Source organism: Monodelphis domestica, chromosome 7 (genome assembly GCF_027887165.1).
Source record: "Monodelphis domestica isolate mMonDom1 chromosome 7, mMonDom1.pri, whole genome shotgun sequence".
NCBI lineage: Eukaryota > Metazoa > Chordata > Mammalia > Didelphimorphia > Didelphidae > Monodelphis > Monodelphis domestica.
The window spans coordinates 205,225,157-205,297,245 of NC_077233.1; the positions used below are offsets into that span (position 1 = coordinate 205,225,157).

The 72,089-nt window shown below is 36.7% G+C and overlaps 1 protein-coding gene and 2 long non-coding RNA genes across 3 annotated transcripts; all 3 read right to left on the reverse strand.

Moving 5' to 3' along the window:
* Positions 1-5,664: 5,664 nt before the first annotated feature.
* LOC103105908 (uncharacterized) lies at positions 5,665-7,323 on the reverse strand. Its single transcript, XR_008913670.1, has 2 exons — positions 6,872-7,323; positions 5,665-6,103 (listed from the first exon to the last, which is right to left on the reverse strand). It is a non-coding gene; the product is annotated as an uncharacterized LOC103105908 (long non-coding RNA).
* A 1,122-nt stretch (positions 7,324-8,445) lies between these two features.
* Positions 8,446-45,266, reverse strand: LOC130455612 (uncharacterized). Its single transcript, XR_008913671.1, has 3 exons — positions 44,501-45,266; positions 23,197-23,356; positions 8,446-8,767 (listed from the first exon to the last, which is right to left on the reverse strand). It is a non-coding gene; the product is annotated as an uncharacterized LOC130455612 (long non-coding RNA).
* Positions 45,267-69,659: 24,393 nt separating this feature from the next.
* On the reverse strand, positions 69,660-70,683 carry LOC100019748 (intraflagellar transport-associated protein-like). The gene has a single exon (XM_056806336.1). The coding sequence runs from the start codon at positions 70,399-70,401 to the stop codon at positions 69,667-69,669; it is 735 nt and encodes a 244-aa protein (XP_056662314.1). The 5' UTR covers positions 70,402-70,683; the 3' UTR covers positions 69,660-69,666.
* Between the last annotated feature and the right edge of the window lie 1,406 nt (positions 70,684-72,089).

Below are 72,089 nucleotides of genomic sequence, written 5' to 3' on the forward strand. Positions count from 1 at the left end.
AGAAAAGTTCAATAAAGTTCCTGCTGCTGCTGAAAGAAGACATCTCAAAGAGGTTAGTTAATTGATGTCATTTTCATCTATAAAGTATAACCCATTATTATAAATTGCTTTTATATATGAATTCAAAGGTCAGCCAAAGGTCCCAAAGCGATACTACGCCTCCTTAAATATTTGTACTTCTTTTTCCAGGGAGTGATATTTGTCCCAGAGAATAGGCTATTCATCAAGGGCATCTCAAATAGACTTCTGACCTAGGTCAGGACCAAACATGCTGATTATTTGAGTTATCTATCCAATCATTTTCAGGGAGTAAATGAGATGATGGAAAGAATGGAACCAGAGGTCTCAAAGAAAGTTAAGGAAATTAAGAAAGGAAAAATTAAAGAAATAACAAATGGAAAGAATGAAAGAATTCTGGACTAGAAATCAGGAATTTTGGATCCTGGAATCTGTCACTAATTAGCTATGGAAATGATATAGCCTGTTTAGATCAGGACTATTAACCCCGAGAAGGAGGGTCTGGGGATGATATGCCAATAGTTAAGGACCTAACAAATGGTTGCTATCCATGAATATTCAAAATAATTTTATCTAACCTGGTGTTTAGCACTATCCAATCCACTTCTGATTGTTGACTAGTATATTCAAAATTATGTATGTTTTGTTTTCTTTAGACTGGTACATTGCCAAAAGGCTTCCCCTACCTTTGTCTAACTATAAAACCACATAGCCTCTCTAGACCATCCAGAATTGTTTGCATAGACAACAGTGGGGCTGCTAGGTGTTTGCAGGGAATAGACTGCTGGGTCTGAAGTCAGAAAGAAATCTTGAGTTCAGATCTGGCCTCAGACACTTAATAGCTGTGTGACTCTGGGCAAGTCACTCAATCATATTTGCCTCAGTTTCCTCATCTGTAAAATGAGCTGGAGAGAGAAATAGCAAATTATTGTAGTATCTTTCCCACAATACCTGCAGATAGGGTCACAGAGTGTTGGATGTGACAGAAAATAACTGAACATAGATAATAGCCAAAACATGCTGGAACTAGCTTGAATCAGTTCATGAAACCTGACTGTTTAATTTTCAGGGTGAGCATTTGCACTTTGGAAATCAACTGATGCTATGAATCAGGGCCTAGTTTACTTTGTTAATTATCTATTTAAGAAAATAATGGAGAAAATGTTAATAATGCATATTAAATTTAAAAGCATATTCTATGTAAATTTTTTGTTAGTTGGCTGTAAGACATTTATCAGCATTCTTTTGGATAGTAGCCAGGGTTGTAGTTTCATATACATCTTCATTTCTCTTAAACTGGTCAAAAAAGTGATCCAGGATGTCAATGAACTGGAGTGAACATGTTTTGTACTTTTCTTGTATGAATATTTTTGCAAATTTTTACATAATCAATGCTATCAATAATTATATGATTGGGGCAGTTGCTCCGTAGATATTGACATAGAATTAGACCAGGAGACTGGAGATCATGGGTTCAAATTTGACCCTCCTAGCTGTGTGACCCTGGACAAGTCACTTAACCCTAATTGTCTTATTGCTCTTCTGCTTTGGAACTGACATTTAGTATTGATTCTAAAATGGAAAGTAAGGATTAAAAAAATATGCTATCAACAACCCCATAGTTAAATAGATAAAGTGTAAGATGATCTTGTTCCTTAAAATCCTGGACTTGATTAGCATAATAACCCTGGGCAAATAGTTCTCTGAACCTATTTTTTCCATTTGTAAAATGAAGGGGTGTAACTAGATAACCATTAGCCCTAAGATTTTAAGACTAGAAAACCAAACCATTACCCCTCCCAACTCCATACAGGGTTATTCAAGTTTCCTAGGTCAGGAGGAGGGTAGCTCTGCACTGGCACTGGGACAAGCAACTCTGCCTATAATTTAATTAATCCATGGGAACCCAGGATGCATGGGTCTTTGATTTGAGATTTGTAAGAAATTTGGTCATTTGCATCAAGTTGGTAATATAATAGTGCCTGGGATAATTTTGGAGTTTCCAAATGAATTCTGTATCTTGTATTAAGTAAGGTATTGAGATATCACATCCAGGAAGCATTCCTATTTAATTAGTTCCTGCAAGAAACTGTATTTCCCACCTAGACCTGGGCAGTTAAGTTCTTTATAAAATGGTAGTTGATTTTTAACAGAAATCTACTATCAATGGCATGCAGGTATTGTACTAGGTACAGGCAATGATCATAGATCAAGAACTGAGACTTAAGAGGCCATCTAGTTCAGCTGTCCCTTAAACAAATTCTTAAACCTTTTCCCCACTCTAAATTTTCCTCCTCTGACCCACAACAAAGGGAGAAAAGCCTTCTAACAATCATCTCTCTGTCAGGAGAAGGGTAGCATACTTCATCAATTGTCCTCCAGAGCCATGGCTGATTATTACACTGAACTGAATTCTTACATCTTCCAAACAACCCCATCCTTTTATAGATGAGGAAATGGGAGCTTAGAGAAATTAAATGGTATCATGTCACACAGGTAGTAAACTTTAAGGGCAAGATTTGAATCCAGGTCTCATTCCAGAGAGAGTTTTCTTTCTTTCGAGTTAAATAGACATAATCAGTACAAGACAAGACACAATCAAAGCCTTCAAGGATATTTTAATCTTAACATGACAAAACAGATACATATAAAATAATTTAGTATAGGAAAGTATGATTTAATGCCAGCGTAAATGGTATAGACCATAAACACTGTAGGAATTCTTTGGAAGGAGACATCAATGGGATCTGGGCAAAATTTTTGAAAGAGGTGGGAAATAAACTTGGGCTTTAAAAATGAAAAGGATTTGGAGAAGTGTAGAGGAAACAGGGAGAGCATTCCAGGTAGGGAGAACAGCATGAGCCAAAGTGCAGAGGTGGGGAGAGGAGCAAAGACTTTTCTAAGGGACACTGAGGAAACAGAGCTTGCTACAGCAGAGAATTCCTACTTATTCCAGTCAACATACATTTTAACAAGTGGTAACTTTGTTTAACTTTGTGTTAGGTGAGGCAGCTAGGTGGCTCACTGGATAAAGCACTCAAATTGGAGTCAGGAAGATCTGAATTCAAATCTGTCCTCAGATACTCACTAGTTGTGTGAGTCTGGACATGACATTTAACGTCTATTTGCCTTAATCCACTGGAGAAGAAAATGACAAACCACTACAGTATCTTTGCCAAGAAAATCCCATGTGGCAGGAGGCATGAAGAGTAGGATACAACTAAATGACTGAACAGTAACAACAAATATTTTAGGCACTGTGCTTGAGACTATGGATACGAAGACAAAAGGGAAAAATACTGTTTGTCCTCAAGAAGCTATTTTACTAGGGAACCCAGAAGGTATAAAGAGAATGAAATATAAAATAATTTGAGGAACCAGAAAACAATAACAATGGCAGGGAAACAGCAAAGGCTTCCCACAGCAGGTAACAATACTAGATTATAATTGCACAGCATTGTAAGACATCCACAAGGTATTATTTGAGCTTCGTGAAAATCTTGTGAAGGAGGTACTATCAGTATTCTGGTCCCCCTTTACAAATGAGGAAACTGAGTATCAGGGAGGTTAAATAATTTACCCAAGATCACAAAGCTGGTTAGTACCAATGCTAGCATCCAAACTTAGATCTTCTTGATTCTAAATCTAGCACTTTTCACTATGTCACACTACCTTCTGTAGCTGTAGGAGACTGTTGTAATACAGATCAAATTCAGATTGTGCAGCTCTTCAATGCCAGGTTAAGAGGTTTGGACTATTTTACATATTTTCCTTTCTATTCTTCACAATGATTTTTCCCTTTCTACATTTCTGTTATTTATGGGGTAATTTAGAACTGGGCATTTATGGTCACATATTCCCTTGACTCATTTATTCATTACCAGTTCCCTATATTTCTTTCCCTTTCCTATCACATTTGTTAAACCATCTTAACTTTCCCTTCCTCCAGGGTGTGGGACACAATGTCCAGTTTTTAAGGTCTTCTCTGCCATCATTTGTGAAACTTATTATCCAAATCCTTTTAGTATAAATATTTCATAAAAACAAAAAGATCTCCATAGTAACCGTAGTTGTTGTTCAGTTGTGCTTGTCTCTTCCCAATCTCATTTGGTGTTTTCTTGCCAAAGATTCTGGAATAGTTTGCCTTTTTCCTTCTCCAGCTTATTTTACAGATGAGGAATTGAGGCAAACAAGATAAAGTGACTTGCCCAGGGTCACACAGCTAGTTCGAGACAATATTTGAATGCAGGAAGACTCATCTTCCTGCCTCCAGTCCAGCACTCTATATCCACTGTTCCACTAGTTGCCTCAAAGGGATTTCATTATCAAAGTCTTAATGAGTCAGAGGCAATGCTCTTTGATATGACACAATTAACAATTGGGAAAATGCCACATAGAAGCATTCCAGTGCTTTATCAACGCCTCCTTTGGGAAGTTTTTCCTGATTCCCCCTAATGGCTATTGCTTTCTGCTTCCTCAAGTGGAAAGAATTCTGGGTCTCAGGGTCAGGAAGACCTGAGTTCAAATGTAACCTCAGACACTTACTAGTTCTGACACCCTGGACAAGACATCTAACTGCCACCTGCCTCAGTTTCATTAATTGTAAAATGAGGATCATCATAGTACCTTCTGGGCTTTTTGAGAGGATCAAATAAGATGATGTTTAGGACATACCAACGGCCTAATACAAACATGCTTGTCTCTTCTTTTAACATAAGAATTTGGACAGTCCCACTGTTTGTGACTTGTCGAGAGATAATGTGTCTTCGTGAAGCTGTCTCATATTTTTATTTACTCATTTCAGAGGCAAGCAAGTATAGTAGATAGAGAGGCAACTCTAGACTCAGGAAGACCTAAATTCACATTCTGCCTCTGTCCTATGCTGACTGTGTGACTCTGGGCAAGTCTCTCAACCTCTTACTGCCCCCTAGAAAACTTTCTAAGACTGTATTTTATGGAGAGGGATTCATTTTTTTCTTTGTAGGAGTTTCTTCCTCATACCAATGAAATAAGAGGCTTATTTCCATTCCCATTTAATTATTCATTTTCAGTTTATTCACTTATTTTCTTAAAAATTGAGTTCTTTTGTTACTCGTTATATTTATTTCTAATTATATCCTTTCCCCTTTCCTTACCCAATGAACTTTCTATTGATATGAAGAATAATAAAAAAAAGAAAAAAAAAGAAAAAATAGCAGCTTAATAAAACTAACTGGTACATAAGTAGGGTCTGACAGAATCTGCCAAGTCCCATATCCATGATACCCCAGTTCTGTGTGTTCTCTTCTTTTGGGCCAGATTTCATACAAGGCTCTTAAACGCCAGGAAAGATGATTCAGCTCTTTAAACATTTGTTGAATACCTCTATGATGACACTGTGCAAGGTGCTAAGGGAGAAATAAAATGTAAGCCATGTTTTCTGCCCTCAAGAGGGCTTATAATCTAGCAGCAATGCTTCTACACACTGATTGGAGAGTTTACATTATATCCTAGAGTTTATAGTCTGATACTATCCAATAAAATCATTGCATTTTCTAGTTCATGTAACTATTCAAAGAAATGAGAGGGGGGCATTGCCTATCCCTAAGGAAATTATCATCACCCCACCTGTGTGCTGTCAGTTTTGAAACAATAATATCAGTGATATTTGAATTTAAGTGATCTTTAATGTAAGTAAACAAACCTTCATTCTTCTCTTTTTTGTCCATATCTGGGTCCAAAGCCCAGGAGAAATCTCTTGAAATTTTCAAGCAGCCACATCATATCCTCATTCATTCCTTCACTGACTCTAGCTCTTTGGGCCCATCTGATAAAATGACTCATTGCTGGGATGGTCGTGGCTTTAAGCTCTTGGCGCTCAGTGGGGAAAGCTTCACTGGTTACCTGTCCTGCTCTGTCTTCGATCTCTTCAGCCAGGAAAACTCACAACATCTGTTTCTGTAATAAAAGGCCAACAAAACGGGATAAATCACTTTCTTCAGCCCCTATTTCTTCTGTGCTTTGGAGGCTGATCACCTATAGTCACGGTCTTGAATGAGGCTGTAGCTGTGGCCTCTGAACTGATGGTACAAAGCAAGATCGATATCTGAAACGGTAAAAAATGGATGGCGCATAAATTAGAAAGACAATCTTCTGTAACTCTGGCCCCAAGCAGTCAAAGAGTCAGTTGGGCACAAAAAACACTGTGGTTCCATGAAGAGGAAAAACAATTACTACTTAGCAGCTGGGTAGACTTTTTCTAGGATTTTATTAGGCTACTCAGCTTTCTTTGTTGATTCCAAATATTTGATTCCTTTACTGTGATGAGAAATTCAATGTGTGATGTTAATTTTCCTAGCAAAATTAAATTCAAATATATAAAATGGGAGAAAGGCATCATGGTGTGGTGAATAAGGAGCTGCTCTCAAAGCCAGGGAGATTCTGGACTAAAAAATCTTGCCCCTGTTATCTACTGGCTATGTGATGTTGATCAAATTATTTAGCTTCTCAGGGCTCTAGGCAACTGATCCTAAACTGCATTGGTGGAGGGTCTTTCCTCATCTGGAACTTCCCTGTTCCTGTGGAATCACAGGCCTTGTCCTCAACTTTATTAGTTGAGAGAGGCCAGGGTATTCCCCAAAAGCTGACTAAGCTTCCTATCTATGACCCTCACTAGTTGGTTTGATTTAGTTCAACAGCTGTCTTCAAAACCCATTATGATTGCTCTCAAATGGCTAAGTCTACTCCAAGAGGTCTGACCCCTGAGGTAAAATCTCAAAGCCGATCTGACAGGATTTTTAGATAAAAACCTTCCGGAAAGCACAGCAGGTGTGGTCAGATCCTTTCCTAGATGTTCCTCAGTTGAACAACGTACCTCCAAAGATGATTTAGGAGTTACTCCTTCTCCACAGTCAGGTTGAGGTAGATGAGCTCGAGGAACCACCTTTCCTCCACCCTTCTGGACAGGAAGAGCCCAACCTCCTACAGGAAGTCATTACTCTAGCAGTTGTCACTTCCAAACTGTTCCTCCTCTGCCTTCTGCCTGCTAAAATCCTTTCCCTTGACTTCCTAAAAGAGTCTTCCACTTCTCTTAAATCTTATCCTATTTCCATCCTTTTCCCATTACAGGCTAAATTTGATTGGGTACCTAGCGCCACTATAGAGAGCCCCTTGATGAAGGGCAGGGCCCCAGGATTTCTAAGGAGGGGCTAAATTGGAGTAGAACAAGATTCCTTTGCCTATTCCTGATGGGATACTTCAAGCATGGGTGAGACAGGAAGACTCAGCCTAGGAAAAAAAAAAGAAAATGGACTTTGAAAGGCAGCCCCTCTTTTCTCAAGTACCCCAATTGTTTTAAACCTCCAAAACAATACACACAGAAGTCCATAAACTCCAATAATTTATATTTGGAAAGATCAAGGACAGAGTTAAGCTCTATACTTGATTTTCTAGGGAGAGCAGATTGGAGCATATGTCTTTGCTGTTGAAGAGTCCCATGGGAGACAAAAAAAAAAAGAGAGGAACTTTAAGAATTTAGGATAGGATTCATCTAGAGCAAAATAATAATGCATCCTATTCTTGGGAAGTTAAACTGATTTTGTTACTAATCTCATTCACCCATCCAAGTAATAAATCTTGGTTTTGTTTTAGCAAGAAGAAGCAATAATGAAGGCTATTTCTGTGAAAATTTTCTTGAGTATAAAAACAAAATGCACCTTACCTGCATTTATTAAAAGAAAAAGAAAAGTCTCCTGTTCTTGCTCTTTCTGGACATAATAAATGTTGATGAACTGTGCACAGTTCACTATTTTGCCTTTGGAAAACAGGTCTAAACCAGAATGAGTTACCTATCCAAAATTCTATGTTAGTTTGCTAACTGCTGAATTCCATTAAAGTTAATGAGAATATTTAAATAGGGTCTCACTGAAGATTCATTTCATTGTCTTAGGGTGTGAGTTTGAATTGAGCCTTTCCAGCAAGGGTCATCTTTGTAGGAAGACTTTTAACAGAGAGCATCTAACAAGATTATAAAGGTTTCCACAGTTCAGAGGATTCTCATTTTGATTCAGGGATTATTCATATTCACCCTGAAACTTTAAGAGGGAAAAAAAGTAATTTTCTTCTTAAAAAATAGACATTTAACTGTATTTTTGAGCTACATGCATATTAAAAGGGAAGAAATTATAGTTGTAAGGAATATTTTAATACATTATTTTATGAAATTAAATTTCTGCTCTTCTCATTTTAATTTGATAAATGAGACTAAATACCGGATATATTTCCAACTCACTGTATGGGCAATTTGAAGTATGACTTTCATTAGCCATAATGAGGAAATCTATATTACATTCTCCTTGCATGCTAATATGATCACGAATCCATCTGCAAAATATTGTACTGATTGGTTGGGGAAATTTTCCATGAAGAACTTGTTAGCTCCCAGCCAATCATTATCATGCTTTTGTGAAACTGATCCTGGCTCTCTCCTTTCATTCCCATTCTACTTAGCACTTTGCCCAAGGTAAAATTGTGGTGTGGGATATTTCTCTTTGGCATCTTTCATTTTTTCTTAGTCCCACACCTTTTCATTATCTCTTTTGTAACACACAAACATAACACGTAGACACACTTAATTTCCTTGTCTTTCCTTCTTACTGCTTAGGTAGTTCATCTATGGTGTCTTGGTTGGGCATCTCCAGCATCCTTCCCACTTCCATGTTTATTCCTTTCTCCCATCAGAACTGGTTCCATGTTCAATTTTCTCATCATTCTAATTAATAATGGGAACCGAATTTTATTAATACCTGTAAAGCTGTGAATAATTAATTATGTTATCCAAGGAAACTTTAGCATTTTAACAAGGTCTTTATTGGTTTAACCCAAAGGAGTAGGTTAATCCCTACCACCCAATAGATCTTTTGGTGCCCCATATTACATTTAACAGGAAGCTACCTATTCATTAAACTCAATTCAAAAGGCAGTTACTGGGAACAGCTGGGTGGCTCAGTGGATTAAGAACTAGGCCTACAGATGGGAGGTCCTGGGTTCAAATCTAGCCCCAGACACTTCCTAGTTGTGTGATCTTGGGCAAGTCACTTCCAGTGCCTAGCCCTTACCACTTCTGCTTTCAATACACAGTATTGATTCAAAGATGGAAGGTAAGATTTGTGAAGATTAAATTTAACTCTCCCCTGATTGTGAAAATGAAATTAATTAACTCTCCCCTGATTGTGAAGATTAAATTGTAACCCCTGCCTATTTTTATATTATTCACCAAAAATGTAAACACTCTATTTAAAGTTGAGTGTGAAGATCTGCCCATTTTTAGATTTAATCACCAAAGGTGTAAACACCCCATTCACACTTGAGTGGGGGAGGTCTGTGACCCACATGTGTGATAGGGGGTAATGAATCAGAATTAACTGACTGCCTCCTGGTCAGTCCTAAAGCAGGACTTCAACTGTGATTGATAGATGTAGAATTGGGGAAAGCACAGGAAGTGACACAAGAGAAAGTGTTTTTAAAAAGGAGTGACAACTTCTTGAGTGCAGTTCTAAACAGTTCTTTCTTTCTTTTGAGTGGAGGCTGGTGGAGAATCTGCTGACTGGACCCAAGTGGTGGTGAGTGAAAGGTTGACTCCTTTCATATTGGATTTTCTGAAGAGACTAGCCTCAGGAGAGACTTCCCCAGGTCCTTGGCTTTGCCAAGGCCTAAGGACTAACTCTCCCTGCCTGGATTGAGCCAGGGGTTGGGAGTAAATTACTTAGTGTTTAGGCTAGATATATTATCCTATCCTATTTCTGATTTTCTTACTCCTCTCTTTCTATTTTGTAAGTAAATTGTAAATAAATCCCCTTGGAATAAATTAAATTCCTGGCAACCCTATTTTATTTTATTTTTTAACATTATTTTATTTGGTCATTTCCAAACATTATTCATTGGAAACAAAGATGATCTTTTCTCTGGCAACCCTATTTTAAATATAATACAGTCCAACCTTTTAATAAATTAATCCCTTTCCCCCCTTACAGATTAAAAAAAAAGGCAGTTAGTGGTCAGCTAAGTGGTTCATTATAGATAGAGAGCCAGACCTAGAGATGGGAGGTCCTGAATTCAAATTTGGTCTCAGATAATTCCTAGGTATGTGACCCTGGGCAAGTCATTGAACTCCAATTGCCTATGTCTTATCCATTCTTCTGCTTTGGAACCAATACATAATATTGACTCCAAAAGAAAGAAGGTAAGGTTTAAAAAAATTTTTTTTTACAGCAGTTGCTAAATAAATGCTAGGAGTAGGAAGGCAGTATTATGTGTTAAGGAGAACAAAAATGAAAAAACAAACAAACCTAATCTCTGCCTTTGGGGGAAGAAGAAAAGAAACCAGCATTTATTTATTTTTTCAATTACACATAGAAACAATTTTTGACAATTATTTTCTGACATTTTTAAAAATTTAAATTCTCTCCCTCTTTTCCCCCCTTCTCAAGGTAGTAAATTGTCTGATATAGGTTGCATCAGTGCTTTCATCTGATATGTATGTACATATTCCCACATCACATATACAATAAGAAAACTCATGAAGAAAATAGAGCGAAGGATGATATTCTTTGATCTGCAGTCAGATTTCAACAATTCCTTCTCATGAGTCTCTTGGGGTTATCTTGGTACCTTGTTTTGCTGATAATAATTTAGTCCTTCACAGTTGCTTATCGTTTCTGTTCCTGTATACTGTATACTATATTAAAAGAGTTAGCAAGAAATGTAATGAGAAGATAAACTAGAACAATAGCAGAGATAGAAGCAAAGAGAAAAGCCTGCTGGCCCTGTTCTTGGCACAAGTGATTATGTCCTGTCTCATGTTGTGAAGTTCTACGTGGCCAAAGTAGAGAGATGGATCAATGATTAGGGGAAGCAAGGCTGAGAGCTTTGGTTTTGAGGAATGAGTTGATCTATAGTAGTGGGTTGGCATTTTGGGATTAGGTGGGCAAACATAGAGCTAGAAGGACTTGAAAAGGGATGTAGGTTGAGATTTAGAAATTATAGGATTGTAATTTAAGAGAAATGGGAGAAGAAATATAGGAAAAATTTAAGCAAATATTATATACCTAGATACTGTGAGAACCCAAAAGACATATAAACCACAATCCTCATTTTATAGCTCAGGAAACTGAGGTAGAATGGTGAAATTTCTTGCCTATATTGTGTGACTGAGCAACTCACTTAATTTATTGCTGCTTCAGGCAACTCTTTAAGATTATAATTTGCAAAGGATATGGATTTGCATTGAGAAAGGAAGGTTCTCATTGGGTCTTCTCTACACCTATGAAAACATAGCAGTCACAGAGCTGGTTCCCCAAATTTATGTTTAATTTTCTACCATTTACCTAACAATTGTTTGCTGAGAATCCACAAGGGTTTATGAGGTTATACAAAGAATAAGATGTGGTTACCTGTCCTCAAAGACTTTACCAGGCAGTTTGCTATAATGAAAAAGATCTAAAAAGAGGAGTCAGAAGAACTCCAATTGCCTTCTTTTTCCCAAATTCTTGACAAAATAGGTTGGAAAACCTAGCTGGCTCTGCCAAAATCCTTCCCATCTCTAATATAAATATAACACATGCTAAGCACTTTTTATAAATATTACCTCATTTGAACCTCACAATAAACCTGGGAAGTAGGTGCTATTATTATCCATAGTTTACAGGTACAGAAACTGAGGCAAAGTTTAGTAACCTGCCCAGTGTCATACAGCTAGTATGGAGGGTCAAATTTGAATTCAGGTCTTCTTGACCCCAGGCCTCAAGCTATATCCATTCACTACCAGCTAGAAAATTATTCTCTATTTAAAACATTTGATCTAACTGGCACTTTCCTCATGTTGGACTTCTTTTACTACATAGACAATCAGAAATTTTCACATCCTCCTTCTTTGGAACATTTTCCCCCCATCTTAGCGAGGTGGTGTAGTGCATACAGCAGGGGTAGAAGTTAGGGTAATAGAGTCATGAAAATCTGAGTTCAAATCCATCCTTAGAAACTTCCTAGTAGTGTGAGCTGGGCAAATCACACACAAAAAAAGTGTGCCAGTTTCCTCAATTGTAAATTGGAGATAATTCTAGCACCTACCTTGCAGGGAGGTAGTGAAGCTCAATATTGAGATAATATTTGTAAAATGCTTAGTGCCAAGCCTGGCACACATTAGGTACTTAATAAATGTTTGTTTCCTACCGCCTTCCCTCTCTTCTAATTTCTTTGCTTCTCAAGCTTCTGTTTACCAAAGCCAAGTGCAGAGCTACCTAGTTTTATGATATATAGGTCAGAAACGGTATTTTATTCATTAGTGGCAAGATTGGAACAGTGATAATGTCCCAGATGTTATAGTCCGTAGAACTAACTTATGATTGATATTGAATTGTTTATTTTGTTCTTTGTGTCACTTTGACTACTCATATTGCCTTAAGGTTTTGGCTTTTGCTTTTAATTATTGACTAAGGGTAATATGAATTTCTGTCATACATTTGTTTTCTGTATTCCATTCTGTGCATTTCTTTTTAATTGCCTTTAGTGGGGTGACATTCTGTGATTGTTATTAATATATAATTAAAATATGGAGCATACTTTTATCATGATACTTTTAATTAGTGCCAAGGGCCAAATGTTCACGGGGATTGTCAAAGCTAAGGATAGTACCATGATTAAATATAAGCCCAATTGGGGACTCAAATTTTATGCATTAACCATTTGAAATTCATATTCCTGAATAATGTCCCTGCCTAGATATTTACACTATATGAGGTCTGTGCCATGTTTGAAAAATTAAAAAACTGTTTATAGCTTAGTATAAGCAAACAATTTTAAAGAGTTAAGCATGAAATGGTCATATAGGGTATCTTCTGTGGGATGATAGGGAAATGAACGATGGCTAACTTGGTATTTTAAGACTCTAGTCCTTTTCTATCCAAAAAAAATCTCCTAGGGAAAGTCATATTATGAATTACTTGTGTCTGGCTGTAAAGGCCAAGTAAATATCTGCTTAATTTTAACATAAACAAAAGTAGTATTTTATTCAGGGGTGGTAAAATTTTGTTATTTTTCAGTCCTGTTAGTTATGTCTTTTTGTGATTCCATTTGGGCTTTTTGTTGGGGAAAGATACTGGATTGGTTTGCCATTTCCTTCTCCAGCTCATTTTATAGATGAGGAAACTGAGGCAAAAAGTGACTTGGCCAGAGTCACATAGCAAATAAGTGTGAATCTGGATTAAAATCTAAGTCCCCCTGATTCCAGAACCAGTACTCTATTCATAGTGCCACTTACTTGCCTCAAATGGAAATATTTCCCACCATAGTGGGATTTATATACATTCTGCACACATGTGGTGGGTCAGTTGCTATCTTTTGGCATGAATGTGTCATGGAGAGCACACAAGTGGGTGTCTTCCAACAGGCTTGCCAGAGAGGCTTCACTTGCCTTCTGAAAAGTACCATTATTAGTGTGCTAGAAGCCCAGATCTGTTTTGAAGTTTTAAGCCCTTTTCCACCGTGGAAGAGAAGTTTATGGATCAGACGTTCAATGGAAAAAAAAACAAAACCAAAAAGATGATGAGTTGCCTTACGCAAAAAAGGCTTGAAGTTCTTATTTCTTCCATCCAAGATAGTGATTGATCTATTTTTCTTCTCCCATCTCTTTTCTTTACTTGAGAAGAATGCTCTTTTCATTCATATGAAAGGCCAAATGTCTACTAAATTTCATCTATAACTTTACCCATTTTTTTTAAGACAGACCTTGCGAGTGAGCGTGAGAATAAAGATGAAAACGTTCTAAGAAATCTCTATAGGTGGAATAAATGACTTGTTTGAATTGCCCCTTTAAAAAAAAAAGAAAGGGATCAAGTTGAGGAGATTGCACAGAGCCATGAAGTCACTGGAGGATTCCAGAAAACAGGAAACACTGGGAGAAAATGTGGGAGAGAGCTGCAGGTGGAAATGCTTGTTACTTAATTGAAGCCATGCCTCTGCATACCTGGGACTTTGGCTCCTGTCACGTGATTCTGCAGAACTGGGAAGCAAAATACTTTTTTTTGACCATTTGCCACCTCTGAATAACTTGCATGCTAACACTCTAATGTGGTGTGTGTGTGTGTGTGTGTGTGTGTGTGTGTGTGTGTGTGTGTGTCCATGCATGTGTGCATGTTTGTGATATGCAAACTCTGGAATTTCTTTTTCCCTTTTTTTGTGGTGTAGCTTCAGAATTGTTGAATTTCTGCTCCAGAGCCTAGGAGGTAATTATTCAGAGAACAAGAAAGCTGTTCCTTTGGATAACCAGTCAGCTATTTGGGGGCTTGATCCTTTCTCTGGTTACACACTGTTTTATTAATTACTGTTACCTCTGGCATTGCAAACTTAATCCTTGAGAGACTTATCTGTCTACTTGGCACATGTCTGTTTGGCAAAAAACATGTTTTGAGGAAACAACAGTGACATTGTCCAACTTTTCAAATCTTTAATTCTGATTGATTAAAAATACTTTTTAGGGGATTAAGTATGAAGCTGAGCCGATCAAATTTCAGCCCTGGATGATTTTCATTAAGGTCAGGATATAAATTCTTTAAAACTAAGAGGAGGAATGTGTACTGATAATGGCAACGACAATTTGGGCCAGATTAATGGTGGAAGATCCATATTGTGACCTCTAGCCTCTAACTAGCTGATCTGTCTTTCATAGATTAAATTATAATATATAAAGCTGAGACCCAACTGCAGTGTCTCTCCTACTAACTGGCATCAAAGACCAAGATCTTAGAACATAAGTACTATAATTCTGAGGGGAATACAATTATAGATTGCATTAATAGAAATAGTCTATGGATTGTACTCTACCTTGGTGTAGACTGTCTGTGGTGCCATGTTTAGTTCTGGGTAATATATTTATTTTATTAAAAAAATCTCTTACATTCCATCTTGGAATCAAAACTGTGTATTAGTTCCAAGGCAGAAGACTAGTAAGATTTGGGCAATGAGGGCTAAGTGACTTGTCCAGGGTCATATAGCTAGGAAGAGTCTGAGGTCAGATTTGAACCCAGGGCCTCCTGTCTCTAGGCCTGGCTTGCTCAATATACTGAGTCAACTAGTTGCCCCCTCATTTCTTTAAAGATATTGCTGGGCATCCAGATGAGGATAAACAGGATGCCAAAGACACTTGAATGGTCAAACAATGAAAGATTGAAGACTTTGGGTATGCTTAGTCAGTGCTCAGTTGACTTTGATTAAGCTTTGATTAAGATCTTGTTATCTCTCAGGCATTGTGCTAAGCATTGGGGAATCCAAAGAATAGCAAACTCTGTCTCTGCCTTTGAGGAACTAACATTCTAAAGGTGTAGACAAAACTGAAAATCCAGACTATCTTCACTTATTTGAATTGCTATTGTGTGGAAGAGGTGTTAGGCTTGTCTTGGTTAGAGGACACAACAAGGACCAATGGATGGAAATTGTAGGGGAACATGCTTCTTGTTCAATAGAAGAAAAAAACTTCCTAATAAATTGTTATACCAAAGTGACAGCTAGGTGGCACAGTGGATAGTGTTTAGTCTGGGGTCAAGGACACTCATTTTCCTGAGTTCAAATCCAGAACTCAGCCACTTACTATGTGACCCTGGGCAAGCCACTTAACCCTGTTGGCCTCAGTTTCCTCATCTCTGTAAAATGAACAGGAGAAGGAAATGACTAACTCTCCAGTATCTGTGCCAAGAAAACCCCAAATGGGGTCAGGAAGAGTTGTCATGACTGACAAATGACTAATGACAAGAAAACGGAACGCTTTGTCCTCATCAATGAATATCTTCTAGCAGAGACTGAATGAAGATTAGCTTATAAGGCATTCCTGTGCTGGTATAGTTTTGGCTGGAAAACATTTGAACTTCTTTCTAACACTGAAATTCTATAAAAAATAGAATCAGGATTGCCTCATTCCTCTCTGGAGCCTCCATGGATCCCTGTGGGGCCATAAGCAGGTCAACTTCTTGTCTTTAGGCTTTTGCTTCTTTTTATAGTAATCCATTTTATTCTTAATGGGTTCATTAAGTAACAGTCATGTGAAAATGACCTTATTTTCTTTTATGACAGAATTCCTAGATTTATACATTAAAGGGATATGAGAGAGAGTCCTACTTTCTTGATTGGTGACTCCATAATTGGGGCTACTGGGGGATTCTGCCCATTTCTACTAAACTTTCAGTTGAATTCACTCTCTGGACTTCCCTTTCTTGCTATCAGCCATGCCCTCATGAGATACCTCTGCCTGTGTTCTGCTGGTCCCTAGCTTCCTCTTTTCCCTGACTAGCCTCTCTTTTTCTACCACCAAAATGATCCTGTTTACATGTATTTGAATCCTCAGTGCTTAGCAAAGTGCCATATTGGGTGATTAGTAAATGCTCTATCTATGACATAGTTGATCAGTTGCTTAATTATGTCTGACTTTGTGACTCCCATGGGCCAGAGCTATCTATGGTGTTTTCATGGCAAGGATATTGGAGTGGTTTGCCATTTCCTTCTCCAATAGATTGCGTGGATCCTTTTGTCAGGCAAACAGAGAGGAAGTGGTATGCCCAAGGTCATACTACTAGGAAATGCCTCAGGCTGTATTTGAACTCAGATTTTCCTGATTATGGGCTCAGAACCCTATCCACTAAACCATTTACTTGTCTCATAGGTATAAAGAGGTTAAGTGACTTGTCTAAGGCCATACATCTAAGAAGTGTTTAATATTAGATTTAAACTGAGGTCTTCCTAACTCCAAACTCAGTGCTCTTAACCACTGAGCCACAGCTGTCTTTATGTATGACACAGTATACTTGTATTTCACTAGGATATTTGACATAATCTCTTATAATATATTTGACAAGATGGAGGGAAGGGGGAAAGATGAATGTACAGTAAGTTGGATTTATAATTGATTCAATGATCAGAATCAGATTGCTGTCAATGAACTAGCATCAACTTAGAAGGAAACATCTAGTGGGGTATTCAGGGCATTAAAATGCAATTTAGTGGGGACAAATGGAAAGCACTGCATTTAAATTTTTTTAATGAAATAATTTCTTTCAATTCAAAGATATTTTATTTTTCCAATTACATGTAAGAATAATTTTCAGCATACGTTTTCCAAAATTATAAGATCCAAACGGTATCTCTCCCTCCCTCCACTCAGAGATGGCAAACAATTTGGTCTGGGCCATACATGTGTCAGCTACATTTAAATAAAAACCCCCAATTATCCAGGCACAAAGTGGAGGAGACATGACTGATCAGCAAACTATTTGTGTGAAAAGAATATGAAGTTTTTAGCAAACAAAAATTACATTATATGACAATCAAAAATGACAAATCAGTTTAAGGTTGTATTCATAGCAGCATAGTGGGTGGAATTTGGTGAAAGTTCTGTTGTATTCTCTTCTCTAGTCCAGCCTTATCTTGAGTACTATGTTCAGTTCTCAGTGCCACACAGTAGAAAGGACACTGACAATTTGAAATGCACCCAGAGACGAGTGACCAAAATGGTGAAGGGAATTAAAATTTTGTCGTCAGTCAATCAGTTAATCAACAAGCATTTATTTAGGACTTACTATGGGCCAGGTACTGGACTATATACTACGGATAAAAAAAAAAAAAACCCACCAAAAGTGAGATGATCTCTCATACTTTAACAATCATTTTTAAGGAACTGGGGATATTTAGCTTGGTGAAGAAGAAAATGAAAGGGTACAGGATAGTTGTCTTTGAGTTTTTGAAGAGCTGTTAGGCAGAAGAGATCTTAGATTTATTTTGATTGGCTCCAGAAAGCAGAAGCTGGGAGAGAGGGTGGAAATTGCAGGAGACTAAGATTTTGGCTTGATAGAATGAAAAACTTTTTGACAACCCGAGGAACTTCTAATTTCTCCATTGTTCTGCTTTAAAAAAATGAATATATAGATTTTTAAGAAGATGTTGGTGAAGAGTTGTAGAGGATATTGAGGGGAACTAGAAGACTTCAGAGGTCATAAATATTTATTGAATTTCTATTATATTCTGTTGTATTCTGTTCTATCTCCTTGAACATTTTTATTGTTGTTCAGTTCTGTTGGACTCTTTGTGACCCCATTTTGTGATTTTCTTAATAAGGACACTGGAGTGCATTGTCATGTCCTTCTCCAGCTTCTTTTACAGATGAAGAACTGAGGCAAATGGTTAAGTGACTTGCCCAGGGTTGGAGAGCTAAGTGTCTGAGGCCAGAATTGGACACAGGAAGATGAGTCTTCCTGATTCCAACCCTGTGTTCTATCCATTGTACTGCCTCACTGCCTATTTAAACAACACACACACACACACACACACACACACACACACACACACACACACACACACACACAAACAGAGTTACCTATCCCAGATGGCTGTGGTAAGGAATCATTTTTGTGTGGAATTTCTTATCTCTTCAGAGTTTGCCCAGTTGGGGGAGAGGAGGTGAGCAGTCACACATAAAGAGTAGAAATTCAATAGCAGAAATCTGTGCACAGTCCCCAAATGACCTAATGATCTTTTGATGAAAGGTGAGAGCTAAGTGCAAAGTACTATTAACTCTAGGCCTGTGAAAGAACTGATGTAACTGGGTAAAAAGAAACTAACACCCACTCTCAAAAACTCGTATTGAAACAGTGATAATGTTTCCAATTGCAGATAGAATGCCAACAAGTTATTCCATACTCCATTCATTCAGGCCCTTCAAATCATTCCCTGTAATCTATATTTTTCATCACCAAACTTTTCAAAAAGGCCTTCATCATTTTGATCTCCCTGGGCAACAATCTTCCTTGCCATATGATTTTCTCAAAAATGATAATAAGGCAATAATGTGCAACTTATATTACAGGTGAAAATTGAGGGCTTTAGGAGTTTGAAGAAAGTGTTTTTCCTATGCTCTAGCTCAGATTGCAACCAGGCAACTGATTCTTATAAATTATATTTTCTAGATGAAATAAGTGGAGGTACATTGTTTGGATTTGCTCAGCATAGGTTTTTTGTTTGTTTTGGGGGACTTAGTCTTCTTTGGTACCTCAATGTATCAGTGATCTCAGTCTTAAGCAAATTACAATCCCTTTATACCATCTCACCTTGGGAGATCATGACATGTATCCTTACATAAATTCTACATAGAGGACCCATAAAACTTGCTAAAGTCTTCCACTGAGTCTTTTTGTGAATAGGAGTGTAATGCTTACACTGGTCATCTGTTATCCTTTGCTCTTGTTATATGACCAGCCCACATCCTTTTCCAGCCATATATTTCTTTGAAGATATATTTTATGCCACTTCCTCTGTTTGTTATTTTTGGTAATATAGCATGGCTACAATCCAATATGTAATTCTCCATTTCCCTTTGAATTCCCTGAAATTTAATTCATGCTTGTGTACCATGATGTGCAACCAAAAAGTGTTTCCAGAAGAAACTTGGTATTAACAAAGTTGGACTTGTGTGGCAAAAGGCAGCTTGAGATAATTGAAAGTGCTGCGAAAATCTTCCGAATGTGATTCAGTTCCTTCACTCTAATAAATTATGGGCCCATTTCTTTTCCTATGTCAATCCAAGACTAATGGAATAATGAAAATGACTGACCTTTGTATGCTACAGCCTGGGTAGTATGTATTCCTCATCCACTTGGATTTCCCTGTGTGCATTTATAGTTCTAGTTCTTTGAGTGGCTATGGATTTTTGAAGATCCCAGAGAATCATAGAGCTTGCTATAAAGAGCATTATGCCAACTATCAATAGGAACACTGAGAGCTCCTCATGACCTCTAGGGAAGCCCTATTCCATTTGGACTTTGGAAAGGACATCTTTTATTACAGTCTTTGCTAATTAGAAGGTGATCAGACATATGTGAAGATAGGATTAACTCTCCCCTTGTCTATTTTAGGCTAAACAAATCAAGAACTTAAAATAACCCTACTTGACACTAAGTAAGAGAGTTTGCAAGTCACTTACTAGAGTAAGCTCATACCTCCAAAGGTCACTGGCCACATCCAGCCCCCCCCCCCCCCCCCCCCCCCCCCCCCCCCCCCGACCCTTGGGCAGTGCTAGGCAAATTGGAAGACTGCAATTGGTTCCCATAAAGTGGGGGAGCAAAAGTAAGGGATGTTGAGAAAACTACTTTAAAAAGGTTAGCCTGAGGACTGATTGACTCTCAGTGGCAGTGAACTGGACTGGAGGAGAAGACTCTTTCCTTGGATCCTGCAGTGCTGAGTGGAGTGATTCTTTCCTTGGTTCTTTAGTGAGGAGACCCTCTCTGCTTATTGGTGCTTCAGTGGGACACTCCCTTCAGCATGAGCTCTGGTGAGATTCTTGGTGGCCTTAGCTTTGTGTACACTGAAGGTTCTTGGGTTCTTCAGCATCTCCTGGCTCTTTGAATTTTGGCTTCCTAATTAGGATTTTGGATTCTGGTGAGATTTGCTTTTGGATTCACATTTACGATCTAGAGATATTAGGATTAAATTTAGGGTATTTTGTAGCTAGGCAGTATTTTTTGACTCTTTATCTACATTCTTCCACTTTCACTCTTTCCACCTCTTTGAAATAAAGCTGTTAAAAGTCATTTTGACTTAAGCTATAATATTTTTAAATCAGCCACCACAATATTACTTTAGAATTCTCATATTTAGCATAAAACCTAAATTTAAATTCTTACATATAGTCATACTTTTTGTTCCATTTAGCCAATAGCCTTGAAGAATCTTAGCATTTGAATGGAAGGCAATTTGTTGGAGAATAATTTTTAAGGCTATATTGTTTATAGAGTCAATTTTTTTTTTATTTTCAGAGGAAGAAGGGTAATCAATGACAAATTCAACAGGATTTTATATTCCATCAGTTCAGTATTGACCTATCAGTTAACTGTCTTTATTCTTTACTCTTACTCCATAGGAAGGGAGTGAGGAGGTTAGTAAGGGAGAAAAGCGAAAGGTACAAGCATTTATAAAGTGCCCACTGATGCTAGGCATTGCACTAAGCACTTTGTAATTATTATTTTATTTGATTCTTACAACTACCCTGCAAGATAATTGTTGTTATCCTTATTTTCAGTTGAAGAAATAGAGGAAAAGTGAAGTTAAAGTGATTTGTCCAGGGCACACAGCTGATGTCAGGATGTATTTTAATTCGGGTCTTCCTGTGTGACTATAGAACATAAGTAGTAAAAACCTTCCTATTCCCACATCGTATTTTCACTAAGGATACTGTAGCATATCAGGCATATTAGCATCTTGGAAGTATGATTGATGTATTAATATTGTATTTTATGTATTCATTTACCAGACTCATGGTCAGATTACTTATTGATCATTGTATGGATGAATCTGCAGTCCAAAGGGCAAGAGAATTCCGGAGCAGGACATTACTGGCCACAGTGTCCTAGCTCACTCCTTGTCATACCACATTGCTTTCCAAGGTGCATGTTGGATTAATCTCCTCTTTGATTTCATGATTGTCAATTCAACCAATGTTAAAACCTATGTCATGTTACATATTCATTAATCACCTCCCACTTAACATCCCTAAAATTTCTAATAAAAGTTGGGGAGCATGAGCGAGCCTCTCTTTTGATCTGAATCCTCTTGATCTTCTGACTGCTCTGAATCCTCTTGCTGTTGTATGGAACATTCTTTGAAAAAATTTAGACCATCTTGGCTTTAATTTGGGAAATGATCATTTAAAATGTTTAGCTTTGCATTAAGCAAAGCAAACACATGTTCTCCTTTTTAAACTGAACTGTCTTCTGATCAAGGGCACAATTAATACCCAATGAAAATGCACGTTGGCTGTGGAAAGAGTGGGTGGAGGAGAGGGAGGGAAATAATGTGATTATTGTAACCAAGGAATAATGTTCTAAATTGACTAAATAAACTTATTCAAGTGGAAAAAAAATAAACTGAAGTCCTCAGATTCTTGAGGACTAAAGTTTTATGTCTTGGCATGTTCTTATAACCCTTTTGTGAGGAATTGTCTCCTCAAAGAACTCTGTAACATTACGGTGCAATGCTTTTTTAGCAGCTATGTGATTAAAGGTTTGTTCTGACTATAACAATTACCTATTAAGACTTCAAAATTTACCTGTGCCAGTTAATTCCTCATAGGGAATGGGCACATGGATTTCCTAATTTTTTCTAGCTTGTTCCTTGTACAACTTCTGAAAGAGCAGTTTTTGAGTTAAGGAATCTTCTGCAATAAACTTAGATTCAATTGATACCAATGAACTGGCAATAGAGATTGCTGGTTTATCTAGTCCAGCAGCTCCTTGGTGATGGGAGCTTCATTATCATACTGAATTATCATGCTTTTGATCTCTTTAGGAGTCAGGAATGCAACATTATTAGACTGTCCTAAATTTACTCCTGCATTTTCAGAATTATCTCTAATTTCTGTTGGAGAAGCTGTTTTACCTGCTTTCTTCTCCATAGTTAAAACGATTGTAATCCTGCATTAGGTTTTAGTGGAGGTGGAGGTTGAAATTCAGGAGGAGTGGGGGAAAGGGAGGACAAAGAGAGTCCTCCTAAAATAAGAATTAGACTTACTTTCTGGCAGCCGTAGATTAAGGGAGTAGTGAATGAATAGATAGTCAGTAAAAGCCATAAAAGTTGAAAGAGGAATAGTGATAAGTAAATTGTTAGTAGAATTAGTGAAAGGTTGGGGTAGACACTGAGAAACAGCTCAGATCTCCACATTTAGTGCAATATTCTGACTAGATTCCATGTGCTCCCAATTGCTGGTAATATTCTCTGTAATTACCATGCTTTTGCTCTTTTTCTTTTTAATTACGTTTCATAGCTTGCCTTTTAAATGCCATTGTTGTTTAGTAAATACTCCTTTTTCTTGAAAGTTAGGACATTAGAGGATAACTTTAAGTAGCACCTAGAGCTAAACTTCTGAGAACTTAATTGTTAGTTTTAAAGATTAATGGACCAGCAACTTGACCTATTTGATCCCATTCTTGTACATCAACTACCCCCTTTTGATGGAAAATCAGGATAGGATTTTAAGATAGCCTTAATCAATGCTCTGAGCTTAGTCTCTGAAACCTTAATTCCTTGCTTCTGAACTAAAGACTTCAATACTCAAATATAACAGGTATGAGAAGACAGATTTAAACCAATTTCCTCAATGGAAAAGCCCATTACCTGACTGGCCAAGTCTAGGTCTGCTGATCCGTCTCCAATCTTGAACTCCAACACTATCTCTTCAGGTGATTTTTAACCATGTTGCGTGCCAAGTATAGGAGCCACCTTCAGTTCCTACACAATTTACTTGTGGGTGGTGACCTGAGAAGGAGCATGGAGACTGGAGGAAAATGGATGAATAGATAATAGAGATAGAGGGAGAAACACAGGAATAAAGATTCAGAGATGACAAGTTAAAAGATGTGGGGAGTCGCGATCATGAGAAGGTAATATTTCTCATTGGCAAGAGAGCCAGAGGAGTAATGAGAAATATGAGGGGCAACAGAGTTGCGAGAAGCAAGAGGTCATGAGGGACAAGAGAGGCTAGAACAGCAAAAGGATCCAGAGCAGTCAGAAGATCAAAAGGATTCAGAAGATCAAGAGAGAGGCTTGCTTGTGCTTCCCAACTTTTATTGGAGATTTTAGGAATGTTAAGTGGGAGGTGATTAATGAATATGGAACATGACATAGGTTTTAACATTAGTTGAATTGACAATCATGAAATCAAAGAGGAGGAGATTAATCCAACATGCACCTTGGAAAGCAATGTGGTCTGACAAGGCATGAGCTAGGACACTGTGGCCAGTAATGTCCTGCTCCGGAATTCTCTTGCCCTTTGGACTGCAGATTCATCCATACAATGATCAATAAGTAACCTGACCATGAGTCTGGTAAATGAATACATAAGATACAATATCAATATATCAATCATACTTCCAAGATGCTAATATGCCTAGTATACTACAGATACTTTTAGTTAATAGATCATTTTAAGAATATTTCATATAGATAGTAAAGTAGGAATATGATATGATAGATGGTAACGCCTTCTTTTTCACTTTTTTGGGGAAATAATATAATCTATAATAGTTTCCACCAAGTAGATGCCACCAGAGTCATTATATAGGCTTTCTTGCTTTCTTTTAATTTTTATATTGAACTCCAGGATACTCTGATGTGCTCATATAAACTAATATAGGATGATTAACTTGAACATCATAGTTAAATGATATTCAAGTCCAATATTCTTTGTATGGGTACATGAAAATACATGGCCATATTTATGCATCTTTTGTCTTTCTTACTTGTAGGATACTGATGGAGTACTGAACTGGATGCTATAGGATTTGTGTTCTTATCTTCAGTACCTTTGACTTCATGGAGTCTTATTTTCTTGGGCTGTAATATGGGGATTGGTTTTGGTCTAGAAGATCTTTAATTTTAGTTCTAATTCTAACATTCTGTAGTGTTATGACTTTATGTATATGGACTAGGTTATTAAGGTTATTTTAGGAGTACATAAGGCACCCTTTTATGCCACAACAGTGAAGGCTTTGGTGTTGGTGGTAGGCTATTACCCTTCACACATGGAGCCACGCTATTATTTTTTGATCCTGGGTATAACCTAGATAAGAATGTACTTAAGCTATCTAAGGCTGAAGGAAATGAATCTTCACAGCACAGCATTTGTGAAAATAACCTATTACTTTGCACCCATACTTCCAGATACTCCTACTGGTATACAAAGTCTCTTGATTCCAAGGATCTCTACCAGTGGTGTCAAACTCAAAGGAATCTCTGCAGGCTGTATATTGATTTAGAAACCACAATTAGCATTTGTTTTATTTTATTGTATTTTTATTGTATTTTGTTAAGGAATTCCCAACTCTAATCTGATGAAGGTTGCTTTTGAGGTGGGGCCAGCTGTCCAGATGTTAGACATCTCTTCAATGGACTATCAGTATGACGCTTTGTTTCCTGAGCCTTATTTTCATCTTCTGAAAACTGAGAAACAACCTATTATAATGGAATAAAAACCTGACCCTGGGGTTGACAAGAATTGAGTTTGAGTTCTACTTCTTACACATGATAGCTATTTGACCCTGGGCAAGTCCCTTAACCTCTAATTGCTCCAGACAATTCCTTAAGTTTATAAGTTGTAGACCTGCATTGGAAATGAGAATATATTCACTGGGAATTCTCTTTGCCAGTAAAATCATAGGTCTAGCAAAAAAATATTGCTTTTCTAAAACACACATAATGTCAAATAAAGGAATGTGAGAATTCTAGTTCATCCCTCAGTGTTATCCTTGATTTGTCAAAATTTGGTAACTTGAGATTTATGATTCTTAGGAACTAATAACTATAATGAATAGATCTGAGTTAACAATATTAACATTCTTTTTCTATGAGAATTAAAAACAAAATCTCAATTGGAAACTTTTTTACAAGTTATCTTTCATTGACATATTGATATAATTTTTTTCAAGATTCCTTGGAAGATCATCTTGCATTTTGGAAATGATCCTATTCAATAATCCTTTGATAATAAATATCAGGTGAGGTATAAGAGGAAATGTATATTTGCCAAAAGTAGACACCATTGTGTTGGAGGACTTCCGACACAGGGTCTGGAATGAGGAAGTATTCTCTGGGAATGGTGAAGTCATCTAGGTGCTCCTCTTTGCAGGAGGCAATGCTAATTGCACCAAGCCCTAATATACTGCAAAATATTCTGAAAGAGTTCTAATTACTCAAGAGTTTGGCCTGTCCTTCCACAGAGGGAAGAGCAAACAGATGAAAACTACCTTTAGTCTAGATTTCACAATCCATTTGAATAGATGTCATATAGAGTTTTCCAACAGTATATTTATCTGGGACATACAGTCCAGATAGACAATGAGCTGATTAGATTTCTTTTTGTAAGTTGAAACTTACAAAATGTACACTTGTACTGACACCGAACTTCTCTTAACATCCAATGCCCATTTTTTCAATATAAACATTTTACTGTTGCTGTGTTAGAGAGAGACTTGGAATCCTATTACCTCTGAAGAACTAAAAGGAAGCAAAGGGCTCACAAAGCATAATGGAAAGGCTCAACATATGGCCAATGAATGGTTCCAAAGAAGTACAAGAGTACAGAGTGTCATCAAAGAATTGTATGACCAAAAGAGAAGATGAATTTGTTATGTGATGAGAGAGAGTAAGGAATAACAGGTAGATGGCTAGAGTGCTCCACTGGTATCTTTCACTGTAGGGTAAAATAAGAAAGAATTCCAGTGTGTTAGGTGAACCCCCTGTAGTAAACTTTTAGGAAAACATGGATAAGCAGCTGGCTGTTTTGTTTTTTTTTTTTTTGCTTTGTTTTTCTTTTTCTGTGGAAAAGCAACTAAAAAGTAATTCTTAGGTGAATGTTCTTAGCCTCGGTGGTAATCTTGTGAGCTGGGAGAGATTGGGAGCTCCTGGGTCTATGTACTGATTTCTCAGTAGAAGGTGATCTTCACATCAACTTTTTGGAAAACATGACCATCACTACAATTATAAGTCATGCATTCTGACATTGCTAAAAGATAAAGACTTTGAATGAGATGCTTACATAATATAGATCTGAGGTGAAAGTGAAATGCATGTTCAACCAGTCCCCAGAAATACTTCTTGCTTTAATGTTCTAAGTATCAACCTCCCAGGAGAGTATAATAAGGGTTATTGTTTCATGTTTTAAGCATTTGCCCACACATGCTTAGGAGCCTTTTATGTTTTAAGCATTTGTGTGTGTGTGTGTGTGTGTGTGTGTGTGTGTTTGTGTGTGAGAGAGAGAGAGAGATAGAGAGAGAGAGAGAGAGAAGAAATACATAGCTGTCCTTTGCTTGATCTACTTTCTATGTCAAGTATCTTCTTTAAAGATGTCCTGTTAATTCTGGGAAGATATAAAACATGAGCCAACGCTCAGCAATATATTGATCCAGGACAATTCTGAAGGACTTGACAAAGAATGTTACCCACTGCCAGAGAAAGAACTGTTGGAACCAGATGCAAATCAAAGCATACTATTTTACACATTAGTTTATTTATGGCTTTATTTTGGAGTTTTGGTTTCATATGGGTTTTCTTGTATAAGAGTCACCAATATGGAATTATGTTTTGCAGGATAATACAAGTATGATCCAGATCAAATTGCTTATCATCTCTGAGAAGGAAGAGGGGAAGGAGATAATTCAGATCTTATAATTTGGGAAAATGTATGTAGAAAATTATTACATATAATTGGGAAAATAACTATTTTTGAATAAAGTAAAAAAAAAGCCAAATCTAAACATTAAGAGATTTTTTTCTTTGGGGTATTAGGGTGTATAATCAGAGAATGCAAGAAGATCCTGATTCCCTCTTGCCTTAAAGTGGGGCTTTCCAAAGATATGAATCTGATCCATATGACCACAGAGATAAACTCTCCTATAGAGAAGGCGGTATCCTTAATGGGCTTATAAGTATTAAATTTATGGCTTAGCTCTTGAATGATTAAAAAATATTTTTACCTAGAAAGGTTAAATTGTAGGGACATGAACATTAAAACACATACACACATGCATGTACACACACACACACAGAATTCATCCAAACAATCACAAAAGAAAAATAATGCCTTAAAGCAAATTTAGAGTGATAGAAGCAACAGAAGACAGAGTAATGCAGAGTTTCATCCAAAGAAAACTGAGAGGGGAAATAGGAAGGTACCATCTTCCTGGGGTAAGAGGTGAGAGCAATAGAATCATCAGCTGGAGAAAAGGCCTAGTATAAGCACACCTGGAGAAACTCTCAGTGGAAAAAAACAAAAACAATCCTGGCACTCATAACACCAGGAGGAGCTATCAGTTAAGTACTGGAATTCAGCTAAATCCATTATACTTGGTGCCAAGGGGATTTCAAGGTCCTCCCTCCAGAGCAGAGATGAGCCTCAACATATAAGCAAGATCATGAAAAAATGCCCCCACATTGAGTAAAAGCAAGGCAAAAGCTTGGCCTTGGAAAGCTATTTCTGCAAAAGGGAAGACCAAAGTGCAAGCACAGAAGAAGACAGGTATGCTGGAATGAAAATGTGTGAAATCTCAAAGACAAATGTGAAAGGATGCCAGGTCCAAAATAAATTCCTGAAAGAGATCTAAAAGAGGATCAAAAAGTCAATGATAAGAGACTTAGAAAAAAATTAGAAAAGAAAATAATAGAAAAAGTTTAGTTCAGAGCAAAAACTCACTGAAGAAAAGATTCGTAAAAAATGGAGTACAAAGGCTCAAACAGGAAAATAATTCTAAAAACAGAAGTACAAAGCCTCAAAGAAAAAAATGGTATCCTAAAAATTAGAATTGAACAAATGGAAGCTGGTGACTCCATAAGGCAGTAGGAAACAATAAACAAATTCAAAAGAATGACAAAATTGAAGAAATTTTGAAATATCTTACTGGAAAGACAACTGACATGGAATCCCATTTAGTCAGATTCAAATCTAACTCTAGAATCATTAGACTGCCTCTAAGTCATGATAACAAAAGAGCCTGGACCCCATTTTGCACAAACTGCCCTGGTGTTCTTGAATAAGTGGGGAAAAGAGAAATGGAAAGAATCTACCAATAACCACTTGAAAGATATCTCAAATTTAATAACCCTAGGACTATTATAGTCAAATTCCAGAACTTCCATGCCAAGGAGATAATATTTAAAGCAACCAGAAAAACAAAAACAAAACAATTCAAATATTGTGGAGCCATAATCAGGATTATGCAGGATCTAGCAGCTTCTACATTACAGGATTGAAAGGTGTGGAATATGATATTCTGCGAGGCAAAAATTCTAAGACTACAACCAAGAATCATTTACCCAGTGAAACTGAGCATAAGACTAAATTTCAGGGGAAGAAATACACATTTAATGAAATAGGAGACATCTAGGCAATTCTGAAGAAATAGCTAGAGCTGAAAAGAAAAGATGATGATCAAATATGACACTCAAAGGAAGCATAAAAATTTTAAAAGGAAAAACTCAAGGGACTCAATAGGGTTAAATTAATTACATTTTTATAAGAGAAAGTGTTATGTAGAATGCATAAAATATCTAAGATACAAGACTTATTTAAGTTACTTAAGGCAGTCAAGAGAAACAATGTGATTAAACTGATTGAATGACTACATAAAGTGATAACAAAGATCTTAAGATATCTAAGATACATGAAGTGTCTAAGGCACATAAATTACTTAAGACCCTTAAGATATGCAAGATACTTAAAAACTTTATCACTATTAGGGCAGTGAATAGGAGCATACATTGACAGAGAGTAGGGAATAAGTTGACTTTAACAAGATGATATCCAAAAAACCCCCCAAAACCAAAAATAGAGCAGAGCAGAGCAAAATCAAGGGTCAAGAAAGAGGATTGCTTTGGGAAAAGAGAAGAGGAGAGAAACATGGGGTTAAAGGAACTCACATGAGGAAACACATAAGAATCAATATAGAGGAGGGGAAAATAGGAGGTTTTGGACAATGCTTAAACTTCACTCTCATTGGAATTGGTGCAAAATGGGAATAACATCTGCGTGCAGTTAGATATAGAAATCCATCTTACTCTATAAAGAAGTAAAAAGGGGAGGAGAAACAAGAAAAGGGGAAGTAGAAAAAAGGGGTGGTGAGCTTGGAGATGTGGTAGTCAGAAAAAAAAATATTTGTGAACAGGGAAAGGCTAAAAAAGAGAAGGATAAATAAGGGAAAAATAAGTTGGAGGGAAACATGCATGCAGTTAATAGTCATAATTATGAATGTGAATAGGATGAAAAAAGCCTAGATTTGATAGACCAATGAAGAGTAAAGTAAAGCAATTATTAGGAGTCATTTTTGTCCAACTATATGCTTATAAATCTGACAATTAATTGAAGTAAATATTTTAAAAATATAGATTGATGGGACTAACATAAGAAGAAATAGAATACTTAAACACTCTATCACAGAAAAAGAAATCAAATAAGCTATCAATGAATTCCCTAAGGAAAAAAATCTCTAGGGCCAGATGCATTCATAAGTGACTTAAAAATTTTTTTTAAAATATATTTTTTAAACCCTTACCTTCCATCTTGGAATCAATACTGATTCCAAGGCAGAAGAGTGGTAAAGGCTAGGCAATGGGGATCTTGCCCAGGGCCACACAGCTGGGAAGTGTCTGAGGCCAGATTTGAACCTAGGACCTCTCATCTCTAGGTCTGGCTCTTAATCCACTGAGCTACCCAGCTGCCCCCTCATAAGTGAATTCTACAAAACATTTAGAGAACAACCCAATATTATGTTAACTATTTGAAAAAATAGCTGAAGAAGGAGTTTTATCAAATTCCTTTTATGACACAAATATGGTGTTTATACCTAAACCAGGAAGATAAACAGAAAACTATAGACCAATCTCCTACTGGATATTGATGCAAAAAGTTTAAATAAAACACTAACAGAGATTACAGCAGTATATGACAAGGATCATAAATCATAAAAGTATAGTTTTTATACTAGCAATGTATGGATGGTTCAACATTAGGAAAACCATCAGTATAATTGACTATATCAATAACAAAACTAGAAATGCTAACTATAACAATATGAGAAGAAGAAAAAACTGAAGGAATTAGAGTAGGCAATGAGGAAATAAAGCTAACACTTTTCACAGATAATAAATATACTATGGTATATTTAGTGAACCAACTGAAAGACTTATTGAAATAATTAACAACTTTAGCAAAGTTGGAGATACAAAATAAACACACATAAATCATCAGCATTTCTCTATGCTATCAATAAAATACAAAACTAAGTGACAGAGAGAGAAATCTCTTATAAAATAGCCATAGACAATATAAAATACCTACATATCCAGCTGCCAAGACAAACCCAGGTACTATATGGTCACAACTACAAAATACTTTTTCATGTAAATAAAGTCAGATCTAAACAATTGGAGAAACATTGATAGCTCATGAATAGGCTGAACTAATATAATACAAATTACAATTCTACCTAAATTAATTGATATATTCAGTGCCATACCAATCAAACTACTCAAAGATTATTTCATAGAGCTAGAAAAAAAGAATAAAATTCATCTGGAAGAACAAAAAGCCAAGAATGTCAAGGAAATTAATGAAAAAAAAATATGAAGGAAGGTAGCTGAGCTGTACCAGACTTCAAACTGAATTATAAATCTGCAACCATCAAAACTAAGTTATTAAATAAATTAAAAGATGGATCAATGGGATGAAGTAAGCAACTAGCAATCTAATGTTTGACAAACACAGAGATCCAAACTTTTGGAATAAAATCTCACTAACAAAAATTGTTGGGAAAACTGGAATACAGCATGGCAGAAACTAGGTACATACCAACACCTCACACCATATAAAAAAGGAAAATCAAAATGGATATATAATTTAGAAATAAAAGGTGAAACCAAAAATAAATTAGGGGAACATAGAGTAGTTTACCTGTCAGATCAATAGATAAGGGAAGAATTTATGTCCAAATAAGATATAAATATAAATATAAAGAACATATAAAGAACATATAACTTTAACTCTAATAAATTAAAAGGGTTTGCACAATCAAAGCCAAAGCAACCAAGATTAGAAGAAAAAACATCAAACTGGGAAAATTTTTTATTACAAATCTCTGTGCAAGGCCTCATTTCTCAATTATATAGAGAAGTGAGTCAAATTTATAAGAATATAGAGAATTCCCTTATTGATACAAGGATTCAAAATTTCTCAGATGAAAAAATTAAAATTATTTTTAGTCATATGAAAAAATGGTATACATTACTATTAATTAGGGAAAAGCAAATTAAAATAACTGAGGTACTATCTCATACCTATCAGACTATTTAATATGACAAAAAATAGGAAAATGTTAAATGTTGGAGGGGATGTGGAGAGCAATTTGGACTCATGATGAAAAAGGCTATCCATTGCTATAGAAGGAACGGATGAAGTTTGAATCCATATTGAAGCATACCAAATTTGTAATTTTATTTCCTCCCTGAATTTTTCTCTAGTGTAAGTGCTATGTGTCTTCTTTTACAACATAACAAACATGAAAATATGTATTGTATAGTAATACATGTACTACCTATATATTACTTGCTATCTTTGGGAAGAGGGAAGGGAAAGAATGAGAATCTCAAAATGTCAGAAAATGATTATTGAAAATTGTATCTACATATAATCTGGAAAAAACCTAACAATATTTAAAAACACAGTCTCTGCCCTCATTGAGCTTACAATACAGTAGGGGAAGATAAAATATATAGAAGAGTGATGATCAGAGAAGAGAATTTTGTTCAGGGCAGGTAAAAAGTGGGGATGCGCTGGTACCTGTGAGACAAGCAAATAGTAAGATGGCTGAGGTGGATGGATGCATGTTGTTATTCTGAAACATAATCGGGTGGCAAGGGCCAGCAGCAGATATAATGGATAAAGTGGGCTAATTTGTACACACTTTTAATTCTCAAAAAGAAGTAGCCGGCTCTAGTTGAGAAAGAGAGGGTATCATAGTCAGTAGACTTGACTAATAAGCCTGTTTCTGACATATGGTAACTGAATGACCCTGGACAAGTCATCCAATTCCTTGCCCCAGGCAACTATCCATGACAGCAAATTGCAGTTGCCAATCAGCTTGCATTCAGAGGGAGCTTTCTTATGGACATTTCCTTACACTAATGAGATCACTTGTCCAGACCAATTTTTTAAAAAAATTAGTATTTATCAGTTGCAATGGGTGAATTGACCCCTTTGATTCTACTTATATGGTGTTGGGTAAGGGAGTTATGGGATAAAATGATGAATATGAATAGTAAAGCCTTATACTTTCTAATTTTTTGTAGCTTTTAATTTTATTTTCTTTCATACTTTCCCTTAGAGAATATTCAAAATACTTGACTAATTGGTTGAACTTTCAGATCATGAATGCCTAGTTCAGAGAAGAAAAAAATATTTTGAATAATCAAAATATCCCAGCCATTGGAGTTGGAAATCACACAAATTCAAGTTTCTTTTGAGGGTTCTGATATTCCTTGCTTTTAGTTGGCTGTTATAATTACTCCCCTTTTCCTGCATATTGATAGAACTCTTATGGAAAACAATGACTTTAATTGGTTCTTGGCAAGATATTATAATTATTTGGCTAAAGTCATAATTGATGCATGATGGGAATTTTGTGGCTCTGTATCACTTATTATATGTCTCTTTTTTTCCCCACTGTTTTTAGTGGCAGAACCTCATAGATTCAGAGCAGACTGAAAGTTATCCAGGAATTCATTAGGTAATTGTTTTTCTTGTAGTATATATGTTCAATGTTATTTCCTCTCATGTAGGAATTTTGTCCCATTTTCCTTAAAAAGTACCTGCTGAAAGAGATTTGGTCTATGAAATGATTATGCTTATCTATACTCTTTTACACAAATGCCCTAGGGCTATCTCAATTAATTAACTATGTAGGACTCCATCTTATCCTGGTCACTATGAGTCTTACACTCTTTTCAAATGCTGGTGAGAAATGACATTAATTCTATAGCCTTGTGGGCAGAATGAATTCCCATTCCATTAAAATCACACAAACTGGTAATTTCTAAAATAAATGCCCCAAACTAGTGATAATGAACATAGTTAAATAAAATGGAAGATGAGGAGGAAATATGATAAAAGGATAAAAAGGAAATGAATATGAAGGGATGGAAGGAGAAGGAAAAAGGAAAGGCAGAATTTAGAGAACCACACAAGAGCAGGAGGGTGGCAGCAATTAAAAAAACACTATGCTTATGGTCATAGACCTTTGGCTTACACTTAATCCAGAAGAATATATTTTAGTTAGAGTATTGGAAAAGGATTTCAAATATTTTTGGAAATGTTATTTTTCAGAAGGAGTGAGGCCTGATTGGATAATCATTGAGGAAACATTTATTGAGAACTATTTGTGAGATACTGGGTCTACAAAAACAAATCAAAATAAAACCAAAAAGCCTCTGCCCTCATGGTGCTCATAGTCTATTGGGTCTTTTTTCCCCCCAAGATATTTCCTGACCCAAGCCACTAATCATCTATATCTCAATTTGCTTATAAGATATTCTTCCTCTTCCTTTTATCTTTCTCCTAGAAATACTGATGTTAGAGCTGGGAGGAAATTGAGAGATCATTAAGCCCACCTGCCTCATTTTGCAGATGAAGAACTGAGGCCTTGAGAGATTATGTTATATATGTAAATGACACCCTTAGCAGATGTGTAGTAAGCTCTTAATAAATATATGTGATTGATTGATTGTTCAAAGTCACACAAGTAATAATGATAGAGCTAGAATTAGAGTCTGGGTTCTTCATCTCCAAATTCAGTATATGAAGGCAAATCCAAGTCTTCAAAATACTCCAATTTCCATGAAAGACGGAGGGAGTAGTGTGGGGAAGGAGATGCCATAAATAACACAGCATCCTTCTTAAAGGCAGACACATGATTTTTAAAAATGTAAATGACTTTAAAGTCTTTATGCCAAAACCCTTTCTGCAACTAAAGCTAAGGGAAGCCAAACCTCTTAACAGGAAAACAAAGTCTAGCAAAATTTCTGGCCTGCTCAGACAATCGATGTCCAAATGATTAAATTCCAGACTTAGGTACTTGGTGGTATAGACAATACACTGGTAAAGGAAAATCAAAACTTCTATGTGGAGCCAGATTTTCTTTTTTTTGTAGACACTGGATGTTAGCCAACAAGGAAAGCTGCATTAATTCTTTCAGGCCACTAGGGTGCAATAGAGTAAATTATTGCTTTGGTGTATTGTAGGATTAAATTAAAATCCTGTAAAAATCTTCCTTTTACAGAATGGAGTGGAAATGAGGTTTTTATTCTGAAAACAGAACAAAACAAAACAATTCAAACATTATACAAAGGGAAAATTGGCCAATTACCCCAAGAATTTTATTTTTAAATGATTGTATTTGAATAATTATAGTAGAAAAGGCATTAGTTATTTGCCTTTCTCCTTAAAGATAATAAAGACTCCATGGCATTTTTTCTCTGCCATTTTTATTTAATGAAAAAGGTTCTTATTAGAAGGCTGTTATAAGGGGCAGTTGGATGACTTTTTTGGATAGAGGACTAGACCTGAAGTCAAATCTGGCATCAGACACTTCCCCGCTGTGTGAGCCTTAGCAAGTCACTTAACCCCCATTGCCTAACCCTTACTGCTTTTTTACCTGGGAATCAGTGCTTAGTATTGATTCTATGATATAAGGTAAGGGTTTTTAAAAAGGGGTATTACATAAACTGGCCTTTTATTTTAGTTTCTTTTTTATTTTATAGATGGAAAAATAGTCCCAACAAGACAGTGGTATGACTGGCTTCAAACCTGGCCTCCTTACTTCGACTCCGACAGTAAGATGTGATGCTCACATATAACATACTCCATATAATGTGTAGGATCAGAAACTGGTGATATTTTATGTCAATAACACCAAGCATTGTCTTTTATTCTTGCTTGAAAATGTCTCTGGAATAAACATTTCAATGGGGACCAATGACATCATAGAGGGATACAAATTAGATTTAAGGGAGGTAGAATTGCTTGAAGTCATCAATTTCACTCTCTCTTCCAATGACCTTGATGGTCATTGTAATGAATGGTGAGTAGGGAATACACACACACAAACCCTTATCTTCTGCCTTAGAACTGATTCTAAGTAACCATTTTAAGACAGAAGAGAGGTAAGGGCTAGGCAATGTGGTTAAGTGACCTGCCCAGGGTCACATAGCTAGGATGTGTATGAGGTCAGATTAAATCCAGGACCTCCTATCTCTAGTCCTAGATCTCTATCCACTGAGCTTTCTAGCTGCATTCACATTCTCAAACAAGGCCAATGTATTGATATGCTTTGCTCAACAATATTTATTTGTTATAATCCTGAGTTCTATGGGTAGGATAGGGTTTGGGGAGTCTTTGGAAAGAAAAGATGTCATACAAAAGAAAATAACATCAATAAATCCCCAATAATTAAAAAAATAAAAATAGGCTGAATGATTCATAAAATTATAGAGTTTTAGAAGAATCCTCTGAAATAATCTATTCTAATACATTCCTTCTCCCCTCTCTTTACAGATGAAGAATTTAAGCATTTATGTATCATGTCAGTTACCTAATTTTATGTAGCATGTCATATGAGGTGTCAGGCACTTTACAATATTATTTCATTTGATCTTCACAACAAGCCTTTGAAGTAGATGCTATTATTATCCTAATTTTTACTGTTGTGGAAACTGAGGCAAATAGAGGTTAAATGACTTGCCCAGAGTCACACTGCTAGTAAGGGTCTGAGGCTATATCTGAATTTAAGTTTTCCTGACTCCATGTATAGTCTTCTTTTCACTGTGTCATTTTGCTGCCTTTTTGTTTTAAACCCTTATCTTCTGTCTTAAAATCCATACAAATATTGGTTCTAAGGTAGAAGAGTGGTAAAGGCTAGGTAACTGGGGTTAAGTGACTTCCTCAGGGTCACACAGCTAGCAAGTGTCTGAAGCTGGATTTGAATCCAGGACCTCTTCTATCTAGGCCTGAGTCTCTATCCACTGAACCACCTCACTGCTCCCACCTTCTAGGAAATATCCTGATTATTCCAGCACATTTAGTATTGTTTAAGTTCCCTAAGCTCTTCTATTATTTTTTTAAAAGTGTTGTCTTTTTTTTTTAAAGAACAAAAACAAAAAGTCTTTTTCCAGTATTTAAAGAATTTTTAGAGGAGGGTAGTGACTTCAACAGGAAGCTCAGCCAAGTTCTGCATCTGGCCCACACACACTATTTCAAGTCTAGAGTGATTGACCCAGACATATCAGAGCCACATGTTGGAAAATTAAACTAAGATCCCCTTATCAAAGAAGCAGGATCAGCTTTTGTATGCCACAAAAATCTTAATTTTGTACAGTAGTGTGATCTTGACTACAGAACGAAGCTTGTGTGACTAGAGACTTTGATTTGTATAAAAACAATAATTATCATAATTTGTATTTGTATAATTATTTGAATAATAAAAAATTTTATTATACAAATTAAAGATTCTAATCTCCCAGGCATCCTTCTGTAGGTAAGACCACAGTACTATGCACAATTAAGGTTCTGTGATGTGTTAAAGGTATAATGAGGTAAAATGAGCTGGAGCAGGAAATGGAAACCACTCCAGTATCTTTGCTAAGAAAACCCCAAATAGGATCAGGAAGAATCAGCCACAAATAAGCAAAAACAACAGAAAAGATATAATAATTATAATAATATCCACTATTATAATAATAATAATTCTTATTGCTATTAGGTCTGGGATGAGAAGTACTAAGGCTTCAGAAAGCATCTTTCCCAAGAGACTCAAGGACATTAGAGCTAGGCCATTTAATGCCAGCAATAGTGAATTCTCTGGGTCACAACTTCTGAGGTTTTGCTTGTGCATTGAGTACTTATTTGCATGTGGGGTTTAGACTGCATCATGAACTGAAATGGGTATGTCAGTTTCATTTCAACTTCTTTTAAAAATATTTATATGGCCACTCTAGGATTAAGGGAACAAAATTGTTTGTCTATTTCACATCTATAATTAACTTCTGAGAAATGGTCTGGCTTGGGATCATAGATTTAGGGCCAGAATGGACCTGAGAGGATACTTCATTTTAGAGAATTTAAATAGAGAAATTAATTTGCGTAGGGTCATATTGCTAGTAGATAGCTAGTTGGCACAGTAAGTAGAAATATGGGCCTGGAGTGAGGAAGGTTGATTGGAATTCAAATCCATCTTCATATCCTTACTATCTTACAGATCTTGGGCAAGTCACTCACTTAATTTCTATTTACCCTAATTTCCTCTACTGTAAAATAGGGATAATAGTAGTACCTGTTATGTAAGGCTGTTGTGAACATCAAATGTGATAATATTTGTAAAGAAATCAGCACAGTGTCTGGAATATTATAGGAATCATAGAAATGCTTATTCCCCTTTCTCTGTGAATGTGTGTGTGTGTGTGTGTGTGTGTGTGTGTGTATGAACATGTATTTGTACTTAGGTCTGCTAGAGATCTTGTGTTTTATTTATTATGGCATATTGTTCAATACCCTACTGGCCATGGACTCAGAAAGGGCTGGATTCAAATTTTGCCTTTGCCATTTACTACTTGGACAACTAAAAGCAAATAACTTTTATAACTTCAGACAACTTTCAGGAGAGTTAGTCTGAGTTTTAAAATTTAGTTATTTCCATCAAACTTAATGACCTTTGCCTATGTTATATTATTTTTCTTCCCAATGACATCCCAAGTCACATTGGAGGTTTTCTTGGCAAAGATACTAGAGCCATTTGCCATTTCATTCTCCAGATCATTTTTTTGCACATGAAGAAACCGAGGCAAACAGGATTAACAGACTAGTGGAGGGTCACAGAATTTGATTTAAATATAATTCATTTCTATAAAATCCCATCTATTTTTTCCCAAACTACCTGTGTTCCAAACTACCTGAGTCTGTGACTCAGAAAAATTAAGAATTTCAGTCTAAAACTTAACTATTAAGTTAGAGATAGTTGATGTGTAAGGTAAATATTTAAGGGTCCTCCATTCCAGATTTGATCCTGAGTGCTCTAGGGACTCAATGTAGGAACCAGAGTCACATGTCTGATGCCCTGATGTTGTATCCCAGCTCAGCCAACATCAGCATCCCGACTTTAGTATCTGTGTTGCTATGGAAAGAGGATATGGCTTTTTGAAAAGCTAGTGTAGGAAGCAGAGGACCTTTTTCTTTCACCAGATAGTCTCTGAATTAACTCTGTCTCTGGGCTTGCTCTTATTTCACCTAGCCATCTCTGACAAGTGGGGGGCTCAGAGTGCCAGCTGTAAGGGAGGAACAGATTTTTACTGAAAGTTAGAAAGGCTGAAATCTATTTCTCTCTTTCTATTTACTAATAAATGCTTATAAATCTGGTAATAAATCTTTAGATTAATTTTTTATAACAATATGGTGACCACAAAGGGATGACATGCCTTCTATTTTTTCTTTTCTTTTCTTTTCTTCTCTTCCTTTCCTCTTCCCCTCATTTTTTTTCACAAAATTAACTTGCTAAAAATAGATTTTTTTTACTTCCAAGATCCTGAGACATGACAGCAGTCATGCTAAGGATTGACTTGTTGAGATCTCAATCTTGTGTTCTTTTAAATTAGATTGTTAGAATATGGGGAAGTAGAAAGCTTTTTAGAGTAAGGGATCAGTGTTATTTGAGTGGAGAAAGGATGACTTTCCTTTTTAGTTCCATTTTTTCACTTAAAATTAGTCAGTGCTTAGGGTGCTTTGTGGAGACCACATGGTAGCTTGAGAAAATTTAAGGTAGATTTTTAAAATAAGACCTTTTCAGGAACAAATTTAAAGTTGAGTAAGATCAGAAAATCCATTTTTTTTTGTTTTTTCCCTTCTAGAAATTTTAAAGTTTAGACAACAGAAAATGCTTCATAGATCCTGAAAATAATTCCTTAAAGGATCCCCAAAGAAAGTTTGTGTAGAGTTTTAATTTCATGGGAAGATGAGGGTATTAGCAAAGAGCTATGAATTATGAGGAAGGAAGGAATTTAATTCTGTAAAACTTGGTCAAAATGTGTTTTCTCATGGCTTAGATATGGTTCATTAGACTATAAGGAATTAAAGTAATTAAAGATGGCTATAGGAACAGATAATTCCAAGGAATTTTATTACTGGTTTGTTTGAGTTTTTTTCTGGACAACTCTACGAGGCTAATCTCTACACCTTCTTGTTCCCCCAAACTTTCTGTTGAACCTCCTTCACCTTTTGTTTCCCTTCACCCAAAGCCCTGCTTTATGTCCTTCCAAAGGAGAGCTGGCAATCAAAATGATGTTACAATGTTCCATTTTTCTCCATCTCCTCCCCCATCCCTGATGATATCCTTCCTTCTGCCTCTGCCTCCATTGATCTTGGAGTCTGAACCTGGTCTCTTCCCCCTCCTTCCATTTCCCCTCCTCTTCTTCCTTCTCCAGTTCCTTCTCTCTATCCTTTCCTTCCTCCTTTGGCTCCTCCTCCTTCTGATCTTTCTTTTCCTCCTGTCCCTTCCCTTTCTCATCCTCTTCCTCCTTCCCCTCTGCTTTCTTTTTTTTTTCTTCTCCTCCCCCTCCCCCTCTGTACTTCTTTTCCCCTCCCCCCTCTCCTTCCTTCTGCTCCACTCCTTTTGCTTTCTGTTCTTCCTCCTCCTCCCACCTCCTAATCCACATTTCTTATGTTCTGTCTTTATCCAAACTTCAGACTTCCTAGTAAGTACCAATGTAGCCCCAAATAAAGGCTTATTTCCTCTGAGAGAAATTCTCACACATGGGTATAGAGTAAATTTAGTAACAATAGGAAATCATGTACCTTTTAGCTGCAGTGATATTCATAGATAGGTGGAATGTATTCCTTCCTTTGATGTTGAACCCTTGCTTGTAATCAAGCAGTTTGAAAATATTTTTAGGACTTATAACACAAGTTGGGTTGATGTAATGATCTCATGCATGTCTTACTTACTGAATGAGATAGACCTTCCTTGCTGCTACTAATAATTCTCAAGATGAAAATGCAAAAAAAAAATGGCCTTTAAAGCACTCAAAATGGGACATGAACATAGCTGAAGGCTATATACAATTATGTGAAGACAGAAGTCTTGTTCCTCAAGACCAGAGTACTGAGCAAAATTTGAATATATAGTAAAAAAAGATGAACATTTTTATGATAGAATTGTAGAATTAGGAGCTAGATACCTTTGGCTTGATTCCTCAAAACAGATGGATTCTCAGATTATTAGAAACCATTTTGTAAATCACTCTTCCCCCTAATTAGAGAATATTTTCATAAGAAATATCCAGAGCATGGATATAAAGCAATGAAGAGAACAACACTATATGTTTTTGAGGGCTGTGAGAGGGTAGAAAAGGAAAGAGTGGGAAATGAAGATTTGGACAGGAAAAGACAGGACAAGGGAAAAGGGGCAGTTATGTTAGCCCCTATCTTATCAAATGTAATTGAGGAAATCATGGCACTCTAATAATTCTCCTAACCCCTTTTCCTTCCTCCCTTTCCCATAAAAATAAACCTAATTTTTTTTATGTTTCCTTCTTGTTCATTTCTCTACCAAATCCCACTATTACAGTTTGGCAGAGCCAGCTAGGTTTATTGTATGTATAGTATATGTATAGTATTTCTTAAGTTTAGTAAAGTAGCCATAGGGAGTTCAATTTGAACCAACATTCTAAATCCTCTATGAGCTACTAGGAGCTCAGAGGGAAAGTCAAATAGAATTCTGAGGGCCTGACTTGCTCAAGGGGGATTAGTTTGACTGTATCACATACTCCCAGCAGTCATCTTGGAGTGGCCATCTTAGAAAAACTGTTTTTTTTTTAATTTGAAAAAGAATAGTAATATCTTATTTGTTGTATGTATAAAGAACATTGTATCAATATTATTTTAAATTCTACTGTACCTATGGATGCTAACATGTCATCAGGCATGTTAAATACTATGTTAATTTTGTTATGTGAATATATAATGTGTATTACTTATTTTGTATTTGTATCTTTCCCTAATTATTGTCATTACATAGTTCAAATGGACTGTACGAAGCCTGTAATAGATATTAAGTTATGTGATGTAATGGCCTATGTTCCCCTTACTGTTATCTGTGGGTACGTTGTATACAAGTCTTGTGCCTCTTTGTGCATTTGTGGAAATTGGCTAAAAGATGTAGTAGCTTGGTGTAAAAGGGATTCTGACTTGAAAATTATCGTCATGCACATGAAACAACAAATGGATACACTGTAACACTTTATGAATAACATTAATATGAACCTAGGATGTGGAAATGATAACAACAATATAAACAATAAGGGAAAAAGGTTAAATAGGTTGGAGTAAGAAGAAGCAGCAGGAATAGTGAATTTATGTCCCTAAGAGATTTGCCAGTGGTTACAAAGAATGGGGTGCATAAGATTAGAAATCACAAAATATTTTCCCCAGAGGACCTTGAATTCATTAAAAGGAGAACCCCAAATTTTAGTGACAAGCCAAATAAAGTGATTAAGGAAACGTGTAGGGCAATTGAATTATATGATCCTGATTGTAATGATTTTGCTCTTTTAATGAAAGAGGTCCTAACTAAGAGAGAGAGAAATAAGTTTATAGAAGAGACAAGATCAGATCCGTTGTTACAATCATGGCCAGAGAGCTTGAAATGCAGACAACGGGGTATATGATATGCTAATTGAAGCGAGAGATGCAATCCTAGATGTTATGGGGAGATATACAAAAAGGCCCAATGCTTGGTCAGAATTTGAGGTCATAAAGCAAAAGGTATCTGAAGCACCTGTGGTTTTCCTGGAAAGAATAACCGAGGCAGCTGAACCTCTATTGGGGATGGATGCACTTGAAGAAGGTACCATTGCCCACATCAAATGTGTCTTTGTGAAGAATGCAGTTCCAAAGGTTAGACAATTCTTTAAGTCAAATTACCCAGATTGGGAAGAGCTTGATCTGTAGAATTGAGGAGAAAGGCTACTTATTTGACAAATGTTCCAGAAGAAAAAGCTGATGATAGGGATTTCATTGTTGAGGATTTGAAAAGAAAATTAAGGGAAGCTGAAATGAAAGCTAAGGAAAGTAAAATTAAGGAAGTAAAGGCTGTGGCTGCTTTGAGATCTGTGCAGCAAAAGTATAATAAAAACTATAAGCCTAGTGAGAGGAGATCAGGCCCTATGCACTGTTTCCTTTGTGATCAGGTTGGTGTGTAAAGGAAGTTTATCCCCTCCCCCTCCTGAGGAGCTTTACATGTCTATCAAACATTCCTGACATACCACAGCTGCTCTAGGGTTATGTCTGTGTAAGTTCAGTATTTTGATAAAAGTCAAGGTTGGGGGCTGCAAGGAGGAGAACTGGGAGAATTGAAAGGTAGAGCCAAGAAGAGACAGAGCAGGCAGATGAGGGAAGAAATGAGGAAGGGAGATGCAGGCTAGGCACCATGTGGTCAGGTTACTTAGAGGAGTAGTTGTCTACCATTTCCAATAAACTTTATGACTATATAACTGGGTAGAAATATTATTTTTAATTATTACATCAGACATCTGTATTGAGACTGCAGGTTCAGAAATCAAGTCAGAAGGCAACTAAATAGAAATAATGGTTTTAATAGACAATACAATAATTGGAGTAATAATTATAATAATAACAACAGATGGAATAACAATAATAATAATAATCAAAGCAGATATGTTAATCAGTGCCAAAATGCATGTTGCTGGACCAAAATACAACCAGGTACTCCAATAACAGTGAGAACCAAGGAAGGACCAGTTCCTTGTGTTCATCAATACCCTTTGAGTAAAGAAGTTATAGAAGGGATAAGAACTATCACTGAATTCCTAATTCAACAAGGGATCATAATACTCAGAATACAAGATGCCCATGCTTCCAATAAAAAAGCAAAAACTAGATCAAGATGTCATAATTGTCTACAGATTCATACAAGATTTGAGAGCTGTAAATGATCATGTAATAAAGACACATTCTATAGTACCAAGCCCAGCTGCTATAATCTCATCCATTCCAAGTCAAGCAAGATATTTAATCATGGTAGTTTTGTGTTCAGTGTTTTTCTCGATTCCAATTCATGAGAATTCTCAAAAGATTTTTGCTTTCACAAGGGACCTGGACTTGTCTTCCACAAGGTTTCTGTGATTCTCCAAGTCAATTCTCCCAAATTTTGAACAGAGACCTTAAAACGATAACATTCAAAGAGAGTAAAATAGTACATTTGTAGATGATAGTCTCCTAGCATCTCTATCTGCTAAAGAATGTTTCAGACATAGAAAGAGTCTTTTGATTGAATTATATAAATGTGGATATAAAATTTATAAGATAAAACTTCAGTGGGTATTACCTCACATTGAGTATCTTGGTTTTGTGTTGTCAGAGGGTTCCAGAAGTATCACTAAGAAAAGAATAGCTGATATACAGAAACTGAGTGCACCTAAGACCAAGAAGCAACTCAGAGCTGTTTCTTGGAACAAGTAGTTTCTGAAGACAATGGATACCTGGGGTATAGTGAAATTACTAAATGTTTAACAGATCCAACCAGGAATACAGAACCAGAACCTCTGAAACTGTTAAGGTGAAAATCACCTTTAAAGGTTGTTATAATATTAATTTATGGTCACCAAGGAATTTACTTATGAAATTCCTAAAATGAAACACTCAAGTCAGAATGGAGTTTATGGTGGTTTAATCACAATGGGAGTAAGAAAAAGGGAGAGGGAGAGGAGAGAGGAGAAAAGGGAAAGGGGTTAACTCAACCTCTGGCCAAGCCAGAGGGAGATTAGAGGGAGATTAGGCCCAAAGGGCCAAGGTAGAGAAAAAAATCAGTCCTTGACTCACTTGACCAATTTGAAGGGAAGCTGTCTGTGGGCCTCCTCCCTCCTCAAGCTCCTAGCATGAACTCCCACCTAGCTCTCTCCACAGGAAGTGAGTGAATTCCAGAGGATGTTCCCTACCTCACTTCCTGTGCCTCACAAGTGCCAATTGTGGCTCAAGCTTGGCTTAGGACAGCCCAGGTGGGCAGTTAGTTAATTCTGATTTGTCATGGACTAGCACATGCTTGTGTGGTGTGAGTGTGCACAATTTTGGGTGCTAGACCAAGCAAGATGGAGATTTTAAAATTCACAATCCCCCCTGATGATGATTGGGGGACTAGTCTCCCTAATTGATCACTAAACATAAGCATACTGTACCCCGAAAAATTCTAACTGCATGTGTATACAAAATTTTTCCCTCCAAGAGGAAAACTACAATAGTTGTAGATTAGGGGAAACAGAGGAGAGAGAAAGACAGCAAACCAATGTTTTGCTGGGTGCATTGACAAAAACCAGTTAGGGGGCAGTCCCCTTTGGCATAAGAGTGTACATTCAAAATAAATTCAATCAACTGCACCCCAAAGTTCATTCTGGATCTTCCTGTAGTGAAAAGGTTTGGATATCTTTCTGCAAACAGTTCATTCTCTGGATTCAGTTAGTTAGCAAGCTTCTTCTCTGAAGATCTATCTCAAACAAAATTTAAATCTTGGATTTTATGAAGTACAAAACTAAAACCTGAACATCTGCAAACATTAAGTAAGCTTAAGGAAGTGATTTTTTTTTTATTTTAAACCCTTACCTTCCGTCTTGGAGTCAATACTGTGTATTGGCCCCAAGGCAGAAGAGTGGTAAGGGCTAGGCAATGGGGGTCAAGTGACTTGCCCAGGGTCACACAGCGGGGAAGTGGCTGAAGCCAGATTTGAACCTAGGACCTCCCGTCTCTAGGACTGGTTCTCAATCCACTGTGCTACCCAGCTGCCCCCAAGGAAGTGATTTTTATCTGCTCTTGGAATCCCAGACTATACTAAACCTTTTCAATTATTTGTGAATGAGACAAAAGGAATTGCATCTGGTGTACTGACACAGACTTTAGGATAAAGTTACCATCCAATTGGATACTGTAGTTGTCAGCTAGATCCAATTGTTGCAGGTACAATTCCTTGTTTAAGGAATGTAGCTGTTGCAGCTGTGTTAGTTCAGAAGTCTTCAGATTTAGTTTTAGGATGTACATTGATGGTATTTTATTCACATCAAATAGAAGCACTAATGAGGATATTTTGTACTCAAGCTTATTCCAACCAACGAATATCTAAGTATGAAATTATACTTCTAGGTAGTGAAAACATCGAGTTGAAAAGGTGTAGTGTATTAAATCTGGCAACACTTCTTCTAGATTGGCCAAAGAATGGTGAACCATTATATGAATGTGTAGAAGTAGTAGATCTAGTGGATATGCCAAGCATGGATTTAAAAGACACTCCAATCAAAAATCCAGATTTGGTTTTATTCATAGATGGTTCTTCATATTTATATAATGGAATTAAATGTATAGGTGCTACAGTTGTCATAGAATTTGAGACACTGTGGTATGGATAATGTTACCTAGTAACATTAGTGCTCAATGTGCAGAATTGGTTGCTTTAAAGCAAGCATGTCTTCTGGCTGATGGTAAAAGGGCAAATGTGTATACAGACTCCCGTTATGCTTTTTCAGTGTGTCATGCTACAGGAAAGATCTGGAAACAATGAGGTTTTACTACTGCTTCGAGAAAACCAATTGCTCATGCAGAAGTAATAAATGAGTTGTTGGATGCTATCCAGACGCCAGAACAGCTAGTGGTAATCCATTGTAGAAGTCATACTTATGGCAGAGATTCAATTACTAAAGAAAATCATAGAGCTGATATAACTGTGAAATTTGCAGCCAAAAATGCTCCAGTGTATGTCAGGTACTTACCAACTATAAAATCTGATGATCTAGAAAAAGCTTATGTAGACTCAGAAATACAAAAATGGAAGGAGAAGTTTGAAGCAAGAAAAGAACATGGTATATGGTTAGCAGATACTGGAAAGCTGCTGTTACCAAAAGACCTATATACTTATTTGTGTCAAGCCATTCACACAAAAGGTCATTTTGGTACAGAAGTTGAAATTGATACCATAAAGAGACAATGGGTAGCTCCTGGAATAAGTACTGTAGCAAATAAGATCTGCTCAAGCTGTTCTGTTTGCCGGAAATTCAATCAAGAGGCATTCAGACAGAAAGGTTTAGGTGGTAGACCTTTAGCATATTGTCTATTTGAAAGTCTGCAGATTGATTACATCAGCATGACAAAAGCTAGAAGATATAAGTTTTGTTTGGTAATTGTTGATAGATTAACCAAATGGCCTGAAGCTTTTCCAGCAAATACAAATGCAGCTAACTTTGTGGTGAAAGTGTTGATTAAGGAAATTATACCTAGATTTGGAATACCACTAACAATATACTCTGATAAGGGATCACATTTTACTCAAGACATCCTGAAAAGAGTCTATGAAAATCTAGGAATAACGCCAAAATATTATGTTCCTTATCATCCACAATGTTCAGGGCAAGTGGAGTGTATAAATAAGGAATTAAAGACTATGGTGGGGAAGATCTGTGCTGAAACTCATCTCAAGTGGCCAGAGATTCTTCCCATAGCTTTGTTTTACCTGTGTATGAGACCAAGAGCAGATTTACATATATAATCCTATGAAATGCTCTTTGGACATGCTCCACTACAGGCAAAAACTTGTAAGACAGTCTATACATATTTCTCAGAAGGAGATTGTCAACTTGCTTTTTACTTAAGTGCTTTACAACAAAGACTAAAGGAATTACATGATATGGTAGTATTAATTGAAACTGGTCCATTGGATTATTCTCTTCATAATTACAAACCAGGAGATATGGCATATGTAAAAAAAAATGCTAAAACATCAGCAACACAAGAGAGTTGGTTAGGTCCTTACACTATTGTGTTAGTTTCTCCATCTTCATTAAGTATTGGGTAGAGATTCATGGTATCATTGTTCATATATAAAATTAGCATATGGTATAAATAATGAAAATGTACAAATCATCAAAGAAGAAGAAAATTAAGAAGAGATTGCAGAAAGTTAGAATCAAAAGTCAAATTGAGTCTATAGTCAAAAAGATCAGTAAGGAGAGAACCATTCCCTGCAGAAGAGGATAGAAGAGGACAATGCAGATGAAGAGAAAATTCAGGAATTAATGGACAGTGTTATAAGACTGAAAATTTATAAATTTAAAGACTTTGAAAAATTTGCAATGAAGATTACAGGCTAAATGGACAAATGAATTGATACTTTGGGCTAATGTATTATAGTACAAAATAACATAGCATTTATTCACATACAAACACAAATATATTTACTACTATGGAATTGCAAAAGAATAACTATTCAAGAAGGGGGATAGAAGAGAAAGATCCGAAGTAGGGGTAAGTACATTGCATTCAACAGTAACATAACTCTGACATAACAGTAACACTGACATTGAAATAGCAAAACAACATAGCAAAAGTAACAACATAACAAAACAAAAATGGTTAGGTTACATTGAATCACTACTTAAATGAGTGAAACAATGTATAGTTAGGGTACTAACAGTGTTATTATTAGCTATAAATAAGGTAGTTATTAACAAAATGTAGTTAGATACTTAGATTTAGTTTAAGTATAGAAATCTAGTTAGACAATATTTTAAAGATAGGGATTAGTTAGGTAGGATTAAGGAAAATAAGATAAGAAAATTAGATACTAATTTGCACTGCATCATACATTACACAACCCAGACAGCATATGACATCACATATTAAACAAAATTATAAATATGTAAATATATATAAATAGGATGTATAATAGGATTGTAAATTAATTGTATTATAGTGTATGTATATATGTAAATATATGTGTATACAAAGTGTACATAAGTGTATATACATGCACATGTAGAGCATACATGTATGTATATATTGTATATATGTAAATTATATACATAGCTCACTTATATCTAGTGTTACATGCATTTTCATAAGTGAGTTTAATGTTTGGTTTGATTTTCAGTGTAAAACTTATGCAATGTTGTGTTTATTGTAGTTTTCAAAAAAAATTTCTCTAAGTTTGATGTTAAAGTACTGCAACAGTAGTAAAATTTCCGTATTAGCTGATAAGAGTATTTTGAGTTTGATGTTTGCATGGAAGTTATGTTCATCTTTGTTTGATGTTATTTGCTGTTTTGCTTTTGCTTCTGTTTCACATTTGTACTTGTTTATTATTTAATTCCTTTTCCTTGTTAAATTCCCTAGAATAGGTTAGTATTAGTTAGAGTAAGATAGTTGAGTGTAGGTTGTTTGTTATTTTGGGTAGATTTATTAGTTTAGGTAATTGGTAAGTATTTTAGATTGTGCACAAATACAAAAATTGTGTTTCCAACACGATTTTTGAATTGTGCAAAAGGGGGGGGGATGTGATAGGGAGAGGACATTTGCAAAAGACTGTGTAATGCAAACGTTAGAGTGATTGACAGGAGCATGTGACAGAGTCACATGGGAGCCTAAAGGTCAGATTCTGGGTAAAGATTATAAGGTCCCAACAGTCTTGGCACTTCTCTTCTGAAGGACCTTGGGTTGGAGGTTTGAAAACAGGTTTCTGGCTTTTGGTGATAATGGTTGAAGAGAGGAATCTTTTGAACTGGCTGCTGGCAGCTTGAACAGAGGACTGAGGACCCACTTCTCCACTGGACCTGTTTTTGACAGTTTTCATCTGAAGATCCCAGCCCATTTGATTAGACTCCACTTGTGAGATTTGGTTATTGGGGAAACTTATTGCTTTAACTTAGATAAGATAGGTTAATATAAATTTATAGAAATTAGGGTTTAAGATTAATTGTAATAATTCCCCTAACACCTTTTACTTCCTCCCTTTCCCATAAAAATAAACCTGATTTTTTATGTTTCCTTCTTGTTCATTCCCCTACCAAATCCCACTATTACAGTACTTTTGACATAAAAGCCAAGGACCCTGGCAGACAGAGAGTCAATACAATTCTATTTCTGTTGTAAGAAAGGCCATGTAACTATGAATCATAGGGGGAAAATCAGGAAAATAGGAAGAGAAATTAGAGGGATAATAGTGTGAATTTTAGATTTACTCCACCTTGCTTAGTCTAGCAACCAGGAATGTCTACACCACTACTTAAGGATTAAGTGTTGAGAAGGATGGCCTATGACAGACATGTGCTAGCAAGTGACAAATCAGAAACAACTGATAGACCCCCTGGGCTGTCCTAAGTCAAGCTTAAGCTACCATTGGAACATGTGAGATGCAAGAAGTGATGTAAAAAATGTCACTTCCTCTCTCCGACCTTTTTTCACGGAGAGGTGCGGTGGAGGCATTGAGCTCAGTCTCTCTCTCTCTCCCTCTCTCTCTCTCTCAGAGATGTTGGGTTTGACTGTCAGTGTGGCTTGTGACAGCATTTTGGAGTCTTGGCTGGATCAAGTGAGGCGTCTTCCCTGAGCTCTCTTGGAGTTTAGGCTGATTCCTTTTTTTTCCTTTACCTTTCCTAAAATGCTATCCTCCTAGGAGGCCCCTCATCTCAGAGGAGGCCTTGTGGCTGGAAGGTCTCTGAACTAACAATTAGTTGATGATGGCCAATGTTTACAAATAATTTCATATTATTTCTCTAGATATGTGCATGAAGCTACATTATTTCATATCATATTATAGATAGCATGGTGTCTGGATCAGGATGTTATCTTTGGGATAATATGGAAAACTGATAACATGATGATCACAATTGACCAAATTAATGAATACAATGACCTCCTGTGCATTAACCAGAAATTTCCTTTAACTACATGTTACTTTTTAAAAAAATTTTTAATTATTATTTATTTTAAAACCCTTACCTTCTGTCTTGGAGTCAATACTGTGTATTGGCTCCAAGGCAGAAGAGTGGTAAGGGCTAGGCAATGGGGGTCAAGTGACTTGTCCAGGGTCACACAGCTGGGAAGTGTCTGAGACCAGATTTGAACCTAGGACCTCCCATCTCTAGGGCTAGCTCTCAATCCACTGAGCTACCCAGCTGCCCCCAACTACATGTTACTTTAACTATATGTTCTGGAAACATTTTAAACTCAATCTTTCCATAAATGGAACTCAGTATCTTTCCTCCTAAACCTCCCTTTCTACCAATTTTCTTTATTTCTTTTTCCTACTAAATTTTTTTTATCTTCCTGCTAAATCTTTTTATGTTTACTTCTACATCCTTTCATCTATCCAACTATTCTCTTTACCCACTTGCCCACCATCATAGTTGAGAACTCTCATCTTTGTTCAGTTGTGTCTGACTCTTCATGACTTCATGGACCATAACTATGGGGTTTTCTTGGGAAGGATACTTGAGTGGTGTGCCATTTTATTCTCCAGTGAATCCTTTTGTTAAATAATCAGGGATTCAATGTCTTGCCCAGTCACAAAACTAAGAAGTATCTGAGGCCATATTTGAACCCAGGTCTTCTTCACTCTAGGCTTGGTGCTCGTAATCACTGAGCCATAGCTGCCTCTAGCTTCTCACCCAGAGTACTGCAATACTCTCTTAGTTTACTCCTTACCTTGTTTGTCCCTACGCAAATTTGTTCTCCACAGTGCTTTCAGAGTGATTCTCCTTGAGCACAGATTCAATCATTTCACTTCCTTACTCAACAAATTCTAGTTGTTTTCTGATGCCTCTAGGTAAAATATAAATTCTTATGTTTAGCTTTTAAAGTTCTCTAAAAACCTGGTTCCAAGCTGTCTTTCCAACTCTATTAGACATTACTTTCCCTTCTGCATTTTATGATCTAGCCAAATTGGCTTTCCCTCTGGTTATCACAGATGAAATTCCTCATATCTCTGTGACTTGGTACTGATTCATGCCTATATATCCCTCCACCTTTACCTCTGCTTCATAGATCCTACTCTTCCTTCAAGAATCAACATAAGCATCACACTCTACATGATATCATTTGTAGGATTTAAATGTATTTGTAATACTTCAAGTATTATTTTTATAAAATTTATTATCTAACAAAACAGAACCACATGACTAAGTTTTTCTACCTGCTCAAAAAGCTTGCTCCACCAAAGTCATCAACAGGAAGCAACAGAGAGCTAGACATGGAACTCCACCCAATTTATTTCCTATGTCAGCATGTATCAATAGGAAATGAGTTGGCTCTTGGAAATCATAGTTTTGCTGGGAATTGTAGTTCTTTAGGGGGACAGATTCCAATTTCACAACCCCCTGAGATCCTTTGGAAGACTAGTCTCCTCAATGGATCTTGCAAACATAACCAACTTATAAATTACAATAATTTGTGGACAAAAGGGAAAGAGAACAAAACTAATGATTTCAAGGTACATTGACAAAAAGTCAATCAGGGAGTAGTTCCCTTTGGCATAAGAGTATACATACAAAATAAATGTATTACAACCCCCCACAGTTCAATATTGCTGCAACCCAAAGTTTATTTTGGATCTTTTGGAGCAGTGTGAGGTTTCTTCAGGCATCTTCATGACGCCTTCTCCAAGCAGTTCACCTCCTGGATTCTGGGAGGTAGCAAGTTTCTTATCCTAAAATTACTCTCAAACAAGAAAACCTTTTATAAAACTAGAATTTTATGACAATTATATAATCCCCTTGAGGAGGGTGTTGACAAACACAGGGATCAACTGAAATAACTATAATTAAAATACTAGGTAGAACAAATAATTATAATTAATTAACTATTTATTAAGCTAAGGGAAAGGTAGGAAGGAAATTGGGGATCTAAACTTAAAACCCCAAAAGTCTGTATTCTTTTTTTTTTAATATATTTTATTTGATCATTTCCAAGCATTATTCGTTAAAGACATAGATCATTTTCTTTTCCTCCCCCACCCCCACCCCCCATAGCCGACGCGTAAGTCCACTGGGCATTAGATGTTTTCTTGATTTGAACCCATTGCTTTGTTGATAGTATTTGCATTAGAGTGTTCATTTAGAGTCTATCCTCTGTCATGTCCCCTCAACCTCTGTATTCAGGCAGTTGCTTTTTCTCGGTGTTTCCACTCCCATAGTTTATCCTTTGCTTATGAATGGTGTTTTTTTCTCCTGGATCCCTGCAAGTTGTTCAGGGACATTACACCGCCACTAATGGAGAAGTCCATTACGTTCGATTATACCACAGTGTATTAGTCTCTGTGTACAATGTTCTCCTGGTTCTGCTCCTCTCGCTCTGCATCACTTCCTGGAGGTTGTTCCAGTCTCCATGGAACTTCTCCACTTTATTATTCCTTTTAGCACAATAGTATTCCATCACCAACATATACCACAGTTTGTTCAGCCATTCCCCAATTGATGGGCATCCCCTCGTTTTCCAGTTTTGGGCCACCACAAAGAGCGCAGCTATGAATATCAAAAGTCTGTATTCTAACATACTAACAGCTTTCTATACTAATCTAATTAATTCCTTAATAACTATTTAAGATTAAGGGAAGGGCTAGTAGGAGCAAGGACAAGGGCCAAAGTAGTCTCACAAACTTCAGTCCTCTTTGGGTCTGGCAGAAGTCCCAGTATGGAGAGCAGCACTATAGGAATCAGGAAAGGGGAGAAATGGTTTCACTTATTCAGTCTACCTGAGTGGAGTGCTAATCACTATCTCTACCACTTCCTTATGATGGATTGATTGAAGGAAGGCCTCAGTCCCCAAAGATCAACTCTACCAACTATCTCTCTCCTCCAGAGAAGAAATTGTCAGTGTGAACTGTGTCTCAGCTCCTGAGTGGGGTTTCAGAATGTTGGACTTGTTTCTGCCCTGCAGGATATCCTGCTTTTAGCAAAGAGTTAATCCTTATAACACAACTCAGCAACTAAAGCTCATGGCTTTCAATCTTGGCTGAAATGTTCCCTCTTGGGGGCCTTTTAGGGGTACTATGCCCCTTAACTTTCCTACCTCTAATATAAGACTATACCCCATTACAGGGTAATCAAACCCCTTGAATTTTCTCCCTCCTTTGGCATGAGACTGTAACAGCTCTAAAGGCATGTCTTTTATATGTCCCATCCATTGTATTTTGGAGGCAAGGACTATAATAGTGAAAATCACTTCAGATTTTTATAAATGCAGAGGTGGATAATGCTTAAGGGTACCATGCCCCTTAGAAAAACTTTTCACTTTCCAGATGAGACATTTATAAGTCTCATTCACTACATTTTTATAAATGTAGAGGTAGGGAATATAATAGGCATTTCATTCCAGAAGGCCGTTTAAAATCAATTTAATTAAATTAAAATTAATTAAAATAAAATTAAATTAAATTAAAATTAAATTGAAAATTAAATAAAAAAATAATTAAATTAAAAAAAAGTGACAGTGTAACAGAACTTAACAAACAAAATAAAATCTTAAAACAAGCAATCAGCAAATACAATATATGTGACAGGATATAGGCACTGAATTCAAGGGTCCTTTTTTATAATTCTGAGACAGAGATTTCCATAAAACAATGGAGTCTAAAAAGGCTTAAAAATCCATCTCCAAATTCTTTAAGGTTCCTTCCCCTCCCCAGGATCATTATCCATTTAGGTTCCTTTTGTCACACCTCTGAGATCTTCCATAGAGAGGGAAAATTCTGCACTGAGCATAATGTGGAGGAATATCATTTGAGATATGTTGCAGAGACTGGGCAGACCAGAATGGCAAGGGGGTGTAGGGAGATGAATCTCTTCCCTGAATCTCAGGCAAGCTAATCACAAGGACCAGTGCACCCAGGAATGGTAGGAAGAAAAAATATTCTAAAACTGGGAGCTGTTTGAAATAGGCAATGCACTGCTCTTTCATAGAGTGGGCCGAGCTTGCAATTCTATTTACTGTTTGGAAGAGTAACCTTCTTTCCCATTCCCTCTTCCAGGGAACAGCTTGCTTCTCCTGCCACTTGGAGAGAGAGTTAAAAGGGATAGCCCAAGGGAAACACACCTGAGCTTCCAAGGAAAGCAGCAAGCAAGCACTCAGCTGTTGGCAATGTAAGAGAAAGAGGGATTTAATACTTTCCAAGCCTCTGGAGAGAGGCTCCAATCAGTAGCAGCAGCAACAACAGCAGCAGAAGCTGTAGGAACAGGTGGCTGGGACCACCAAGGGAGTTAGCAGCAGGAAGCTGGATCACCAGCAACAGGTGGCCACTCCAAAAAGAGGTTGGGGAGGGAGGGCAAAAAGCCATGGCAGGAGGAACATGATTTCTTTTCAAACTAATCTACTCAGAGAGAATTAAGGGTTTTGGAACCCCACTTCTGGTTGCCATAAATGTAAGATTTAAATTAATTTGTAATACTTCAAGTATTATTTTTATAAAGTTCATTATCTAACAAAATAGAACCAAGTGACTAAATTTTTTTGTCTGTTCAAAAAGCCCACTCCACTGAAGCCACCAACATGAAGCAAAAGAGAGCTAGACACAGAACTCTACCCAATTTATCTCCTGTCTACATCAACATGTAATGATAGGAAGTGAGTTGGCTCCTGGGAATCATAGTTTTGATGGAAATTGTAGTTTTTTAGGGTAACATTCCAATTTCAAATGTTCTATCTATCTGCCAGAGCCTTTCCTCTTGAACTACCTAGTCTTGAACTACTTTGTATCTTTTGACTTCATATTCATGCTGAACATATTTATGTGTTCTCATCTCCCTCATCAGAATGGAAGCTCCTTATGAATAAGGAATGTTTCATTTTTTATAATTTTGCAACCAGTTCCTGGTGCATAGTATGTACACAAACACTTGCTAGATTGCTTTTCTTCTTTTTTTCTTGTCTTTGTTTCCCCAGTACCTAGCATAGTAGCCAACACAGAAAAGATGCTTAATATTTTCTTGCTTTGTTGCTTTAGTACATATCTTACTTAATGTCTCTGCAGCATCTAACATTGTTGATTACCTATTTCTTCTTGAAAAATCTCTGCCTTTTTCAACTTCTCTGTTATACATTTTCTCTTCTCTGATAGCCTCTTTTTCTCTCTTCCTATGCCTTAAATAAAAATTCATCAAGATTCTATCCTTGTTTTTTCTCTTCTATAATTTTTCATTTGATGGTTTCATCTACTTAATATCTTTACCTTTTTCTTCTTCGTGTATTACATATACAAATATATCTTCAATTCTGGCCTCAGGCTAAATTCTAGACTCTTAATTCTATATACCCTAGATTGTTCTGCTTTGTATCATGGTTATTTGAATACCTGCTGTAATTTGGAAGGTCCTTGAGTGTAGAGACTATGTTATTTTTCATCTTTGTTTTCTCATTTTCTAGAACAGTGTATTCCCTATAAAAAGTAGTTGATGAATGTTGAATTTGAGTCATCTTTGGTTCCTTAATTTTCTTCAAGATCTACAATTATTTTATTAGTCAATAAGTACTTATTAATTTTTTATAGTTTAATTTACCAATTACATGTAATAAATTTCCACTTAAGTTTTCCCAAGTTATATAATCCAAATTATCTCCTTCCTTCCCTTCCCCACCCTCCCTTAACAACCATTTACTAGGTACACACCAAGAACCAGACAGACATTGTCTTGAGACCTGGAGAAAAAAATGAAAAAAATAATGGCTGTACTCAAGGAGATCAGGTTCTATGAAGAGTAATCACAGTTATTTCAAGACAATTGCCTTTTTACATCTTGTGCTCTTTTCTCCATCATTTTGCTTTAAGTATGCTAGGTTTTGTTTAAAAAGCAATAGAGAAAGAATTGCATGGGAGTCAATTCTAAAAGTGCCATCCATTACTACCGTAGTGATTTGGATCCTCATTAATTTTTACCTAGGCTATTATAGCAGTTTCTTAACCAGTCTTCTTATTCTAACCTTTCTCCCTCTTCAAGATGTCTTATACATATTAACCAGATTGGTCTTTTTTAGAGATGATCATATCAGCCCTGTCAAAAACTTTTAATGTCAAGACTTCATAAATGCAATGTATATCATAATTCTTGCCTTCTCAGTGGGTGGGAGAGGGAGTTGAAGGAAGAAAAGAATTTGTGACTGAAAATAAATACTTTCTTGAAGTTAAATGATCACCACTTTGTTTCAGGCCTTCATCACCTCTCCTTTACCATGGAAATCCCCTTCTAATCACTCTCCTTGCTTCAAGTATCTTCCTACTTCAATCAGGCCTTCAGAGAGCTATCAAAGTGATTTTTCCAAAGTGTAGATCTGACCATGTCATCCTATGACTCAATAAACTCCATTAGTTCAGTCTTAACTATAGGGTCAAGTAGAAAGTCATTTTTTGACATTTAAAGGTCCTCAAAAACTGATTCCTTCCTGTCTTTCTATTACTTCTTTCCATATATTCTACCATCTGGGTATGTTGACCTGCTTACTCTTCTTTGCTCCTTTTATTTTCTTTTGGTACTGGCAAAGAATATTTTCCCTCCTCACCTCAGTCTCTTGGAATCTTAGACTTCTTTCAAGACTCAGATTAAATTCCACCTAGGAGGCCTTTCTCAGTCCTCTTAGTTGTTACAGCCTTCCCTCAGGTTATTTTCCATGTATTCTGTATAAATCTTGTATGTAACTTTAAAAAATATTATTGCAAAGTTTTTTGATTGTAAAAATCCTATTACACAGCTTTTTGATCATGTTATAACATACCTTTAAATGAACATATAAAATGGATCTATCTCCTTTACCAAGAGAAAAGGTAAAATAAAATAATTCTTTTGCCTGTTCTGTTATTCTGGAAAAGCTGTTCTGTTATTCTAGTAATACATTCCTTAGGAAAATAGAATTTATTTTTTTACAAATACATAATAAATTACAATAAATGTACTTATCAAAGAGAAACAAATTCTCACATTAGTTATGGCCAATTCTTTCTCATTCCTCCTATCCACCCTTGTCAAACTTCCCCCCCTCCCCAAAAAGACAGGTAAAATGATAAAGGTTTATGTAACTATTTTTATTTTGGTTGACTCAGTAGAATGTTTGCTCCTTGGGGACAGAGACTACTTTTGCTTTTCTTTGTATACTAAGCACTTAACAAATGACCTAGTATATAATTAGCACTGGATTGATTGGATAAAATGCATACTCCTTAGCCTGCCATTCAAGTCCTTACATGATGGTTTGTCCTCAAGCTATACTTTTAGACATCTTCCACTTTTCTTATCAAACTTTGTTCCTTACTCAGACTGAGCTATTTTCCACACCCTAGACACATGTACACTTTCATACTTTCTTGTCTTTGTTCACACAATCCCCTCTCCCCCTCAGCTCTTACAATGTATAAATCTCTGAGTGCTAATTCAGCTCCTAAAAACCTAGATTTAAGAAAATATACAGCCTCCCATATAAATCAAGATGGGGGATTTTTAATTCTCTTAAAATATGAAAAATTCCAGACTTTACTATTCACTGCTCTGAAGAAGAATTTTGGAGGCTCAGATTTCCTGATTCTGTTCATCTTCAGTAGTGGCAGCTAGAAAAGTAAAATACCCATTTAGGAATTGGGAGCTATCACAATTCTGATTCTGCCACCCAACTAGCTTTGTAAGCTTGAGCAAATTATCTAACTTCTTTATGCCTCTGTCTCCTCATTTGTAGAATAAAGGAGTTATACTAGATGATCTGGCCTATTCCAACTTTTAAATTTTATAATTCCAAATAAAGTTTAAATGGAAAAAAGTTTGATTGCAATTTGGATTCAATTATGGAAAGAAGTGACCCATCTTCACTAGGATTATCCTGTGAACTGCATCCAAGAGCATTTCAAGGGTCCCTACAAATGATTTGCACATAATTTATATGAGACCAAACGTCTCCATTTTTGTTCTCAGGCAATTTACAAGTCGAAATAATGACTGCCTCTTGTTTCTTATTGACCTTGTGCTTCTCATTTCCTTCTCACCTCTTCACTACCACTAACTCATATTCCCACACATCAGAAGTAGCCAGCAGAGATAGAAGAGATACCTAGAATTCAACAAAGAGGAGCTAGAAATGGACAGGATAATAGAGGGTGGTGGGGTGAGAGTAGGAAGGGTGGGTGTGTATGTATGGGAATGCTTACCCTGGATTCAGTACAATTCAAATGACATGGATTTTAAGCCTGACCCTGATGCTTACTACCTTGGGAAAGTCATGACCTTTTTGGTCCTCCATTTCTCTATCTGTCAAATGAATGGTTTGGACTAGATGGATTCAGAGGTCCCCTCTACCTCTCAATCTATGATAAATAGATCTCATGGTTGGACCTTTGTTTTGCAGGGTACCAATTCCAATGAGAGAATACTACCCTGCAGGAATTGCTCCTTAGAGGGGATAAAAGTGGTACTTGTTTTGGCTGAGTAGGACCAATGAAGCAACAAGTCAGGAGATTGACGTTAGCCATGGATAGCCTCAATTCCAAGGCCAACAAGTAGAAAGAATACATCATGAGCTGTAGAATCCTCCTTTGCTGGGGAGTGCAGCTTGTTTGGGTTCTTAGAAAAATAGCATTGAATGGAAGTGACATAATCTTCTTGGAAGGGGCTGGCTGGACTGTGTGCCATTTTCAGAAAGTCAGTTGACACATGAAGACTGCTCGGAAATAATTATATATATAAACCTTCTAACCCTTTTCTGTGAATTCTCTAAGGAAGAACAAGAGGGCAGGAAATCCCAGGCAAGAATGGGTAGGTTCCAGCTAATCCAGATGTACAAAGAATCAGATCTATATCCCTCTGTGACTGTGCAACAAGATGGAATCTTAGATCCCATCTGTGATTTAGAAGCAGAAAGTCACTCTTTGTACCAAGCTGAGATATGAAGGAAGAACAACTGTAAGATGCTTAATAGATAATAGAGAAAGAAACAAATGCATGAAAAACAATTTCAATATGCTAGAGAAGCTGTGTGGAAAAATCTCAGGAAGATATTTAGAGTTTTTTAGGAGAATGGGAAAATAAAGATTTGGTAATATAGCTATCTTGAGAATAGTCATCATAATAGTGTCTAAGCTTTCCAAAATCAGATTATTTACTCCATTATAAAATCAGAAAATTGTGGAGCTGGAAGGGAACTTTGAGATCATCAAGTCTGCCCATAAAGCTGAGGCTGAGTAGAAGTTACATTCCTAATATCACACAGTCTGGTAGACCAGACATGTCAAATCCTCAGCTGGACAACCCCAGAGGGAATCTTGAACTAGATTAAAAAGTGCTTGGAAAAGGCTTAACAAGATAAACAAAAATTCAATACAACATAGATAATATTAATTTGTGGTTTTTTAAGTCTACCTTTAGCTCCTAGGTCAGAATTGGGGAAGACATGGCACATGTGCAGAGCCAACACAGAGGAGCTGTTCCATTCCCTCTCTTCCCAGTCCCTGAGAACATTTTTTGCATGCCCTGTCCCTCTGTCCAGGTGCCCAAAGCAAGTACTTCCTCCCTCCACTCTCTCTGGTAATGTGGGGATTCACAGACAGCTTGAATTTGCCCTTTGGGCATTTGAACTCCAAAAAGGTTTGCCAACACTGTGGGATTCTTTCTATAGATACCACTATTATAGATTGCAAGTTTCCTGCCTCTTATTTTATAATACTAACATTGGATTCGTTAATGTATTTATCACTGAGTCAAAATGTATTCCAAAAATAATTACAGGGTATTATATTGGAAAGAGCTCTTGATATGGAGTCAGGGAATCTGTTTTTAAAGTTCTGTATCTTTTACTTACTTCCTGTGTGACCTTGGGAACGTCATTTTTATTTAAGTTATCTAGGTTCCAATTTTCTCATGTGCAAAATGAGTTGATCAAACTAGGTTTCCATTTCAACTCTAAATCTTATAGTTCATGCCTAAATGAATTTAAAAAATTAGATCATTAAGTAAACAGATTAAGAAAATTATGTTTAATGCACAAATGTACATTATATAATTTGTATGATATTTAATTACATATATTATATATTTCATATATAGCTATGCATTTTTTGATATAATTTCTACATAATTATTAAATCTACTGACAAAACATGTATTTTACATATATAAAATACAACAAAATTAAATGTTTATTATATGAAATACCTATTTTTAAAAGGAAGGGGGCAGATTTTTCCTTCCTTTTAAATGGAGAGGGCTGAATGGTTTTGTCTCACTGGAAAGATGTAGGCTACAGTGAAACAGTTGAGGCAAACTGTGGAGGCTGAGGTGTGATCTGCTGGTGGAGAGAAGATGGTGAGATCCCTCCCTCCCTAGAGTTAACTGTAACCAGAGCTTGAATGACTTCTAGAGAGACAGAAAAGAGAGCTTCTGACTCTTCCCACAAGGGATATTTAAAAAACTGTATCCTTGTGATCACCAATGTGGGGACTAAGTGAAGAGAAAATGTCTATACCCCAGTCAGCCACTATAGAGCAAGGGTTTGTTGTCAGAACTTTCTCTATGAAGAATTGTGGCAAACCAAGTCAAGTTTTGCCACAGATGAGACATGATTCACCCTTAAATCCTACTCTCAATCACTCAACTTCTCTCTTGCCAACCTAAAATCTGACTTGAACTAAGAATTTATTTGGAAAGGGAAAAGGAAGGTAGGGAAAGGCGAGAAGGAGCAGGATGACCTGACAAGCTAAAACCCCAAATAGCTGGATCAAGGGGCAGGAGCATAAGGCCCAAAGGACTTTGCCCTTTTTTCCAGCTGTTAGTGCTCTTTATTCTGTTACCATTTATCTAATCTCTAAATCTAAAGCAGATCAAGAAAGGGCAAGGAGAGAATGAGAAATGAAGTCAGAAAGTTGACTTAGTTGTGAGAGTGAAAGCTAAGCTTCTTCTGAGTCACTGGCCCTTTCTGGCAGATGGAGGAAGGTAGTAGAAAGCTCTCTAGATGACAACAGCTTCAAAGAATAGGCAGGAAAGTCTCAGTCTTCTCTCTTGTGGCTTTAGATATCCTAAGCCACACAGAAAGGGATCCATTCCCTTCCAGTACAGGGCAGGAAGTCCTGGGGCTGACCAGAATTCTCTCAGCTCACAGTTCTCTACCCACAATCCTTTGCTGTCTCCAACTGCCACCTCTGTGTCTGTCTGTCAAAACACAGGTTTTATCAAGATCTCCCTTGTCATTCTTACACTATATATAATATTTTCATTGTTGGTACATCATCAATAATGGGAATTTCCACTGAACTGTAGAACTCAGGGTCTTATATATACTCTAGGGCAGTGATGGGCAACCTTTTGAGCTTGGTATGTCAAAATTTGCCAAAAAACCAAGGATAACTCTGGTGGTATATCACTTTGAGAAAAAACCCATAATTTTGTGATATTTATAGTTTAAATAACAAAAATGTATAATTGTAAAATATTTAATAAACCAAAAAGTAATTATTTAACTTACTTGCTTAGCAACTTCTTTGTTCATCTGTCAGTCAGTTTCTTTTGTTGGTCTTGATATTATGTAACTTGTCAGGGCTCTGTGAACTAAGATAAGTGAGGGGGAGGAGGAATTATTCAACTAACCTGCCTATTATCGTCATTTTTGTTGCTGAATTTCATTGTCTAAATCTTCAATTGAAGGTTGGTATTTTGTATACTTTAAGCCCAAGCAAGCACTACTCACTTCATCTGTCAATCTGTTTCTTTTGGTGGTTTTGATATTATTTAATGCTGAGAATAAGGTCTCACAAAGGTATGTAAAGGGAAAAATTGTGAGTAAAGGCCATTGCTAGATTTTTCAGGGTGCTAAAAGTATCTGGTAATCGGTTCCAGGCACTCCTCTGTTGCACTTACGCTGGAGCCCTGCCCAGTCTTCTGCTAGCCTGGTCCTGCCCTGTCTTCTGTTGACCTGACCCCACCCCTTCCCTCCCAAGTGGCTGGCCCAGGGGCATAGTGAGAGTAGTGGCTGCAGCCAGACAGCCTGTCTGCCTGTGCCCTTGCTCTTCTTCCCTGCTCTCTCAGGAGCCCCATGTGCCCCAGCCACCTGTCAAGCACCACTCACTGCTTACCTCCCCACACCCCCTGGCTAGAGTGAGGAGCAGCCCTCCCCTCCCCTCATCCTCCCTTCTCCACAGGCTGGGCCAGGGCCTAGCTATGGCCATGGCTGCTGGTGTGTGGCTCCCCAAGCAGCTCCTAGGTCCCAAGGCATGCTGAGCCCATGTGTGGCCATGTGTCATTGAAAATTACTATGTGTGTCAGTGCTGACCCGCATGTCATAGGTTTGCCATTATGGCTCTAGGGAGTACATGAAAGGAAGGACAATAGAATAGCTTACATAGAGGTTAGGGAGAGAGGATGTAGCCAGAGGTTAACATACTTGGGAGTACCCATTGAACTCCCAAAATATTTCTTTACTGATTTAGAAAAAACCATAACAAAATTCATCTGGAATAACAAAAGATCAAGGATATCCAGGGAAATAATGAAAAAAAAAAACACATATGATGGGGGCCTTGCAGTCCCAGACCTTAAACTATATTATAAAGCAGCAGTCATCAAAACAATTTGGTACTGGCTAAGAGACAGAAAGGAAGTTGAGTGGAATAGACTGGGGGAAAGCGACCTCAGCAAGATAGTATACGATAAACCCAAAGATCCCAGCTTTTGGGACAAAAATCCACTATTCGATAAAAACTGCTGGGAAAACTGGAAGACAGTGTGGGAGAGATTAGATTTGGATCAACACCTCACACCCTACACCAAGATAAATTCAAAATGGGTGAGCGACTTAAACATAAAGAAGGAAACCATAAGTAAATTGGGTAAACACAGAATAGTATACATGTCAGACCTTTGGGAGGGCAAAGACTTTAAAACCAAGCAAGACATAGAAAGAATCACAAAATGTAAAATAAATAATGTTGACTACATCAAATTAAAAAGCTTTTGCACAAACAAAACCAATGTAACTAAAATCAGAAGGGAAACAACAAACTGGGAAAAAATCTTCATAGAAACCTCTGACAAAGGTTTAATTACTCAAATTTATAAACAGCTAAATCAACTGTACAAAAAATCAAGCCATTCTCCAATTGATAAATGGGCAAGGGACATGGATAGGCAGTTCTCAGATATAGAAATCAAAACTATTAATAAGCACATGAAGAAGTGTTCTAAATCTCTTATAATCAGAGAGATGCAAATCAAAACAACTCTGAGGTATCACCTCACACCAAGCAGATTGGCTAACATGATAGCAAAGGAAAGTAATGAATGCTGGAGGGGATGTGGCAAAGTTGGGACATTAATGCATTGCTGGTGGAGTTTTGAACTGATCCAACCATTCTGGAGGGCAATTTGGAACTATGCCCAAAGGGCGACTAAAGAATGTCTACCCTTTGATCCAGCCATAGCACTGCTGGGTCTGTACCCCAAAGAGATAATGGACAAAAACACTTGTACAAGAATATTCATAGCTGCGCTCTTTGTGGTGGCCAAAACCTGGAAAATGAGGGGATGCCCATCAATTGGGGAATGGCTGAGCAAATTGTGGTATATGTTGGTGATGGAATACTATTGTGCTAAAAGGAATAATAAAGTGGAGCAATTCCATGGAGACTGGAACAACCTCCAGGAAGTGATGCAGAGCGAGAGGAGCAGAACCAGGAGAACATTGTACACAGAAACTAATACACTGTGGTATAATCGAACGTAATGGACTTCTCCATTAGTGGCGGTGTAATGTCCCTGAACAATCTGTAGGGGTCCAGCAGAAAAAACACCATTCATAAGCAGAGGATAAACCGTGGGAGTAGAAACACCGAGGAAAAGCAACTGCCTGTCTACAGCGGTTGAGGGGACATGACAGAGGAAACCCTAATGCAAATATTAACAACATAGCAATAGGTTCGAATGAAGAATACATGTAATACCCAGTGGAATAACGTGTCGGCTACAGGGGGTGGGGGGGAGGGAAAGAAAATGATCTTTGTCTTTAATGAATAATACTTGGAAATGATCAAATAAAACATTATAAAATTAAAAAAAAACTGAAAAAAAAATACTTGGGAGCAGCCTAGATACAGTAAGAGAAACTAGAAAGACCAAAAGGGTACTTAAAATTTGATTGTATCTGCTAAACCTATCAATGGTGATCAAGGAGTTCTTGAGGATTTCATAAAGGTTTACATACACACACACACACACACACACACACAGAGGAATACTAACAAGTGTCCAGGTGACTCAGTGCATGAAGTGCTGGATGTGGAGTAAGGAAGACTTGAATTCAAATTTGACCTCAGGCAGATATTAACAATGGAATTCTAGCCAAATCACTTAACCCAAGTCTGCCTCAGTTTCCTATTAGCAAATGGGTATAAAAATTGCACGAGTTTCTCAGATAGTAGTTGTAAAGCTGTTTGCAAACCTTAAGGCACTATAAATATATATATGCTAGTTATTGTTAATAAAATAATAGAATATTAGAGTCTACAACATTAATTCTTCTGTAATATTTCTAATATATGATCATTTAGCTTTTCCTTCTGCTCTTTGGAATATTGTATTATTAAATTCCATTGGCACTTTTTAATATATAATATTGTATACTGAAATTCTTGGACTCAAAAAAGGTATAACTTGATAAAAAGAATTTAAATTACTCATAAATGATTTCAGATAATATTGACCATTTTGAACTAATCTTGTAGTTGAATTATTTCACTTATATCTAACTCTTTATGACCCCATTTTGGGTTTTCTTGGCAAAGATACTAGAGTGGTTTGCCATTTTTTTCCCCTCCAGATTGTTTTATAAATGAAGAACCTGAGGCAAACTGGGTTAAGTGTTTTGCATGGATTCACATATCTATTAAGTATCCAAGATCACATTTGAACTTAGGAAGATGAGTCTTCTTGACTCTCAGCCTGGCATTCTATTTATTATAAGCAATTAATGAAAGAACAATTAAAGCATAAAGGACCCCAAACTAACTAACTAACCCTTATACCTTGGCATAATGATTTAGCTAGTTCTCCAATCACAGTTGAAGAAAATAGGTCACTTAAAAAATACCAGATGATCTCTTCCATTTTGCATCAATTTATTATCCTCTTTCCAAATTTCTTTAGAAATGCTCTCAGGATAATTTAGGTTAGATTTCATTGTAAACTTGCTGCTTATTCAAGGCTAATGGTTTAAATGGAAGGAATATTCAATTTGGAATCAGATATTCCATTTTCAAATTCTACCTGTTATATTAGCTGCAACACATTTTATTCCCATAAACCTGGGTTTCCTAATTTATAAAATGATATCAAAATAACTATACTTTATAGCTACATTTATAAAATAATGATAATCATACTTGTATGTTAAATTAGGTATATCTTAGAGAAAATGCACTATAAGACTTCAAGTTTTATATAAATGTGAATGAATCATTATATGGGTCAACTAGGTGGTACAGTAAAAAAAGGGTCCCACCTGGAGTTAGGAAGACTCATCTTTCTGAGTTAAAATCTAGTCGTAGGTACTTATAAACTATGTTACCATGGGTAAGTCACTTAACCTCATTTGCCTCAGTTTCCTCATCTGTAAAGTAAGCTATAGAAAGGAATAGAAAAAAAACCTCAGTATATTTGCCAAGAAAATCCTAAATGGGGTTGTAAAGAGTTGGATATAACTGAAAAATGACTGAAGAACAACAACAAATTATATTATAATGGGCACTTCATAAATATTTTTCCAGTAGATGAATACAGTTAGTTATGAAAGGGAGTGTGACAGTATGAGGATGACTGAGCAAATTAACTATGCAGTATTTAAACAAAAGTCCCTTATTAAAATATAGGAACAATCACACTTTATGTTCTAAACAGCAGGAAAGTATGATCTGGAAAGATTGGGAACTTTTAAAGTGGTGGTCTTCCCTTGGCCTTAATACAGTTAGCACTTGGACATTTTTTACCTCTTGACTTCTGTTAACCTCCTCAATGATTTTAGATGGCCTGGGCTCAATTCTTGATTTCTGCTGGCAGACATGGTAAGAGATGGGGCCATATGCCATAGACACACCGATACTGTTGGCCCCAACTACTCTAAATGTAGTTAATTAACAGTATACTGTATTCATTGGCGATGAGGGACCAGCTTTTTGAATTAAACACAAGAATGTAGAAGGTCATAGAATGAGCAGTACAGAATCCTGGAGTCAGTAAAACCTGTGTCTGAATGCCTGCTCCAATATTTATCAGGCACATGAGCTTGGGTAAATCACTTTAACTCTCTGAACCTCAGTTTCAAAAATGATAAAATATTGTTTTCACTACCTACCAGATGAAGTTGTTGTGAGAAAAGTGCCTTAAAAGCTGTCAAGGGCCATAGAAATATGAGCTGATTCTTATCTGAATGAAGAAGTATTTTGAGTTTTTTTCTCAATGATCATCAGTTTCAACAAATAATCAGAGGGACATGTAAAATGGAAAGGTCTTTGATATAGCTCCAGTCATAACTCATCAGTGTTTAGTGGTTTAAAATGGGAAACTGGAGTTTATAAAATATTTAAGAGAAAGCAACATCTAAACAAGGGAGTATACCGTGAGTATTACAGCTTGTTCCAACTAGCAGGCATGTTGTCATGTCTGGATCATCTGTAGCCTATTGATGACTCTGTGTGAGATTCAGGCCATAAGTAATGCAATAGTCTAGACAGAAGGTTACAAGCATGTTGACTTTTTGGAAGACTGTTTTTTTTCTTTTTCAAGAAATATTTCTAGTTTTCAGTTCTAGATGAGAGTCTAGGGACAAAGAACTGGCCTCATAATTTCATCATCTGTGAATTTAACCAGTCTTGTATGTTTACTCCACCCAAGTCAGGATGTTAAATAGCATTATTAGGATCATATGATTTTAAGCTGAAAGAGATTTTAAAGATCATCCAGCTCAATGTTTTATTTTACAGATGAGGAAACTGAGGCCCAGAGAGTTTAAGGGCTTTGATCAGTTGTACTTATTATCATCTATTGATTAACACTTGATATTCAGACCCTGATCTTTGGATTCCAAATCCCATGTTCTTTTCATTATACCACATTGCTCCTTGGATGGGGACATGTGCATTTAGAAGGTGAGGGTGATGAATGTAGGATTGCAGATTAAGATTTGGAAGGGACCTCAGAAACCTTTAAGTCCTACCTGTTCATTTTTAGGATGAGAAGACTGTGGCCTAGGGAGGGTAAGTGACTTGTCCAAAGTTATAAGGTAATAAATGATAGTGTTAAGATGTATTCTTTCAGGTTTTCTAAGATGTCCAGATTTGTGCTTAAAGGTAAGTCATGGACTATAGGCTCAGAGCTGGAAAATATCTTAAAAGTCATTTGTTCAAATATCTTAATTTTATAAATGAGAAACAAAAGCCTGTAAAAGTGACTTGAGTGGGGGCAGCTGGGTAGCTCAGTGAATTGAGAGCCGGGCCTACAGATGAAAGATCCTTGGTTTCAAATCTGGCTTAAGACACTTCCTAGCTGTGTGACCCTAGACAAGTCACTTAACTACCATTGCCTAGCCCTTACTGCTTTTCTACCTTGGAACCAATACATAGTATTGATTCTAAGACAGAAGGTAAGGTTTTTTTTTTTTTTAAGTGCTGAGTTACTTATGTAGTAAGTAGTAAGAGGTAGAGATAGGATTTGAACTGTGAACTTCTAATTCCAAATCTAAATAATCTTCCCATGGATTTCATTTAAAAAAAAATCCTTGCCCTCTGTCTTAGAATCCAAAATCAGCATTGGTTCTAAAGCAGAATTGCTCTAAGGGCTAGGCAACTGAGGCTCTTAGCCTTAGGACTCTGACTTGCTCAGAGTCCCAAACTAGGAAGTGTCTGAGGATATATTTGAATCCAGGATCTCTCACCCCTAATCCTGGCTCTCTATCCACTGAGCCACCTAATTGCCCCTCTTCTCATGGATTTTTGCTGAAGGTATTAATACTAAGGAATATTTTAGGAAATCAGGTTCAATTTGTCTTAAGGAACATTCTCTTCAAGGAATTACTCAAGATACCAAGAAGATTCTGTGTCAGACCCATTGATGTCTGTCTATAACGTAAGAGTCTTAGAAAGTCACCTGGGATAGTAAGAGCTTAGATAATTTGTCTATGGTCACACACATACTATACATCAGAAGCAAATGTTGAATTAGGTCTTCTTGACTTCAGGACTGGCCTCCTATTCCAGGCTACCTCTAATAAGGCATATATTAAATTAAGACGATATGGCTTAGCTTTTTAGATCATAACAAGCCTAAAATATGATGTATCCATTTATTAGCTGTGTGGTAAGTCACTTAACCCCCATTGCCTAGCTCTTAGTGCTCCTCTTCCTTGGAATTGTATTGATTCCACGACAGAAGGTAAGGGTTTAAAAAGAAAAAAAGATGAATTGTCATCTAAGTATGATCTAAGATGATGAAGTCAGTGATCACCCCCAAAAAGACCAGGATCTACTTAGTTTTAAGGGAAAATAGAACATATTTAAGGTAATTTTAGGCATAGAAGTGGTAGGTATATATCTAAGCTCCATTCAAAGATATGACATGGGATTAAGTATCCATGTTTGGTGACTGCTGGAGGCAGGGGAAAAACTAATTTGAGTAGCTGGTCTTAAGATGCCTTTGAGGACACTAAATACAGCTTCATGTCTAGCAAATTTTTTTCTAAGTTTCTTTGTTGAAATCTTAAAATATCTAAAAGTACATGAAATAAACAATATCTTTCCTTATGCCCTTAAGCCCAAAATATTTACAAGGAACATTTTGTTTTGGTTTGCATCAATTTAGCAATTTGCTGTCTGCATTTATTTTCTAATTCACAACTTTGACATCCAGAACTTATATGGTATATGAAGTTTACATAAAAAACCACCATTTAAAAACTAAACTCATCCATCATTTGAGTCATCCTCAAATCCTTCCTTCCTTCCTTCCTTCCTTCCTTCCTTCCTTCCTTCCTTCCTTCCTTCCTTCCTTCCTTCCTTCCTTCCTTCCTTCCTTCCTTCCTTCCTTCCTTCCTTCCTTCCTTCCTCCTTCTTTCCTTCCTTCTTTCCTTCTCCTCCTCTTCTTTCTCTTACATTTTTCTTTCTCCTCTTTCTTTTGGTTCACCTTTTATTCTAATGTTGCTTAATCAAAACAAAAGAAAACACAAGAAAACACTGTTAAAAATTAGGTACTTAGTTCTTTGGCTTTCATGTCAGGATTCAGTCTACTTTGGCTGTACATTTCTAGAATTTTCATCTCTTCATTAGAGAACTTGGGAGTTAGCATCACATTATCATAGTCAAATTCTTCATCAAGTGAGAAAGGCTGAACTTCATTCTCAGGTACCTCCTTTACATGCCTGTATGTGGGTTGTTCTGTTGGCCAGGCTTTTGGTTCAGGGTGAGAACGCTGGTTAAAAGAAGGCATATAGCCTGAGGCAGAGAAAAATGCTTCTTCTACCTCTCCTGGAAGCAATAGCAACTCTGGGATCAACTTGTAGTCAGTTTCTTCATTCATGTCAAAATCTTCCAGATCTAGGAAATTGTCTATCTTTACCTTTTTTGTCTGATTTAGGTCGTCTTTAATGGAAATACCAACTTTTTGGCCTTCATCAATCATGATCTGCTCTTCCTCTTGAGGTTGTGATGCAAAACTGAGAGAGAGGTCCTTATTCCTGATGTGCTGACCATGAGGAGACACTACACTGGCAAAGATGTTTCTGGAAGAGTCCCTTCCAAGTGTTTGGCTCTTAATTACTTCATGATCTTCTGAAAAATGAGTGAAACTGTTCACAAATTCTTCATATGTCTGTCTGGGGCAATTAATAAACTGATCCAGGGCTTGTTCAGTTAACTGGTCTTCATTCACCATTCCCAATCTCAACAACTGAACAAACATGTTTTTGAACAGCTTATTCATCTTCTTTATTTGTAACTTATGCCACTCTTCTGAGGTCCCCTTTCACTCTATGATCTTCTTGAGCAGAAATGAGCTCAGGCTTCCTTCTCTCCAGAAGCAAGAGACTTGAACTACAAGTTATCTCTACATCTTTGACCCCTCAAATAATTTCTTAAAAGAAAGTGTTATTATAGGCTTTTGCTTTTAATAAGTAGTGATGAGAGCTTAGAAGCCTCCACAAAAGTTCTACTTCATTATGTCATGGCAGTGACTCTTAGTTCTCAAAGGCTATGCCATAACAAGATGAGTTCTCTTGGTTCTACCATATTGGAAAGAATGGGACTGAGTGCCTAGAGACAGAATTGAGTTTGTTGTCTCAAGACCCTGTCTAAATATGGAGAAGCTCATCACCAGGAGGCTTATCATCTCATTACTTCTTTGTCCATTGCAAGCCATGAATCAGAAACATACAAATGGCCCTTAGTACTGTGTGGCTCCCTTCCACTTTTATAGAGTGAGTGGCAGAAAGGGGTGCAAGTTTTACTAAGAATCAAAGATTTTAGATCAACTATGGACTTTAACCCAACTGGTATTGGAGTCAGAAGACCTCCTTTTAAATCTTGCCTTTGATACTTTCTATATTTGTTTGTTTGTTTTTAATTTAAAAAATTGGTTGTTGCATTTGTTTTCAGGTATCTATTTCCCTCTTTCCTTCCCCTCCCCACATTACAGAAGCTATCATTTGACAAAAAAATATATGTATTATAAAACTCTATTTTGCTCATTTCTGTTTATCAGTTCTTTCTCTGGAGCTGGACATATATTTTATTCTCTAGATAATATTTCTGTTGTTGTATATAATGTTTTCTTGGTTCTGTTTGTTTCTTCATAATTTCATGTAGGTCTTTCCATTTAAAAAAATTAATGTCCATGCTTGTCATTTCTTAGAGCTCAGTAGTATTCCATCACAATTATATGCCATGGAGCAACTAAATGGACATAGCTCAAAGGATTCAGAGGCAGGCCTAGAGAAAGGAGGTCCCGAGTTCAAATATGACCTCAGATACTTTCTAGGTGTATGACTCTGGAAAAATTACTTAACCCCCTCCCCCTCAACCCCACCCCAACCTTGCCTAACTCTTACTGCTTTTCTACCTTCGAACAAATTCTAAGACAGAAAGTAAGGTTTAAAAGCAAAACAATCATATGCCACAACTTGTTTAGCCCAATTGCTGGGTATCTCCTCAATTTTCAGTTCTTTGCCACTTTAAAGAGAGTTGATATACATATTTTAGAATGTATGGGGTATTTTCATATTTTTTTCTGATCACTTTAGGAAACAGATCTAATAGGAGAATTGCTGGGTCAAAGGTTATACATGTGACCTTGGGAAAGCCACTTAGTTTTCCTAGATTTCTTGAATTCCTTCATTATAAAATGAGGTATTTGGACTAGATCAGGGATTCCCTTTAAAAAAATAATCCTTACCTTCTGTCTTAGAATCACTTTTATGCATTGGTTCTAAGGCAGAAGATTGGGACAGGCTAGGCAATGGGGATTTAGTGATTTGTCTAGGATCACACAGCTAGGAAATATCTGAGACCAGATATGAATCTCGGACCTTCCATTTCTAGACCTGGATCTCAATTCACTGAGTCACCTAGCTGCCCCCTTAACTCAGAGATTCTTTTCTTGGAGCCTATGGATTT

Excerpts from the sequence above, each read along its gene's own strand:
- LOC100019748 (XM_056806336.1), bottom strand. The coding sequence starts at position 70,401 with ATGAATAAGCTGTTCAAAAACATGTTTGTTCAGTTGTTGAGATTGGGA.